The 59657-nt window shown below is 26.3% G+C and overlaps 4 protein-coding genes and 1 long non-coding RNA gene across 11 annotated transcripts in view; 3 read left to right on the top strand and 2 right to left on the bottom strand.

The window, feature by feature from the left end:
• Positions 1 to 4584: 4584 nt before the first annotated feature.
• On the bottom strand, positions 4585 to 22668 carry LOC130664804 (facilitated trehalose transporter Tret1-like). 3 transcript variants are annotated; one of them, XM_057464907.1, is made up of 7 exons: positions 22527 to 22668; positions 21282 to 21564; positions 16772 to 16901; positions 16438 to 16573; positions 11774 to 12483; positions 9527 to 9926; positions 4585 to 5579 (listed from the first exon to the last, which is right to left on the bottom strand). In XM_057464907.1, exons 2-7 carry the CDS (start codon positions 21299 to 21301, stop codon positions 5329 to 5331), a joined length of 1647 nt encoding a protein of 548 aa, XP_057320890.1. In that variant the 5' UTR covers positions 21302 to 21564; positions 22527 to 22668; the 3' UTR covers positions 4585 to 5328. The 3 variants fall into 3 exon arrangements, with proteins under 3 accessions (XP_057320890.1, XP_057320888.1, XP_057320889.1); XM_057464905.1 differs by lacking the exon at positions 22527 to 22668 and adding an exon at positions 22320 to 22489; XM_057464906.1 differs by lacking the exon at positions 22527 to 22668 and adding an exon at positions 22171 to 22310.
• Positions 22669 to 34321: 11653 nt separating this feature from the next.
• LOC130664580 (uncharacterized) lies at positions 34322 to 37686 on the top strand. Its single transcript, XR_008989430.1, has 2 exons — positions 34322 to 34714; positions 36562 to 37686. It is a non-coding gene; the product is annotated as an uncharacterized LOC130664580 (long non-coding RNA).
• Positions 37687 to 41650: 3964 nt separating this feature from the next.
• On the top strand, positions 41651 to 44722 carry LOC130664586 (transcription factor IIIB 90 kDa subunit). The gene has a single exon (XM_057464566.1). The coding sequence runs from the start codon at positions 41975 to 41977 to the stop codon at positions 43826 to 43828; it is 1854 nt and encodes a 617-aa protein (XP_057320549.1). The 5' UTR covers positions 41651 to 41974; the 3' UTR covers positions 43829 to 44722.
• Positions 44723 to 45782: 1060 nt separating this feature from the next.
• Positions 45783 to 51375, bottom strand: LOC130664588 (charged multivesicular body protein 4b). The gene is made up of 4 exons (XM_057464567.1): positions 51005 to 51375; positions 48285 to 48462; positions 47957 to 48207; positions 45783 to 46231 (listed from the first exon to the last, which is right to left on the bottom strand). Exons 1-4 carry the CDS (start codon positions 51183 to 51185, stop codon positions 46173 to 46175), a joined length of 669 nt encoding a protein of 222 aa, XP_057320550.1. The 5' UTR covers positions 51186 to 51375; the 3' UTR covers positions 45783 to 46172.
• LOC130664585 (putative ankyrin repeat protein RF_0381) overlaps positions 51323 to 59657 on the top strand; it is an 8929-nt gene continuing 594 nt past the window's right edge. Inside the window, exons 1-3 of one of the 5 annotated variants that reach the window (XM_057464562.1) lie at positions 51323 to 51452; positions 54179 to 54251; positions 55025 to 59657. The exon at positions 55025 to 59657 is cut by the window's right edge and continues 594 nt beyond it. In XM_057464562.1, the coding sequence (XP_057320545.1) occupies positions 55063 to 59163 (4101 nt within the window). In that variant the 5' untranslated portion in view covers positions 51323 to 51452; positions 54179 to 54251; positions 55025 to 55062 and the 3' untranslated portion in view covers positions 59164 to 59657. Of the gene's footprint in view, positions 51453 to 52677; positions 52867 to 54178; positions 54252 to 55024 lie in introns of those variants that run through there. The other 4 variants (XM_057464561.1, XM_057464563.1, XM_057464564.1 and 1 more) reach the window with 4 other exon arrangements.

The following is a 59657-nucleotide window of genomic DNA, read 5'->3' as shown; positions in this document are numbered from 1 at the left end:
GTAACAAAAATATAAATAATGTAATTATTTTGTATTATTGCTTTATGTAATCATTAATAAATATCTCTATTATATCGATTACATTTTCGTTATTTCTTTTCTAATTTTGAAATACAAACTGTTGTCAAAAATTTATACACAATCCAAGCTGAAATGTCTAAGCAGTTCTTCAGTATACTTTTGGACAGTTCAAAAACGTCCCTATAAAAACAGTTTTCGTAGGATGTATGGAAATCCATAGAAGTCAACATAGGAAAGTACGGATTTACAGTAGCGCTTAAAAATTTTTTGACAAACATGTTTATTTCATTCATTAAGAGCAAACAAAAAACACAAAAATCTATAAGTTACCTTTCTAATTGATATTTAACGTTTCACGCTATACATTGAAGTTACATAGAAATATCAATTAAAAATTGTAACTTATAAATTTTTGTGTTTTTTGTTTGCTTTTAAAAAATGAAATAAATATGCTTATCAAAATATTTTTGAGTGCTACTGTAAATAAGACCCCATGTAAGAAAGTATGGGTATGTGCACAATCCATGGATTCCATATACGAAATCCTTACGGAAAACTATTGATATCTGAATTACTATATCAAGATTCTACAGAGGAAACTGTGGCTACCTGAATTTTTTTATATAAATTTTATGGACATAGTAAACCATGCATCAGTCCACGTACACGGAAAGAAAATTATGGGAATGGTTCCCATAATTTTATGAAATATTTTCCTATAGCATTATAGGAACTACGACCATAAATTAGGGGAGCAGTTTCTATATTTATAGGATTGCTTCCCATAATTATAGGGACAGTTCCTATAAATATGGGAATGCTACCCATGATATTGTAGGATAATTTCCCATAATGCTATTGGAATAGTTTTTATACGATTATGGAAATAGTTCCCATACTATCATGATAATGGTTCCTATACCATCATAAAAATATTCATTCAGAGAAAAAAGTGAAAATAATTTTTATGATATTATAGGAATGGTTTCCATAATATATGGGAATAGTTTCCATAATACATGGGAACACTCCCCATAATTGTATAGGAACCATCCCTACAATAGTATGGGAACAATTCCTATACCATTATGGGAACCATTCTCATAATGTATAGGAAAAGTTCCTATAACTTTTTTTTTGTGTAGGAATCAGCACAAGGTTCCCATTTGGACGTTTGCATAGTGTGGATTCCTATGAAAATCCACGTTAGAATCGATGTAACAACCTATGCTGCGGTCCTATAGGAAACTATATGGGAATCCATCCGAAATCGCGAAGTGATAATCTTCATAGAAATCTAAGCTGAATTTCTACGTGGATTTTTTTAATAGGTGATGAGCTCTATTATTAAAAATGTTACCATGAGAATGGGATTTATTCTCATAGTTAAGAAAACCTTTTCCAGAAATGGAAAAAAATATTACTATCAATTTCTTGATAAACTTGATCGTTGATAACTTAAAATAACAATTTTATCATACATCCTTGGGAGTCCATTTTTTTATTTTCGTAATTGTTTCCACCTCGTTGATCTTTAACTTCGTGAATATTATGAATCAATAATAAATAATTGACGTTCAATGTTTATCTGACGGATCGAAGTGTTAAGGATCAAAGTGACGCAACGAAATCTGCGATAAATTATTTTAGCTGTGATAGAAATTAAAAACAAAACACTATGGGATAATGAAAGCGAATGAATAATGGATTCACCGAATATTAATCTCCGAGAAATATACTTAGGATTAAGTTTTCAATCTTGTATCGATAGATTGTTGATCTAAGGTATCTTTCATAATTTCTGGTAATCAAGTTTTGTTCTTGAAATTTTCTGTTACGTCCGATTATTTTTTATAATTTTCGAAATAATTTTTTTATTCATAAACACACAATGAGTCAAACAAACATCAAAAGATCAATTTACAAAGAAAAATCTTAGAAGTGGGGAGAATAATGCGGGCGCCGACCAAAGTGAAAAATTTGGAGGGGCAGATAAGAAAATTTAGGGCCCAGAAACAAAAGAAAACTATCGCTCTCTTCTGGCTGCAATCATCAAGGTGTGAACAAGTTTTTTTTACAATGAAGAAAAAGAAAAGGAAAGGTGTTAGTATAAATTAAACTAGTATAAGTACTTCACCATGTATTCACACAGGAAAACCAGGTATAATTTAAAATATTAAATAAAATTTTAGAACGTTCAGTTTAGTAAAATCCAAATTGTAAAATTAGAATTCAAACACGTGTAATTTGAAATTAAAATATTAAATAAAATTTTGAAATGATCATTTTAGGAATATTCGAATTATAAAATTAAAATTCAAATACACGGAAAGAAAATTATGGGAAGTTTTGCTATGCATTATGGGAATGGTTCCCATAATGGTATGGGAATAGTACCTATACTACTATAGGGATGGTTCCCATATATTATGGGAACCATTCCCATAATAGTATGAGAATAGTTCCCATACCATTATGGGAATGGTTCCCACATTGGTATAGGAACTATTCTTATAATATTATGGTAACTATTCCCATAATGTTATGGGAACCATCCCTATAATATCATAAAATTTTTTTTTTTGCACAATAGTGTAGAAATTTCCCAAAATTTGAATTTTCTTAAATGTTTTGTGCTGACAAAAAATTCTTGTTAAAAATTTTAATGTTTTTTTGCCAAATACGATTTTTTTTTTCAATGTTTGAATTTTTGTTTTTATGTTTAATAATATTTCTGTGTATTGTAGAAGTGATTACCACACTTCTTTAAAATAATTTTTTCATGATAATATGGGAACCATTCCCATAATATTATAGGAATGGTTCCTATAATAGTATGGGAACTATTCCCATAATATTATGGGAATGATTCCCATAATGGTATAGGAACCATTCCAATTGCATTATGGGAATAGTTCCCATACTATTATAGGAACCATTCCCATAATATTATAGAAAGTATTCCTATAAATTATAGGAACCATTCCTATAATTATAGGAATCATTCCTATAGTGTTATGGGTATCATTCCCATAATTATAGGAACTATTCCTATAATTATAGGAACCGCTCCCATAATTTATGGTCGTAATTCCTATGATGGTATAGGAAAAAATTTCACAAAATTATGGGAACCGCTGCCATAATTTTCTTTCCGTGTACGTGCAATTTAAAATTAAAATATTAAATGAAAGTTTGAAATGTTCAGTCTAGTTATATCAGAATTACAAAATTAAAATTCGAACATATGTAATTTAAAATTAAAATAGTAAATATAATTTTGAATTTTGTAAATTAGAGTCGGCTGACTAGCCACCTATTTTTGGATTATAATCAAAATTTATTTGAATTAAAAATTAATTCCAACATGGTTATTAGAAACGTAATCTCCAAACCTCAACAATTTTGTAATTGAGTTGACAATATAGTTAAAAATTTAAATTTAAAAATCGTTTTGTTAATCTTAAAATAAACCTATCCTCCTTAATAAAAGATCTCTGGGGTTTTCGGTCTATAGGCTTCGGCTTGGGCTAAATACCCACAAAAACATTCATTTATGTCAATTTCTGACATAACATTCTGTAAAAAAATTTTGTTATTTTCTTATCGTTTAAATTTAAATTTAGGCAACTTCATTACTAGTGAGTCACAAAAAAAATCTAAATATTGTCAAGAAGAAATTCATATTCTTTATTGAATATAATCGTGGATAAATATTTAAAAAACGCTCATTCATTAATTGTTTTCGATTCTGGAATTCTCAATTTCAACATAAAACGTAACTTTTCTGAGCTTGAAAAGCTCATAAGAAAACAGGGGAGCAAGGGTGTTTTCAAGCTCGAAAATGTATTTATACTGATGTTTTCGAGCTCCTTGAGCTCCTTGAGCTCAAAAACAGCGGGAAGTTTTGGGGCTGGCCTGCAGGGCCAACCGATGCCCAGATTTTTTTTATATTTTCAGATGTGTTAAAATAATTATAAAAAATTTTCCCATTATGGGTTGTTTTGAAGTTCAAACCCCTCAGCACTTTTTCACCCTTTAGTCAACGACTATTTTTACACGTTTTTTTTTTTAATTTTTCAACGTTAATTTATCAATAAAAATCGATTTACAACTACTTCATACGAGAGTCGAACAAAAAAAAATTTAGGTGAACAATGGTAATGAATAATAAAAAATATTATAATTAAAATTAAATGAATTTATTAAACAATATAATACAATAGACAATAATACATATTTATCAAAAAATTGATAACAATTTTTTCAGAATCTATTTGGTAAATTATTAATTTATTTATATTATTAACTTTTACTTTCATAAAATGGCAACTGTTATTTGTATTTATATTTAAAACAATAAAATATTGCGTATTAAAATCACATTGTGCTAAAATTGTAACAAAAAAAAAATTACTTGTTTCATGTTGCGTAATAATAGTTATGAAAAAATTTTATTTTTGAACTTTAGAGTACATATCAGCCTTTAAAAATTTATTTCGTTTTTTAAATTAAAAAAAATAATAAATTGTAAGAACGAAAATTTTTTATTTTTATATTATATATTTTTTTTTAATAATTTATTTTCTAACTTAGAGCCAGTTTTTAAATCTGAGATTTAGTCACATTCAAGATTTACGAAAAAACGACAAATTAATTTAAAATTAAACTAAATCGCGGATTGGAAAACTTGACCCTCGATTTACTAAATTATTAAGTAATTATAATTTATTATTATTATTATTATTATTATTATTATTATTATTATTATTATTATTTTGTTGTCTATAAATATAATAAGAAAAAAAAATTATATAATTTATCAAGGCCACTTGCATAAAATTACTAAAAAATATATATTTAAAAATTACAATTGAAAAAATATTTTTTAAAGTTAGCAAGCCCCACAGAAAGCTCAAAAATTCTTCAATGATTCTCATATATTTGTTATCTTTTATCATTTTTTTAAATACTTTTTATTTTTTCGTTTGTCTTTTTCATCAAAGCACAATTATTATAAATTATATTTGTATATTTTTTTATTTTATGAATTATCAATTATTAGTAACAATTTGTAAATTTTTCTACAATTTGTTTTGTAACAAAATTTTTTTTATAAAAAAAAAAAAGTTTGTTTCTTAGTAAAAATCCTTACGTGATTTCTTCAAATCAATCATTCAATATAAAATGTCATTAAATGTAATGATGGATTTTAACAAAGAAAAAATGTAAAAAATGAATCAATGTTTTAAAAAATGTTAAGTATAAATAAAAATTAAATTAAATAATTTTAATATTTGTTTTTTTCTAAACCGGTTCAGCTCTCTTTGGATTGGGATTTAATGGCACACTAGCTTGAGCCTGAGCTTTTTGTTCTGCGCGTCTCTTAGCTCGTCTTTTTCGAGCTTTAGCATCAGCACCAGCCGCGATGAAGTTGTTGTGGAAATATTCTTCAATTTCTGATAATTTTTTACCATGCGTTTCAGGAAGTAAAAGCCAAACGAATGCTGCAGCACCAACAGAAACACCGGCAAAGAACCACTGAATTGCGTGAGAACCTAGAAAAATTATTATCAAAATATTATACATCCCAAATTCATTAATTTTACAATATTTAAATAATAATAACAGTATTAAATAATATTCATATTGTGTTGCAGATACTAGAGGACATATAAAGTTATACATCCTTTTGGTACTTGGATACTATTGGCAGGGTGCGCGACGAAAACGACATCTGTCGACCGCATTAAATCATTCTCAAAAAGCACAGAGAGAATACGGAAAATTTTTATAAACAAATAATAAAAATTTTTAAAGATTGCGAAATATATCTGTGATACCACATTTGAAAGGTGAAAAAATATAGAGTAGATTGTACTGAAAAAAATGAGTATACAAAATTTTAATAAATGCAAAATAAATATTATTTTGAACGACATAAGGTTACCTTGTAATAATAATAATAACAACAATAATAGTCGTAACAACAAATACGCTAAAATAATTATAATTTTTTCGAAGTTAAAATTATTAATTTGCATTAAGTAAAGAATTTAAAGTGATTTCAATTATTCGTAATTTTAAATTTTAAAACTCAATAATTAAAAATACTTTGTGTTAAAAATTCGTAATTTAAAAAATTCCCCGTAATAATTCTTAGCCAAAGATGAACATCATGGATGAAGATGTATAAAACTTGCAATTACTATTTCTGTCAGTATTTTTGCAATTAACAACTCAACAACTACTTGTTCTTATTTTTTAACACTGCTTTCATTTAACTATTCACAAGACAAGTGCGATTTAACGCGTACTTCGGCCACTGCAGGCGCTACAATCGATTCGATTGTCCCCACCCTATACTCCGCACCTTGCCAATAAGGATACGTAAATTAGTATATTACACACCAAGGAAGGAAAGTAGAACATTCCTACCGCGTGTATGGTAACACGACAATTGACCTAATGCCAAAATACAATTTTTTTTCGAAAAAAACGGCAAACAAAAGTATTTTCGAGCTCGAAGAGCTCGAAAATGTATTCATTAGGGTGGGTTGAAAAAAAACTTTTTTTTCGTTTTTCTTAGCATGGGGGTAGAATTTGTACCTTATAAAAAAAAAAAAATTTTTTTTTCAACATTTTGAGGTGGCCCACTCGTTTTTTAAATAAATAATTGATTAAACGGGGTAGTTCCAACGAAAAAAATTTTTTTTTGTCCAAAATCGTGGAAAACATCTAATAATTGTCGAATGTGATTTTTTTCTACTTCACTTTCATTTTAATTCAAAAGAAAATGCTTTTCATATTTGGATTTTTTACTTAAATTACAAAAACAATATAGTCTAGTCGACAAGTTGAAAATGGTCCAAAATAGAGATACTGCTCTTAAAATTAGGTGCGATAGCTCATTGGATCCGGAATGACGCCTAGAAAAATGTCCTAAAAGTGTGTATTAGCACGTAAAAAATTGCAAAAGTTATAAACAATTAAAGACGAAAAAATGAAGGCATTTCGTTTTTTGCCAATATTTCATAGACTATTAATATTTAAGAATTCTTACAAAAAGATTCTTAAAGAGGAGGAAATTTCCAATAAAAAACTCCGACTCCCCGGATTTCTATCTCCATTATTTATAATTTTAATTTAACGCTGAAAATGGGTCTCCGCGCGACATTTTTAGGTTGCGCGCGCGGCGTCAAAAGCGAGTAGGACACATTAATTAATTTATTTGAGGTATTAAATATTTTTTTTTTAATTATTAAAAAATTATGGTGTATTCTGAACGCTTTAAAAAATTTTTTAGTCATTGCCAATCTATTGTTATGCATTTTGTAAAAAGTTAAATGCCGTTTTTTCTGTTTTACGGTTCTCTTACTAGTTAGAAACCACGAGACTTCAACAAACATCGAAAAAAATATTTGTTGTTATAAACAAATGCGCATAACAATAGATTGGCAATGACTAAAAAATTTTTTAATAGCTCATTTGAAAGATCGTTTAATCCTTTATAAAATTGTCCTGAATGTTTATTTTCGTATCCCTAATAGTTTAAACGTTATATTAGTTTTTTATTAGATAAATGAAGCAGCCGTTGCAACTTTTGTAGCACGTGTTTTTTAAAAGTACAATAAAAAATTGAAAAAAATTGTTTCTATACTTTGTTATATGTGGTTGTTTTTGTTATTTTTAGAAGTTTCAGAAAAAAAATATAACAAAGTTAAAAATTTGTTTATAACAAATTGGTAAGTTAATAAACAATGGAATTGTTGATAAAAAAAAAATTTTTTTTTGTTACTTTATAGAGGACTGTCAATTATGATTTTTAGATACAAAATAATTACTTAACTAATTATTTAAATAATAGAAATATAAAAAAAACGATTATAAACAAATAAAAATTGTTATTAAGGAAAAATTTTTTTTTTAAAAATCATTATATTTGCTGTGTAATAAATTAGTGAAAAAAAATTTTGAAAAAATATTGAATTAATCAATTTGTTTATAAAAAATTTATCAACAAATAGTGGAAAAAATTTTTTTTGCAATGCAATTAATATCTTGTATCAATAAAAAAACGATAATATGATGATTAAGAAAAAAAAAAATTTTTTTAAGTTCATTACTTGGATTTTTTAGTTTTTGTTCAAGTAGAAAAATTATTATAAACAAAGTATGAATATTTTTCAAACTTTTATGGCGTGATCTTGTTGAGTATGTATGTAAGAAAGGCTCCACAAAGCGAAAAATTTATACGACAATTATTTAAACATTTTTTTTCATTTATAATGAAGACGTAAGTTCGAGAAAATTTCGTTAGTTAACAATCGTTCAACTTGTTGGAAAAGTAACTTTAAGTAAAATTTCCAACGGGAATAAATTATTTAAAGCGTTCAGAATACACCATAATTTTTTAATAATTAAAAAAAAAATATTTAATACCTCAAATAAATTAATTAATGTGTCCTACTCGCTTTTGACGCCGCGCGCGCAACCTAAAAATGTCGCGTGGAGACCCATTTTCAGCGTTAAATTAAAATTATAAATAATGGAGATAGAAATCCGGGGAGTCGGAGTTTTTTATTGGAAATTTCCTCCTCTTTAAGAATCTTTTTGTAAGAATTCTTAAATATTAATAGTCTATGAAATATTGGCAAAAAACGAAATGCCTTCTTTTTTTCGTCTTTAATTGTTTATAACTTTTGCAATTTTTTACGTGCTAATACACACTTTTAGGACATTTTTCTAGGCGTCATTCCGGATCCAATGAGCTATCGCACCTAATTTTAAGAGCAGTATCTCTATTTTGGACCATTTTCAACTTGTCGACTAGACTAATAGGAAAAAAATTTTTTCAACTTCTGACTTTCAATTAGCTTTCACGGGGACACCCCACAGATTCTAGAACACCATGTCGTTTGTTTCGTTTGGACTACCTCGTTTGATCAATTATTTATTTTAAAAAAGAGTGGGCCACTTCAAAATGTTGAGTAAAAAAATTTTTTTTTTCTTAAAAAATTTTTTTTTTTTATAAGGTACAGATTCTATCCCCATGCTAAGAAAAACAAAAGAAAAGTTTTTTTTCAACCCACCCTAGTATTCATATCAATTTTTTCAAGCTCAAGAAGCTCGAAAACAGCGGGCAGTTTTAGGGCTGGCCTGCAGGGTCAACCGATAGACCGATTTTTTTAAATTAAAGTTCAGATGTCAAGTTTTATTTAAAATAGAAAAAAAATACTATCGAGAGAAAATAATTTTTAAAAATTGCTTCAAGTTTTTAAAAATTAATCAAAATACCATTTAATGAACAGTTCATATTTTATTTTCAACTTGAACATAAAATGAATATTTTCTAGTCGGATCTTAGAAAATGCGGGTATTCCCGCCCCTTCGAATTATTGACAAAACTTTGAATTACTATTACCAAGGCAATGTAGTAGCAAAGTAAAGATAATATAAAAAACATTATCTATTCTAATAATAAATAAATGCAAGTTGTACAAACCTCCTAATAATGCTGATAAATCTCGATAACTTTGAACTGCTGCAAACATCAGAGCATTAGCCATTGCATAACTGAAAGATTGTGCGATCCCACGAATTTCTGATGGAAATAATTCAGCGGTCATTGTCCATGGAATAGTAAGCATTCCAATCATCGAAGTACAGACATAAAGCAGGAGACCTAATACGGGTACCCAGTTACCGCTGGTACTGCCATTTTTAATTTGTAATGTAAAATACCCCGATATTGACATACAAATAGCCATTCCTAAAGCTGAAATTATACAGAGTGGACGTCTTTTGTATCGTCTCAAAAGCCATGTATTGACCATTGAACATAAGAAACGCGTGAGACCGACTAAAATAGATGCTACATATTCATCGACACCAGATTTGACTTCCTAAAAAAATATATTTCAAATTATTATTTATTTATAGCAAACAAAAAAAAGTTCGATATTAGTTTACATACACTGAGAATAAAAATTACTTTTATAGAACAAATACATTTTTTATCCAAGGAATTAAGTCATTTAAAATTTTAATAATGGGGTAAAAATCAGTGTTGCAAGTAATCCATTACTTTTCACAATGTATTATTACGGAATTATAATTTCTTTTTTTTTTTTTACTTTATGATCTTGACATTTTTACTACGGAATACTTTTTTCATTTAATAATCCCGACATTTTCATTGTGACTTTTTTTTTTTTTTTTTTTTTTTTCAATTAGTAATCTCAGAATTTCTATTACGAATTATATTTTGAAATTATAATAATTTCAAAATATGAATTACGGATTATTTTTAAAAATTATAATCAAAAATGTGAATTGGGGATTTATTTTTAAATTAATAATCTCAAAATTTGAATTACGAATTGGTTTTTAAAATTATAATCCGAAAAATTGAATCAGGCATTTTGTAAACTTCCCGCTAAGAAAATTGCAAATTATCAAACTTTCGGAAAGTTATTGTGTTTTTATTTAATAATCTTGATAATTTGAATTTTTCTTTTAAGATATGAACAAAATATTGACTATAATTTAGCTAATAAATTTTTATACGGTCTTAAGTTATGAAGACAAGATTTAATGTTCTGAGCATTGTGGGGCCACTTTCCGAGGGTGTCCAGAACTGATAAGACGAGATGTTTTTATTAATTTCATGTATTTTTTAAATAATTAAATTTAAAAATACTTATTTTTATATTATTATCACACTCTTTATACCTCTATGATTTTATTAATCATTAATTTATTGCATGTTATGATATTTTTTTTATATCTAAAAATTGATTAAAGTTATCAATTGCTATGAAATAAAATATTATTGAAGAAAATTCTTTTATCAATATTTCAAATATCCGTTGACAATAAACTTTTTATCCATCATGTAAGTTTCAATAAGAGAATTTATTAATTTATTTTGTAATAAGTAAAAAAAAAAAAAAAAAATTACTACCAATTAGTTTGTAATTCTTTCAGCCAAAAAAAAACTTTATTGCAAATCTGCAATAAATAAATTTTTTCAATTGAGAATTTATTTTTTTTTATAAAAAGTAATTTTTTTTCTCAGTATGTAAAACTAAAGTATTCTTATGCAACCCCCCCCCCCTAATTTTTTTGGTTTATCCAATGACCTTAAATTATAATAATTGACTTAAAATTTAATCAATTAATTAAAAGAAAATTAAAGCAGTAGTCGAAAGAATAATAACGTGGTTGTAATTTCGCTAAAGTATAGATTTGAAAAAAAAAAAAAATGACTCAATTTTTTTTTAATTACCTGTTTTAAGAAATTTGATCAATAAATTTCAGAAAAATCTTTATGCCGGGATTATAATTCGGAATTTAAAATTTTTTAATTTAAAACAAATAGAGTTAAATTTTTTTTTTTAAATCTATATCCTGTCTAAATTGTAACCACGTTTTCGTTTTTCCAACTTTGCTTTAATTTTTTCAAAATTAATTATTCAAATTTTATTACATTATGTCAATCAAAAATTATTGGACATATTCAAAAAGTAGGGAATTCCGCAATGTAGAAAACCACAATTTTTTGGCGCAAGAAATTGTTTGCTTGTCCCAAGAAATTATTTGCATCAGGAATTTAAAACAAAAATTTTCATGGGGAGATAAAAAAATTTTTGTCTTCATTTCCAAGCGCAAAATATTTCTTGCGCCAAAAGATTCTTTTTTTCTGTGTGACTAAGATTGGGTTTAAAATAAAAATGAAACAATTACACACCTGGAACCATGTAACAGCGTAAAACAAGGTGATGTAAATACCAGAAAATTGTTGGAACAAAAAGAAAAGGAAAAGAATAAACATAGGTTTCCATCCAGTTGGTTTTAAGAAAGCACGAAGTTTTGTTGATGTACTACCACGTTTACTTCTTCTTTGTTCACTTAATTTTATTTCATTTTCTTTCATAATAGTTGTAAATGCTTGTTCTGCTGGTGACACTTTCCCAAATCCTTTTTCTTCAGATTTATAAATTCTCTCAAGAGATTTTTTAGCTTCATCAATACGGCCTTTTGATACTAGCCAGACCGGGGATTCCGGTACAAAAAATTGTACTAAAAATATTGGTACTACTGCATAAATAGTTGCCAACCATGCCACCAGTCTCCATGGTAAATAAGCACCTTTTAAGTATGACAATAACATTCCAAATGATGCTAATGTGGGACCAAATGACATTAATGAACCACGAAGATCTGGAGTTGCTACTTCTGTTATATAAACTATTGAAGGTGAGGTTGACGTTGCTATGGCTAATCCTGTTAAGAAACGTCCAACCAATATCATAGGGATATTTTGGGCTGTTGCTATTAGAATCCAACCTATTATACAAGGTATGGCACCTAATTGAAGAGTTCGAACACGACCAAACGCTTCCATTAAAAAACCAACTATTAAAGAACCTATTGGTACAGCTACCACAATTATACTAGCTGTAAATTAAATTATTCATATTTTAAACAATTTATTAAATAATAACTTAAATTAGTCATGTTTTTTTAACAATTTTAATAGTATATTACACACCAAGAGAGGAAAGCAGGACATTCAAACCCACGTGTATAATTGCCTACCCGAGCTTAAGGTGTCTTACTTTCATCTGTGGTGTGTATACAATTTTTCACCAAATCTGCACAGTTTGAATTTTTGCCTGATTTTGTGGGAAGAATGGCGCATGCGCTAGCTTTTATCATTTGTCTTCTCGTTAAGGAAAGGAAAGAACGACTTTTTTTTCTCTGAACGGAGCAGGAATTTAAACTTTTGGCGCAGGTATGGTGAAAATTTGTGTTAATCAAAATGTAATAACTCAAGTGCATAAGTGAGGTTCGCCCTATTTTTGCTTGTAAAAAATTTTGATGTACAGTGCTCCCCCCTTAAGATATCAGACTCGGGGCTCTGGTTCCAGGAAAAATATCTCAGAGAGATACCCCTTCCACTCTTAAAAAGTGGAGCTATTAAGAATAGAAGCATGCGCAGTCTTACTATCTATAAGCATATCTATGTGTATGTAAACAGCTGACTTATAGTAGGGGCTCAAGCGCATGCGCAAGTAAATTCTATAGAGTGTAGTGGGGAAACTGAATTGAGGGGAAATGGTAGTAAAATGAGGAGAAATGATATCTTAGGGGGGGGGGGGGGGGGGCACTGTAACTCTGTATGAACATATCAATAAATTCTTATAAAAAATTTTTCATCAGAATTAATCAGAAATTAGGTAAATAATTTATAAGATATTCTCTGAGAAATTCTAATTCATTTTGACGTTTTTTAAAGAATTAAAGTCTATTATTTCTTATAAAATATCAACCCATATCGTTATGGTAATAATTACTAGTAATTATGAGGTATACGCTACATACCGATAATTTCTGAGAGAAGTTACCATAACTATGGGAACAATTCCTATGATTATGGTAATAGTTCTGATATCGTATGATAACTGAATTATGGTAATGATTTATCACATAGGAATAGATCCTATATTCAAATTGTAACGGTTAATTGCCGCGAATGGGAATAAACCCTATAAATTATAGTAATCATTTCCATAATATTATGGTAATCGTTCCCATACTACTATGATAATTGTTCCCATACTATTATGGTACAAGTTACGATAACATTCAGAAATTCCTTGTATTATGGGAATCATTACCATAATATAAAGTCGTCATTGCCATATTGCATGGCAATGGTTACTATAATATTATGGTAATCATGACCATAATATATTGTAATGTTTACCATAATGATATAGGAACTATTACCATAATTACATATAAACTATTCCCATATCGTATAGGAATGAAAACTATATAGATAGGAATGGTTACCATAATTTGTATGGGTGCTGTTCCTCGAACCATTCCCATAATTTTCTTTCCGTGTAGCGGGTCATTTCTAACTAGTGTGAAACTACAAATGCTTTTTTGAGAACAATAAATTTATATTTTTGGCATTATGATAGCATAAATAGAAAGTAGAAATAATGCCAGTTCCGATAATGTGTATAAAGTCATAAATTAATTAATTTTTGTTTATTTTATTAACGCTCAAAATTTATGAAACTCGAATTTTTTCGATGTTCAAAAATTCATAACTCAAAAACTATTAAGTTTAGCGAAATTTTATAAAAGTAACTTTCGTTTTTAAATTGCTCAAAATATCTAAAAAAACAAATATCTGATTCCCAAAAAAACATTTTTCAAATAATTTAAACTGTTTAATAATTTAAATTGTTTAAACAATTGATTTCCCGGATTTTCAAAAAAAAAAAAAAAAAAAATGCGATATTCAGATTCTACCGGTCAAAATACACAAAAAAAAACCTTATTTTAGCCGAAGCGCTCAAAATATATACGGAAAGGTAATATAACGTCTAGACTATAAAAAAAAGTTCGGAAATTCATTTTTTGTTTTAAATGATGTTTGTTATTATTTTTTTTCTCAAATATAAGAAGATTATGCCTATAAAAGCTTAAATTTAATCCAAATTAAATAGTTACTTAGCTATTAGTGTTATTAAGCTGGAGATAAAAGGCTTAAAGATAACAGATGTTCAAAATAAACATTAAAAATCAAGATAAATCCAAATTATATAAATTAGCATAGTAAATAACTGATATGTTTCATAACTTAATGGTTTCGGGTTGACTCGCCCCATTAAAATTTTTACTTGCTCCAAGAAATTTTTTGCTTTATGAATTGAAAACGAAAATTTTCTTAGGACAAAAAAAATTTTTTTGAGGCGAAAAAAAATTTCTTACGCTAAGAAATCATTTCCTATAATTATAGGAATGCTTCCCATTATATATAGGAAAGAACCCTATATATTATAGGAATGGTTCCCATAACTTATTACTTTTTTTCAGCATGTAGAAACCATTAAACTTTATTGTAAAAAGTCAAAGGTGATTCCATTAACTTAATGTATTTTTTCTCTTTGATTTTACGAACAGCTCTCATAATTTAAGAAAAAAAGCTGGAATATAAAATTCAATTATACACAAAAAATTCAACTTCTTGGCACTAAAAATGTTTACTCGCTCCAAGAAAAATTTTATTTGCCCTAAATAATTTTTTGCATTATGAATTAAAAACGAAAATTTTTTTGGAACGAGGAAAATTTTCTTGTATCAAGAAATCTTTTTTTTTCTGTGTATATGATCCATGAGTTTCATATTTGTTTGTAGATGATCATTTAGAAAAGGTTCCCAGGTTAAAAAAAAATGACTTGCTTGTAATTAAGTTGACTTACTTAGTATTGATTTAAGTTAAAAAGTCAAATTTAAGTCATACATCAGTGACGTTGACCTAAATGTCATGATTTCGAAGTGATATTATGAATTTTATTTTAATCTGCATCCGCTCTAATCCGGAATTTGAATGTTAAAATAAACTCTCTTTCGGAATAAATTTCACTCCAAAGGGATTAAATAAATAATAATCATCGGCTCCGCATTCACTCAGGATTAAATCGCCGTTTACTTCAGAAAGTTTCTACGGTGTAAATACAAAAAGTTTAGAAAAATATTCAAAGCTGAATATAACAAATCGTGAGTTGTTTGCATTAAATTCTATTCAATGAATAAAAAATGATTAACAAACAATATTTTAATAAATTATCAAATTTTTAAACCTATGAAATCTTTAAATATTTAATGATAATTTTTTAAATAATAAAGTTGAGAAGATTAATTTTACTCCAAAAAATATGACTTTCTTTTGACTTATTCTTTTTTTGAGTCAAGAAAAAAAAATAAGCCTGGAGTGATTTTTACTTACTTAGCAAGTCAACTAGATGACTTGAGAAGTTTAGCCAACATCATGTTAAATAAATAAAAAAAAAGTCTAAAAAAATATAAAAAACGAGATGTTATCTATAGGATACATCGATGAACTAAAAACTTCAGAAAGAATGAAGTCAAAGCCACTCCAAAGCAAGTTTTTTTTTTTGACCTGGGTTGTTTTTTACTCAGATTGTAAATACTTACAACTGATCATAAATGATTTATATGGAACATGTATGAATTATCATAGATTATGTATTGTGATTTATTCTGGGCTGTCAATTTCTCAATATATATATATTTTAGTTGCTGATTTAACAAGATGATGAAAAATAAAACATAAATTATTGCAAAACTTTAATTTGAAGTAAATAATGAGTGACAATTTTCGGTGGGCATGAAAAATTTGGATTAGACTTTTTAATTTTTCATTAATCCAACGTCGAGCGATATGCAAAAAAATTTTTCAGGAAAAATTATCAAAAAATATTTTTACAATTCAAAATAGGACGAGTTCAACTCAAGCACTTTTTTTTAGTTCTTTCAACTAAAAACGAAATTTGTTTAATGAGAAATTTTTTTAAATTTTTGAATTACCTGTCCATGAAGTTTCCATTTTTGTAGCTGGACTACCTAAAGTTCCCTCTTCTAAACGAGGAATTAAAATAGCTGAATAAGCCATACTTAATCCAACGACAATATGAAAAGATGTCGTCAAAATACAGGCAGCAATCTTTAAAAGAAAAAAAAAGTGGTTTTTAAGTTAAAACACATAAATAATTATAACAATAACATTCATCAGTTTATCTATTTATCTGATTGAAAATCATTTCCTTGTTACAAGTAGAAAAAAAAATTCATCTTGTCCTATTGTTAAAGAATTTCCTAGGTATAAAAAAAAATGTATACCTGTAAAAAATAAAATTTTTACCTCAGGTATTGCATTCTTAAGTTGTGTCCGTTCGACATAGCCTTTGTTGAGACTTCTACTGGATACAATAGCATCCTTGAAGCACTCTCTTTCATTCTCTTCGATATTTTTCGAGGCCTCACGTTCAACACTGCAATAAAAAAGAAAAAAAAAAGTTTATTTATTAAATTTTTTCACAATTAAATTAATTATCAATGACGAAAAAAAAAAATGGATTTGTTAAATTTTTTTAAAGAAATAAAAAAAAGAAGTCAATTTAAATAATTCATTTATTTATTTTGAAATAATTTATAATAAACAATAGTTATTTTTATTAACAATCGTATGTTAATTTGTAGCTATTACTATATTGACAGCAAACGATTAGCTTGCTATACATTGAGTTAGGTCCAAAGTACAAATGAACAAGTGTCCTCAACATACAAATAGAATAATAAAGAAAATACATTTGTCATTTAATATCAATTGTAAACAAATTTATTTATTTATTTATTATTATTATCATTAATAAATTGTCTCATTAATAAAACATCACAGAATCATCGATAAAGAGATTTTAATAATAAAATATATTTTATTGTCAAGTAAAATAAATTGACAAAAAATTTTATTAATAAATCAATTTTATTTTTTTAATCATTATTTATTTTATGAGTGTGAATGTAGCAGACATCAGACAAATTTAAATTATTAATAAATAGAGTAAGTAATTAATAAAATAAAATTTTTAAAAAATTAAAAAATTAATAATTGCATTTTTAATAAATAAGTGTCTGATGTCTGCTACATTCACACTTATATTTATTTATTGTTTTTTTATACTTTTTATTATTGCTATTAAAAATAATTAACAAGACTTTTTTATCAATATAATATTCAATAAAGAAACTTTACTGATTAATAAATATATATAAAATATGATATATGTGTTATTTATATGTAAATTTAAAAGTATGATTTTGAGCCCTAGCTTTGAAAAAAAAACCTGTTTTATAAATAGTAATAAAAAAATTGTTTTATTTATTAGATAAAAAATAATTGCACTTAATTAAATTAATCTGTAAATACACAGAAAATTTCTATTTTTATCATTAATCAAAAAAGAACACCTTGAATTTGTAATCTATATAAAATTCATTCAAGTTGTTTATAAACTAAAAATCTACTTATCTATTAATCTTGAGGTTTATTTAAAAATTACAAACTACTTTAATCATGATAATAAATATAATAAACTCAATAAAATATGATGATAAAAGTATTAGTGGGAATCATTAAAAGAAAAAAAAAATTTTTTACAATAAAATTCACGTGCAGAATAGATGCATTGGGGTATTGTATTGTATACAAGCGATTATATAGACATATATGTGAATAAATATAGCATATCATGTGTCAGATTAAATGACCGTAATCGTTTTGCAACAAACGTCCTCAACGTATCATCATCTTCATTTAATCCTTAAACAAGCTGACAAATCAAGAATAATATTTCGCAGAAATTGAAAAATTTTTTTACTGCTTTACTTTTTTTTTGCTTAAAAAAATTAAAAAAAAAAAATTTTTTTTTATAATTAATAAAAAATTATAATAAATTAAATTTTAATCAATAAATAAAAAAGATTTTTTTTATTTTATTTGCAAAAAAAAAATGTATTATTTAATTAATTATTTTTTTTGCGTAAATAAAATTATTAAAAAAATATTTTATCTGTTAGTTTTTCGCGATAACGGTCAACAATGACCTCGGCAAAATAATAGTTTGATGTAACCTCGAACTTCAATACAAATATGTTTATGGATAAATTTATATACATAGATAACTGTACATATGTATTGCTATCTATATGAAAATATATAAACATTTATACTTGTGTATATGTATGTGTATGTAATAGATCGTGACTTATCATCATCGATTCACGATTTAAAAATTCATATGTGAGTCAAATGATATACATTGGTGTAACAAATAAAATTGCGAACGATTGTGTCAACAAAAAATTTATAAATTCTTTATATATATATTACGAAAAAATATAAGTAAATTCTTGACATATTATCACTAATGAATCAACTATTTTATTACTTAAACATTATTTTCCTATTAGATTTATAACAAATATTATCTGTTACTCATACATTAATTAAAATTTATTTACATAATTAAATTTTAATTAAGTTTTTATTTTTGTAATAAAGAAATTTTAATATTCTCCAAAAAAAAAATTATTATTATCACTTATTTTTTATATTAACTTATTAACTGTTCGATTTTTTTTAGTATTTTCTTTAGCGAATAGAAAATTTATTAAAATATTTAAAAAATTAGATTTATTTGAATTTTTAAAATAAAATTTATCTGAGATATTATAATATATTAAGGATTTACATTTTAGTTACAATTAAAAAGCATAAAAATTTGTAAAGCCGATATTTATCACCAAAAATGAATGATACTGCAAGTAGCAGACATCAAACAATTTTTTAGTTTTTATTAATTAATTAGTTGTAAGTAAAATACAATTTTTATAATTCACACAAAAAGATTTTTTGAAGTTTTTCCTATAAGTATTTTAGGAAATGCCGCTGAAAGCCGACGTCTAACAATTTTTGGATTTTTTTCAAAACGATTAAAAAAAAAAAATATTTAAAAAAATTGCGGCCATGATTTTTAAAATTTTTTACATCTGCATATTCTTAGTTAATGTTTTTTTGTCATTGAATTGTTGAAAAAAAAATCCGAAAATTGTTAATTGTCTGCTAATTTCTCAATAATTGAAAACGATGCTGTAAGTATCCGACAATTAAAAATTTTATTGTTTCTAATTACCAAGTTAATTGTAATTATAAAAATTAAATAAAAATCTACAAGAGAATTTTTTAAAATTCTTCCCATACCTTTTTTTTTTATTTTTACCTGTCAATATTTATTTTGTTTATTGAAAATAAATAATATTTTTTATGAGTGTGAATGTAACTGTCAAGTGTCAATTTTGCACGACTCATGATGCGAAGCATCAGAGCGTGCTTTACGATCGAAAAATTTTTTTAAATTTTTGAATAAATAAATAAAATGTGAGTAGGATAAAAATTAAAAAATGCGTATTTAAATCAATGAAAAATTAGTCCGCGAATTTTTTTAAATTTCATTATTTTATTAATTTATTTGTTTATTTAAAATTTATGATTGTCTGATGTCTGCTACTTTCAGCATCGTCATTTAAAATTGTCTTTTTTATAAATTTAATAAATAAAATTAATTATAGATTTGAAAAACTCATAAAAAATATTTTACTATAATGATATATATCTTTCTATATGTACATCAGGGTGCGTCATTTCGGAGCAACATTATTTTTTTTTAAGTGCATGTGGAAAAAATCATAGTTCAACACAAAAAAAAAAATTTTCGCACAAGAAAAAAAATTCTATGTCGATTATAGACCTAGCTCATTGAAAAATTCGATTTCCCATTTAAATAACACGGGAAATTTTTTTTTTTAACTTTAAGTATTTTTAATTCGTTAACAAATCAATAGATCGAATAGACTAATACATATTTTTGTAAGAAATTGAACGCTCCACAAAAGAGGTCTTATCATTTTTTGATAAATCCATCTGTTCAAAAGTTATTAGAGCTCGGAGTAAAGTTGGAGATCTTTTTACTTTTCCGACGAAACTATCAGACTTATCACAAAATGTTATAGGATCTTTTTTGCTGACAATTTTATTTTCTACAAATTATTATCAGTAAAGTTTTTTCAAATTCCGCATTGTTTTCTGTTTATTTTCATTTTAATTTCAAGCTCTCAAAAAAGTAGTGTTCTGATCGATTTCAAGATCGACATTAAAATGGAAATAACTAGAAAACAATGCGGAATTTGAAAAAACTTTACTGATAATAATTTGTAGAGAATAAAATTATCAACAAAAAATACCTTATAACATTGTGTGATAAGTCTGATAAGTTCGCCGGAAAAGTAAAAAGATCTCCAACTTTACTCCGAGCTTTAATAACTTTTGAACAGATGGATTTATCAAAAAATCATTAAAGACCTCTTTTGTAGAGCGTTTAATTTCTTACAAAAATATGTATTAGTCTATTTGATCTATTGATTTGTTAACGAGTTAAAAATACTTAAAGTTAAAAAAAAAATTTTCCCGTGTTATTTAAATGGGAAATCGAATTTTTCAATGAGCTAGGTCTGTAATCGACATAGAATTTTTTTTCTTACGCGAAAATTTTTTTTTTATTGTGTTGAACTATGATTTTTTCCGGATACAATTAAAAAAAATGCTGCTCCGAAATGACGCACCCTAATGTATATATATATATATATTTTTAATTAAACTTATTACAATGTACGTTTATAAGTAGACATGGTAACGATATAATAAGTACTTGTAGTAAAACCTTATGCAATAAATAATATATAAAAACATGCATAGTAATTGAAAGACTAAAAAATATAAATATAAATTATTTAATAAATTACGTAAATCTTACCTTAATGAGTATGGATCCATTGTTGTAATTAATATATTTTCACAGCCAAGTTTAAAATACTGATATTTAAAAAAAAAATTAAGTAAAAGGAAGATGAGTGTGAAACGTCTGATCACTTAATAAATTTTGTCATCGAAATTAAAAATAATAGTAAACGGGTACAGTCCACTTATTATCTTGTAATTTAATTACTTCCTACTTAATTATTATTATTTTTTTAAGGCACTAGTTTGACGTCAACTCTTCGACGAAACGAATCAGTAATTATCATTATTTAATATTTCTGTAAGCAAAGAAAAAAAAATTAATTACTGGGTGATTTCGTAATTTTGCATAAAAAAAAAAATTAAATTGAGTAAAAATATGATTTATTAATCAATAAATAATTTCAATAAAGGTATAAATTATAATTAACGTTTTACATGCATTGAATAACAAAATGATAAGAAATCATTCATTATGAAAATTAAATATTACATATATATATATATATATTTATATAATGAATATATTCAAGAACTATATTAATAACAATGACAATAGTAAAATATATATGAAATTTACCCTTGAAATATTTATAAATATATGAGAGTGAGTTATTTTAAATTAAAAATAAAAAAAAAATTGGCTTTATATTTAATTACATTATAAAATAAATTAAAACAAAACAAAAATTTAATCTTTATATTTATTGATGACTTAAACAATGAAATAAATTACAAACATTCAAAAATTATCAATAAATATAAATCATATCAATAAGTTATAAATAAACTTAACAAATTATAAATTTAAATAATAACTTATATTACACTGATATAAAAATTTTAAATATAAAATAAAAAAATTCAAAATAATTTTAAAATTAAATTTAAAAAAATTAACCTACATTTCAAAAGTTTCAGTACTAAAAATTTAAACTAGTGATTGGAGTATCGAAAAAAAAAAAAAAAATTTATATATTTATACATAAAAGAATTTATTTAGCCAAAAGAAAGTCAAAAGTCGCACCAAACAATATCACAAAATATAACAAACCTCACTGACTCACGACTAAATGCGACTGAATCTAAACCCGTAGTCCGTAGTATAATAAACGTAAAGTAAAGACACTGGTAAAGACCCAGACCAAGAAAACTAAGAACCCACCACAGAAAGCGAACTAACATTTAAAAACCATATGACGTGACTTTAACACACACGCACATGTAGAAGTGCAAAGACTCCACTTAAAACGTTACTTACATCTGGTAGAATAGCGAACATGGATGAACTATGATATATATAATATAAAACAGATATAATAAACTCTAGGTATAAATGAATGTATGTATAATACTATTTATATATGGATATAAATGTTTAAATATATTTATCAGTATTTGTAGACGGACCTATATATAAATAAGTATAGAAACGGCTCAAAACCTACTCATAGTAGAGTGATCTTGCTCGGTATAGATTCTTCAACTAGTGTGATATACGCAAACTACTTCTACACTATACATATCAATATATATACATATATATATATATATATAGTTCTACTGTGCAATAATTACATCAGCAAAAGTCAAGTAGAAGAGCGTGTGCAATATAATTTAAACGATTAACTGACCACTAAATATTAACTATTATTGAAGTTAACAATATGACTAATCATTTAATTGCTGCGGCTTAAAAAAAAAAAAGTGTAATATTTATAATTGTAAAATTAAAGAAAACCTTAATTACCATATCTACACTTGAGTATTAATAAGAAAAAAAAGTACCAAGGACCAATTTCCACTCACTTTGTATTAACGGATTAAGAAACATCCCCAAGTTTTTATTTCTCAATTGACCTTTAATTTAAATTATTAATATACATTTAATATAATATTAATTTATAACAATTTTAATCTGTCATTTATTAGACTATTTTTGAACCCAACTATTAATCAATTAAGTGCAATTAATTATTGAGCCATAACTTTAATTGTTTATAATTGAATTTTTCATTTATTAAGAAAATTTCGTTCTGGAGACATTTAAAAATTTTCGGGTTTTGCTGTCTATAAAACAGTTTAAAAAAAAAACTAAAAATATGCACGTCAAAAATTTAAAAAACTGAAGGTGCAATTTTTCTAAATATTTGTTTTTATAATCGTTTTTAAAAAAATCCAAAAATTATTAGACGGCTAATTTCAGTATCATGAAAATTTTTGTGAATTTGAAGTAAGGCAACAATTAACTATTTTTTGATGTTTAGAAAAAACAAAAAATATGCACAGGTCAAAAATTTAAAAAACTAAAGGTGCTTTTTTTTTAAATATTTTTTTTTTGTAATTTATCACTTAAAAAAAAATCAAAAAATTATTAGACGGCTAATTTCAGTATCATGAAAATTTTTGTGAATTTGAAGTAAGGCAACAATTAACTATTTTTTGATGTTTAGAAAAAACAAAAAATATGCACAGGTCAAAAATTTAAAAAACTAAAGGTGCATTTTTTTTTAATATTTTTTTTTTTGTAATTTATCACTTAAAAAAAAATCAAAAAATTATTAGACGGCTAATTTCAGTATCATGAAAATTTTTGTGATTTTAAAATAAGGCAACAATTAACAATTTTTTGATGTTTAGAAAAAATTAAAAATATTCACGTCAAAAATTAAAAAAACTAAAGGTGAAATTTTTTTAAATATTTTTTTTTTGTAATTTATCGCTTTTAAAAAAATTCAAAAATTATTAGTCGGCTAAGCTCCAGTATCAGGGGAATTTTGTTTACTATATTTGAAACCACATAATAGATTAATATTACTAAGAAAAAAAATAAATGAGATTTTATATTAAGTTGACGTAATATAAAATAGTAGCGTGATAGTCCATGAGTTTATCGATCGGAAGGAAGCCGGCCGGTAATCATTCCAGGAACGTTTAGCAACGTCACTAACTCATAGAAGAGAATGTTGTAAAAATACAATAACAAGTCATATATAGGTATGCATATATATATATATATATATATGTGTGAGGTCCATACTGTGGTATAGTGATCGTTTATCACTGCATTTCGATGTATATATTTATATACATATATATAACACGAAACTGTTACGTTAATGTATATATTTATATAGATAAATAATAATGTGTAAGTTGAATGTTAGAAAACAAAAAAAAAAACTTTTGCTAGGAAAGTGAGATCACGTGTTTTCACACATGCTGATATAGTGATCTAGTTTCATTACAAATAAATAAAGTGTTTAATTACTTATTAATAATTATACTGAAGTTAGTTGACGTCTAATAATTTTGAATTTTTTTTAAAAACAATAAATTAAAAAAAAGTATTCAAAAAAATTGCACATATAATTTTTTAAACCTTTAACATGCGCATATTTTTCTTTTTTTTAAATTGAATTGTTGAAAAAAAATTCTAAAATTGTTAATTGTCGGCTGACTTCGAGATCGTTATTAATAACAACAACAAAAATTAATTAACGTTCTAATAAAAATGAGAGCATTAATATTTTTTTAATTTACATGCGTAAATAATATTTACTAAATATATTATGTAATTTAAAGATAATTTATTATAATTTTTGGGCTGATTTTTAAATTGTTATTTATATGTTATATATTTCTTGGAATTCAATTGAGTATTTTTGTTTCATAATAAAGAATTTTATTGTGAAGGCGAGGTTTACTTTAAGTGGAGTTTATAGTACTAATTAAAAGATAAAAAGAAAAAAAATAAATTGATGAGGATAACATGTAATATGAAGAAGTTGATAGTGTAACATGATGGTTTAAAAAAAAAGGATTTATGTTTATCGAGTTCAACTGCTCGATTGATCTTTGTATTTCTACTATATATCAAGAGTAGCAGATGTTTTTTATTTTATTATAATCTTGTATCATTTTTCATAGAGACACCTTTATTATCACACACACCTACTTTTATTTATTTTATTTAAAAATTATATATATAAATATAACTCTTTGATAAAATAAATAAAATTAATTATTTGATAAAATAGATATAAGCCAATAGCTAATTTCTAATGCAAAATTCGCGCTTCAAGTTCACCTCTCCAAGGTTAAATGCTAATTCTGTGCAGTTTTACTCACGAGTTACTATATGTATGATACGTATTACGTCTGATGAAATTTTTCATTATACTTTTGCATAAAAATCATTACTTAGATACACTTTTATTGCCATGAAAAAATTATTCAATGAAAGAAAAAAAAACATAAATTATGAATTAACATTTACTGAATTCGTAAAATACAATTATTAATATAAATAGTTATCATTTAATTAAAAATTTGTTATAATTCGAATTTTACTAAGACAGAGCTAAGGCAAAAAATAAATATGGAATATAATTTTGAGGTCTAATAATTTTCGGATTATTTTAAAAACAATAAAATATAAATAACAAATATTTCAAAAAATTGCACCTATAGTTGTTTTAATTTTCTACATATTTTTTTTTCTTTTTTGTAACAGATTTGTTAAAAAAAAATACAAAAATTATTAATTGTCTGTTAACTTCAGGATCATAAGTTAGAAGACAATTAGCAATTTTCGGATTTTTTTGTCAATAAATCAATTACAAAAAAAGAATAACTAAAAATATGGACATGTAGAAAATTAAAAGAGGAATGGGTGAATTTTTTTGAAATATCTTTTTTTTATAATTTTTCGTTTCTAAAAAAATCCAAAAATTATTAGACGTCAGCTAACTTCAGGGCCGTAAGTTTTAAGCATACACAGAAAAAAGGATTTCTTGGTACAAGAAATATTTTGCATTATGTAATGAAATCAAAAATTTTCTTGGGACTAGACACAATGTCTTGGCTCAAGAAATTATTTCTTGCACTAAGAAAATTTTTGTTTTCAATTTACAATGCAAAAAATTTCTTGGGACAAGTAAAAATTTTTTGTGTCAAGAAATCCTCTTTTTCTGTGTATAAATAATGAATAAACATTTGTTGATTTTTTGTTCTTAACACTACACAATTATGTTATCGACAAAAACTCATAAATTATCACACTAATGATTTCTTACTCACAATACTGTTATTTTAATTTATATTTAGGATTTCAAAGTATACCTGCTTAAAAAACATCATTAATGTGAATATAGCAGACATGAGACGATTTATAAATTTGAAATAAATAAATAAATTAATTACAATAATGAAATTGAAAAAAATGCAAATACGGATCTTGTATATTTATCTAAATACGCATTTTATAATTTTTACTCTACTTAGATTTTATTCATTTATTCTAAAATTTAAAAAATTTCCAATTGTCAGCTACATTCATACTCATTCATTAATTACTTTTGATACTTAAACACAAAAATGACTTATGTATTGATTTAAAAAATTAGATCAATGGAAAGAGATAAGGAAATCAACGAACCTAATGCTAACAATGGTCAGTTGTTATTATAATTTATTTATTATAAGTAAACGATATAAATTCTAAAAATAGCGATATTCAATCAAGATCTGCTCTGTATAAATCTGAAGGTAAATACAACAAAAATTAGATCAATTCATCATTTTTTCGTAGACTTACTGACATCGTCGAAATCCGAAATTGAAACAAATGTTTTTTGGACATAAACGTTAACATATATTTATATCATACAATTTTGATGTACATTATAAATTTTGTCTCGCGCAACTTTTCCTTACGACTAACGATTATAATGGGAGCAGATAACTGACAATTTTCATATTTTTAAATTAAAGAAAACTTGATATTAAACGACACGAAATGGTTTTATGCGCCGAATTTCGACAAGTGATTGATTTTTAAAATTTTCGCGCCAGTAGACTTTATTGTGAAAGTTGGTCTTTTGAAACCAAGAAGTTATTTGGCATAAATTGCTGTCAGTTTGAAGTCAATTCAATTCCAAAATGCGTAGATTTTTCAAATTTGTTTTAAGATTGAAATCAATAAGCCGGGAAAATTATGACAGTTTATTATTGCTTTTGCAATTCAGCAGCAACACGAAATAAAAAATTGCAGAGCAAAAATTACATTTGCATTTTTTGAGGGCCTATCGTTATAAAACTTTTTCTATATAGGCTTTAACATTTATCATTTTGTTGGGACTGTTCATTTGGTTTATATGTGGATGAGATCATTGAATAGTATGTTAGTACTATAATTTAATTTAATTCTCAATTGGGTGAATTGTTTTTAGTGTCCCACTTTTATTATAGCGACGTTTATAATCTAAAGATGCTCAGGGGGGATACCCGAGTAGGAATCAACATGATGCTCGATGAACGGAAAGCTCCTTACCCACGTGATATTTTGCAATATATGGCAATATGTTAAGTGTAGACAGACAAATGCGGTTTATTCATATTTTGTTATAACTTTTTTAATTGTCCCAGTAAATAAAATTGTCTCTTAACAAGATCACTATTATTATTAATATTTCTACGTTTTTATTTTCTTCCTAGATTTCTAATGCAATAAAAAAAATGGGCCATAATTTATTAGTTTTTTCATAAAAGACCAATGTATTAGATCTTAACATTAAACGTAAATAATATTATCTGACATCTTGACTATTTTTTCCTGAGGTTATTGATTACTGAAACAATATTTAGTGAGAAAATTGGGGTTTAATATTATATTTATTATTTAGTCTCATCTGATGTTACTCAGACGCCCACATTACGATCCTAATTAACGACTAATGAAAGTAAATTGGAGCCATTGCTATAATTATATTATAATAATAATAAATGTTGGTCATAATAGTTGTACAAAAAATAAAATATACAATGTTATTGATTTAAAAAATGTAGAAAACGTTGTTTCCATGGGTTTACAGATAATTCATCTGTGTAAATTTATTTTTTATTTATAAATATTAATAAAAAAATTATCATATAATGTGAGGTAAAAAAGTATAGAAATTTTATAAGTTGATTCCATTTATTTGATCATATAATTAATATGAAGACTTATCTCTCCAGTTTATTATGTTATGACGAATTGAGTGCCGATAGAGGAAAACATATTGAACTGATCAGTTGAAATAGAAAAAATGCCACTCATTCAGATAATTTTAATCTAATAATATGCTTACATAATATTATATATATTGTATATATCGTAAACTCTCACAGATACAATGTTTGTTAAATCAGCTGCAAAGAGTTATAAAGTTTTTATGAAAATATAATTTTGTTCCAAATCCCAGTGAATTGAAAAAATTCCGATTTAACTCTAATTAAATGATTCAATTGTGCAAAAAAAAAAAACTAATTTAGAACCCTAATTACATCAAACTAGACCTAAACTATCCTGGCCGGGTCAAAAAAATAAAAAATTTGACTTCTTGACTTAAATTTGAGTCAACTAAACCAAAACTAAATGAAATTTGAGTTTTTTTGACTTAAATGGATACTAAGTAGGTAAAGTTAGTCAAAAGCAAGTCAAAAATATATGAAAAACACATTTGATTTTGACTTGCTTTTGGCTAACTTGAACTACTTAGGATCGATTTGTCAAAAAACTCAAATTTGATTCAGTTTAGGTTTAGTTGACTTAAATTTAAGTCAAAAAAATCAAATTGAAGTTATTTTTTTGATCCGGGATTATTAAACTGATTATAAACTATTTTTTCAAAATAAAAATACTACACAGAAAAATAGAGTTTCTAGGCGTAAAAAAAATTTTGCATTGTAAATTGAAGACAAAAATTTTCTAAGGATTAGAAAAAATTTCTTAGCATAAAAATTTTTTTCACGCCTAAAAAAATTTTTTGTAGCTCCAAGAAAATTTTTGTTTTTAATTCATAATTCAAAAAATTTATTGAGACAAGTTTAAATTTTCTTAAGGCAAGTTAAAAATTTTTTGCGCCAAGAAATCCTTTTTTCTGTGTAAAAATAAACCACAATTAAACCTAAATTAAACTGAACCTTAAATAAACCAGCATTAATTTGAAAAATTTGTAATTTACAAACATGATGAATACAGCGAATAAATCAGTGCGAAATTCTACTTGTGGTTTTAAAGCAAACTATAATTAAACCAATTAAAAAGAAGTTTCAAAACAAAATAAACTCTATCTAGACTTGAGCTTGAACAAAAAACGATAATAAATACATTAACCCATCTACCAGAAAAATTTAAATATTCTTTAGTATAAAAACAGTTTGGATCCGGTTAACTTCTAGTTTGTGAACCAAAAATAAACTGATTTAATTACGGTTTTATTTAAGATTTTTTTTGCACAGCTAAACTTCTAGTTTCAGTTTAAAATAGGTTTTTAAACTCAAGATAAATCCTGTTAACACTTATTATAAACCGATTCCCAAATTAAACCCCTTATAATCGGTTTAATCAATCCGCCAGGGTATTAGTCCGTCACATGTTTGTGAATATTTAAAAAAAAAGTATAGTGGTAATAAAAAATATTTATTAAATTAAAAATAAACAACGAAGCTGCTTGTCAGAGGATCGATTGTAAGGCAAAAAAGTTTTATGAATCTGAAATGAAACTCTGTAAAACAATTAAATTATATTAATAATAAACTTCATATGTAAAAGAGATGCGGATTAAAACTTTCCTTGTCGTGCATTTAAAATTATAATTATCTCTCGTATATTCAAATTGACTTTTACTTTTTTATTTAATCCAAACTTTACAGATGTTAATTCTTTCTTAATCTCTACGACAAGTAAATCAATATCATTATAGTGAGGATCATGGTATAAATAATATTAAGTTATTAAAAATTATAATAATTATTAACAGCTTGATGCGTTAACGAGACTAAGAGCGGACTAAATTATTTTATCAATGAAAAACTACTCAGTATTATCAGAAGAAAAATTACCTTTATAAAAAAAAATACATTTTTTATCTAAAAAATTAATTTATTGTAAATTTGCAATAAAGTTTTTTTTTGGCAAAAGGAATTAAAAACTCTGGTAATTTTATTTTGAAAAAAAAGTTTTTTTTTTACAATATAAAATTTTTAAATAAAGTCAAAAAATTCTCCAATCAAAATTTATATTATTAAAAAATATATATATTTATAAAATTTAGAATTTATAAAGGATTTAGGAGAAAAACAGGATATCCAAAATAAAATGGTACAACTGGAAAATTTAAAGAAATAAATATATTTTTCATGAAAAAAAAATTTTTATTTTATAATTTTTTTGAGGGAAAGATCATTATGCCCTGGAGAAGAGAATATTTGTTTTTATAAAAAATATAACTACATCATTGGAGATTCATTTAATGTCAGTGAAATAGAAATATATAAAGTTATTAAAACCAATAAAAATAAGTTATAAAGTAAAGTTTTTTTTTTTAATTTAGTAATTTTTAGGTGCGGGCCGTATCGTCACCCCAGAGAGTAAATATTTTGTGAACCAAATTTAATTTAAAATAACGTGAAATTTTTTCGAAATAGATTAGAATAATTTAAATTTACGGTATTGAAAAGCTACTAGAAAGCTTTTCGGTTAGATGCGCCATTGTGCTTCGGTTTTCCCTATAGTTTTAATTCATTTTATTATAATAGAAAACTTACAAGCGAAAATTATCTTAGTTTATTCACATGGCTTATCTAATTCCTTGTCTTACAGTCTATTCACTCTCACGGACATTAAAATTATCTCTGTATCTAGAAGTCAGACGAAAAGTAGTTTATAAATAGATTGCAGAAAGTAATATTATTTTTTTTTTATTTACTTGTTCAGATGATTTAGAGCGTAGTCCCTGTTTAAAATCTTTCTTAGAATTTTGTTGTTTTTTTACTATAGACCCAATTTATAGTAATGGAATATTTTGATTTTAGTTTGTTGTTCTGATGAATTAGCCCTGATTAAGAAAAATTATTTGAAATGATTCAAAACAATTTGAAATGATTTAAAACAATTTGAATTGAGTAATAGGGGAGGGTGGGGCAGAGCGGCCCCCCTAAGCCAATTATTATTTTTTGTGGCTTTCAACCATAAGATCACTTTACTTTTGTCCTATTTCGAACAAATTTATAGACATTTTGCCAAAATTCTGAAAAAAAATTTTTTTTTTTTGTGGGGCAGAGCGGCCCCCCTTCAAAAAGTGATAAAAAAAATTTTTTTTTTCGTTTTTTTTTTTTTTAAATTGTTTTCATCATTAAGAATGTATTTCTTCCTCTTGACAACTATTTTTGGTTTTATATTACTCGAAAAAAATTTTTTAAAGCGTAAAAAATCGTTCATTCTCGATTACCTTAATTACTAATTGTTATTTAAGAAAAAAAAACATCAATTCTATAATTTTACTTTATTTCAAAAATTTATCAACTAAAAAAAAAATTTTAATTTTTATAAATTTTTAGTGACCAAATTTGCCTCTTACATAGAGAAACGGCCGAAAAATATGAAAAAATAATTTTTTCGGAAGTTCCGGCTGGTCCATTTTGCCCCAGGTGTTATGCGTAGGGCTAGAAATGTGGAATTATACTAATTTTTTTTTAATTTGACGATAAAAATATGAAAAAATCACTTTTTCAAAATTTTGGGCTTGTCCATTTTGCCCCAAATGTCATGCGTAGGGGTAAAAATGCGCAAACATATCGGATTTATAGTAATAAGTCGAAAAAAAAAGAATTTTTTTTTTGGTCAAAATTTCAGGGGGGCCGCTCTGCCCCATGGGGGCCGCTCTGCCCCACCCTCCCCTATATTGATATACACTCGGAGTAAATTATTTTTCTTAATTAAGGAGAGCCAGAATATGTAATACGCTTTGTGAAGATTTTATTAGATCTTGTTGTTCATTGACATTAGAATCAATATCTGTTAATGGAATATATACCCCGTGTAAAAAAAATTGTTGAAAAAAGGTTAAAAAATTGTAGACTATTGTCAATTTTAAAACGTGACGGAACGACGAACTTTTTTTGAACGTTTTTTAAACTTTTAAAAAAATTCAAGAGAAAAATTTTCAGAAGTTTAAAAATCGTTTAAAAAAAGTCCGTCCTTGTGTCACGTTTTGAAGTTTAGAATAGTCAACACTTTTCTAACCCTTTTTCAACGATTTTCTTTTACACAGGACTGTAAAAAATTTTGGTGTAAAAATGGCTTCCGAAAACTTTACCCGGCCTTGTAATTTTAAAACGGTGTTATCTACTTTTTTTACACTATTACCCCGAAATTTAACACGATATTTGGTATAATTTTTACACTGTATATATTATTTATATTTATGAGTTCGTAAACATCATAGTAGGAAATAAGATAAACAAAAATTTTTAGTGATTGAATATTCAATTATTGGCTTATAAAATAGTACGATTTTTGCAAAAAATGATTTTAAAAATTTGTAAATTTTTTTAGAAATAATTATTTTATTGGTTTGTTTAATAAATACAAACAGGTGATATCCCTGATGGAAAATTACGATTTAATTCCATTGAGAACGATAAAATTGCCACTGAGGTACGGTTGAATCCGATTCATTTCAATCTCTATTACTCTCAATAAAATTCTATCAGAATTTTTAATTTCAAATCCTAGCTTGTAGTTTAGTTTTCGTTTTTATTATCATTTCAGCGATTATTTTAGCTTTCCGAAAAATGTATAAGACGAAGTTCCACGGAAGATTTTCATTATTCGAGTCCCATACATATTTAAAATGTAGTCAGAAATTAAAAATTTGAGAATTTATTGTTGCCCGGTCCTAAGTTCAAAGACTAAAGAAAATTTTGAAGTTGGCCCATAGTCTTAATTTTTTATTCTTATATCCCTACATATGGAGCATATGTGGCCAATTTCTAAATATACTCCATATATGAGCTTTTATGATTCACTTTTCGTGAGTTGTCTATGTTACCAATAATTCATAAAAGAATTAAATACATTATAAATATACAAATAACTGTACTCATTTTTAGCGAAAATAACAATGGAGGACAAAAATTATATTTAATAATTTATAAATTCAAAGAAATCTGAACGAATGATTTTATTTTGAATCTCAAAAACAAAAAAGATGTTAATAAATGAAAAAAAAAAAATGTCATTAGTATATGGTGCACCATAAAGTCAACTTTAAAGTTCAATGCCTATTATTTTTTTTTTTTAGAAATAAAATAAAAGTCAAATAAACAATAAATTACAACGACCTATTAAGAACGGATGATCAACAATCGATTTCTGAAAACAAAAATAAATTTAAAAAAAAAACTAATTTTCGTCCATGCTGCAATGAGAGCCCGCCCGAAAACTTGCATAAAAAACAAGAGTTGCCAACATAAAAATTGAAAATAAATATGCACTGTTATGTTCCTGTCTGACGGAGAATTTGCGAAGCTAATCAAATATGCAAATTTATCTACCGAGAATTATCTCGCGAGTATTATTTATTAGTACTTAGTGCCAATTTTTCAATCAAAGATTTAATTATATTGCAATTATGAAAATAAATTGAAGAATTTAGAAATACATATTAAGGCCTTTTCCTAATACGCTAATTTAAATCACATTCCTTTGAGGGCCAGTCTTTCAAACCGGATTTATTTATAAATTATTTTTACTGGTATACCTATATATTATTAATATATAGATATACTAGCACTATTAATTTAAACCTGGATAAAAATAAACCCGGTTTGAAAAATTGGCCCTTAAAATTTTATCGAACTGACTATTTTTTAATCAAATACAGAATTAATTTCAAAATTTTTATATATTAAAGTATATGTCCCAATATATTTTATTCATAATATGCTAACAGTCTTATAATCTTATTAACATTTTATTTGAATCTCCGATTCTAAACCTAGATTATAGGTGGCGTAAAATTTTTGCTACTTGTTTATTCCCGAAAATATTTTCTGCGAATCATGAAAATGGGTTGTAATGATATGGCGAATTTTCATAATTCGCAAAAAAAGTTCTCATTTGATGAAATACTTAACCAACACAACCTGGACGTCATCTGGTGAGATGAAAATTTTGGCTTAGCGATTTTATTGATCAAAACAGCGTTTCTGGGAATGAAATACGTTCATGACATAATATGCAACAAACTATATAATGTTGTTCTATACATCATAAATATACCAACGTACACTTGTTAACCATAAAAATTAGTATTATTTTCGTATCTATCATTAAAACTTCTGATAAAAAAAAACATTCGCAAAATACATTTTAAAAAAAATAGAATGAGTTATCAAAGTATAGTAAAAATTGAATCGATTAATTATATCGATACTTCAGTGGAATTCCCCCGATTATTTCGAAGTAGCTGCTAACGCCACATCCACGAAATTTTATACGTTTATTTTTTCTTACAATACCAGTGAAAGTAAAAAGAAGGGGATCTGATTCTCGTTAATTTTTTGATTCGAATATTTTCTGTTTTATTTAGAAAATAGAAATAACAATTTGGAACTATGGTAATTATAATAAATTCATGTGTGATATATATTTACGTAGAAATTAAGATAGTCATAATTTTTGTGAAATTTTATTCCAAGCCGTTATAAATTTTGCCAAATTTTATGGTTTAAGGTAGTTCTCTCGCGACCTATATTGTTTGCTACAAAAACAGATTCTCTGTATAAAGTCACGTCAAATACACGTTTAAAATTTTTTAAAAGTAAAAAAGAATTATGTTTTACAAAAATATAAAAGTCAAATCGGAAAAATACCAAGTACCTAATATGATTCAAAGTCATAGTAAACATTTTCATAAAATTTCAAAAAGAATTGCAGAACAAAATTTCAATGTACTTGGTGTGCTTACAAAATAGTAAAAAAAAGAACATGTTTTGATTTTATTTGAAATTAATTTTGCTTGAGTACATGTAGTAACGCAACTTTTTCACTAATCGGTAGTATGATTATTTAAAAATTTTTTTAAATTCGAAATTTTTTTTCCTACAATTTGTTAGTTTTTGGAAAAATTCTTAAGCAAAATAATTTGAAATACACGTGAAAATATGACTTTCTTTTAGTTTAGTCGAAGCTACTACATGTTAACTGTATGCACTTTGATTATCTATTTTTAAAGCTGATTTATAAAGCTAAGGTAAGAGACCCTGTGCCTGATAAGGGAACTAGTACCCGATCACTCATGAATTTGTATATCTATATTTACTAAATATATAGATATACAAAATTAATGGAGTGATCGAGTACTAGTTCCCTGAGTGGGTACTAGGTCTTTTATCTTATATCAATGAAACAACTCTCTGAACATGAATTAGTGAAATAAGTGAATATTCACTAATTCATGTTTAGAGAGAATATCTAAATGAATAAGAAAGGTGAAAAATTGAACTGTAGAAAGAGGCAAAGTGGGTAAACAAAATTCAGTACTGATAAATTTGACGAAAAATTTGTTATTCTCAGAATTTATATAAAATAGTAAAAATTTTTTGTCAGTTTTATTTGTGTATGTGAAATTTTTGAAAATCACTTAATTTTTTTTCTATACTCTTTCTAAAGCCATTTTGTGTGATTCAAATGAAGAAAAAATTAACTCTTTTAAATGCTTCTATAATAAAAAATCTCAAAACGTTTGAATGATTTGAAAAATGATTACGATGATAAAATATATATTCAAACCTTTTGAAATTTCGCGTCTTAGTAGCGAATAGTATTTCAATTTCAATTAAAATTAGAATTCATTTGAAGCATTAAAATAATACTTTTATTTTGTAATAAAATCCGATTAAATGAACATTACGCTTTTTGGATTTCGAAATTTTTTTCCATTTTCCAGCTTAGAATATAATTTGCAGGCAAAGAACGAGTGCCCGATCACTCACTTTTTTTATATCTATATTTACTAGATTTTACTAAATATAGATTAACAAATACATGAAGTGGCTTTAGATCACAAAATTTTTAATCAAAGTTCCTAACCCTAAAAGAGCGTATAATTTGAGACATACGCTCTTTTGACTGGAAATTTTTGGCATTTGTCACGCAGCATTGTTTTTATATTTTTCATATCTCATTTTCTTCATTTTTTATTCATGCCGACTGTGAGCATTATCGTCATGACAAAATACCATTGTCTTAATGGTATTTTGGGAATTTACTTGAATAATTAGGACATATGGTGGCAAAATTATATGAAAATTCTATTCTAAAGACAAAAACAATAGCTAGATTATTATAAAATCTATTAAAAATTAGTTAAATCAAAAATTAAAAAAACAAAAAAGAGGTGATTTTGTATGAAATGACTCATATACGTGATTTACCTAATGAATTTATGTTATTTTTTAAATAGGACGATCCATCAAATCTTGTTCCTCGGGAAGGACCTCAAGTTGCACACTATTTGATGGATCTCTTTCTTTATTTACAAAGAGCAACAGGATTTCGTTCTGATCATTTTCGTGCTCCCCATGATTTACAAGAAACATTGGATTTAATGGAATTTTATAAAATGCCTCGAGAAATATGGAATGCTATATTAAACTTAGCTATGAATCTAGTTGCTGAATTACCTCGTATGGAAAATGTCGATCAACTTATTTCTTATCTTATTAATATAGCTATCACATTGACTCGTTATTTGTTGAAATATTTCTTTTTGCGAGTCACATTATTTATACTTGCTGGTGTTGAATCTGCAGCGTTATCAGCAATTATTATATGTATTTATCATTTTGTCACTTGGGCAATTATACCAGTAATGAATTACATCAGACCTAAACTTGAAGAATATGCAAAGTTCACTCTGGAAAAGTTAAAAGAGTTTTTTGTTCCTCAATATAATTCAATTTTATTAAATTAAAACTATATTTTTTTAAATATTGCGATCGAATTGAAATTTTCATTTACGTTTTTTTAGTCTCATAATTAATCATGTTATAAAAAAAAGTATAAAAATATAATCACATTTTAGCTGATACTGCAATACTAATAAATGGCGCTTATCAATACCACGTAATTGTCAGAGATGATTACTGAGATACCTGATAGACTCGTCTATTGTAATAAATATTCGATTCACAGATATAATGAAATAAATAAAGGTAAACAGTACGCAATTACGCGAAATTGAAAAAAGGTTTCATTAGGGATGTGCGAATAATTCAAATTTAAAAATCATTCGTATCGAATCGGATAGAAATATTCAATTCGAAATTCGAATCGAATGATTTCAATTTATAAATAATTCAAAAGTAGACAAATACTTGCGGATAGTTTGAAAACTAACGAACAATTTGAATTACTCGATTTAAATTTCAAATCGAACAGTGTAATATTTAAATCGAACACTATTTGTACACCCTCAGTTTTTTATCAATTAAAATTATTACCACAAACTGTCATTTAAAAAGTCTGCAAACAGGTTTCATTTTATGTTAGCAGTCGTTTTTTTTTTTTTTTTTAAAGCTCGGCCGTACCTAACGAAATCTCGAATTTAAGATTTCTAATTACTCTTTGAATATTTGCGTTAATAAAGTTTTGAGTTTTTTAAAAGTATATTAAATTTATTAATAGAAAAATGATTTTTCTCACTCATTACTATTCAATTATAGTACTGAAGATAATCTAAAAATGAAAACTTTTGTTTCATTGTATTTTTAATAAGTTTTATTTATTCATTAACTCTTCGTTGGTCACGCTATGAGCGATTCCCCGCTTTTTTTCTTTATTTTGTTATCTAGAAAAAAAAATTTTTTAGCTTTAAACAATTTAGCTAAATATTTAAAAAGTTTTTAAAGTTATAATTATTTATATTAAATAATAAATGTCGAATGAACGTGGAATTGCTGTGATTCTCCGCGAGCGCGACTAAATTAGACAGTGGAACTTTATACGGAACCGAAGTAAATAAAACTAATATTGATGTCATATATTGTCAATAGATTTGGCAACGCTGTAAGAAAGCTTGAATACTTTCTAAATAATAACTATTTTTTAACGATTCCCCGCGACGCGACCAACGAAGGCGGGCAGTGAAGCGCGACCAGCGAAGGGTTAAAACTTATTTTGTTTTCTGTAGTTGCGCGATTTTGCAAGCAATAGTTAATTAAGCTAAATTGTATTACAGTTTTGAACATCATTTTTTTTTTAATTCATGTCATAATATTGTATGAAAAAAAAATATATGTAGTGTAAATATACGAAATCTCATTTTTTATATTTTCGTAATTACGCGGTATTGCAAAAAATGAAGTTAAGTGGTATCACAGTCTCATCGACGATGATATTTTACAAGTATACAAATAACTATTGTATACATTATGTACGAATATTGTAGAAATTTCATTATATATAATCATTGAAAATAATTTTTATGTATTTTTAATACAAAATGAATTAAAACATAGTTTACTATAATGTAATTGCTTTATGAACTTAATTACCTATAATAAGCCTTAATGAATATATATCTCATATAAGATCTTATATGAAATTATATAATCATTATTTTACTTTTACACTAAGAAAAAAAAATAACATTTTCGAAGAGTAAGATCTTACAGAGATATTACAAGAATTAGCAAGCGGAAGTACATGTTCAACATCTTTTGATTTATGAGAAAATTCTCATTTTGTATCAAATATAATTTAAGTTATTATAAAAGTACATAATTATATAGTGCCGAGTTATGAAAAAATATTATTACAAACGTGTTTGATGTACATCAAAATATATTCAATAGTATTTTAATAAAAATTCAATTATCAAGCTGTAAAAAAAAAGGTAGCGCAAATTTTGCATCTCTTACTGTATAATCCAATTTCTAAGCTGATTTATGATTTGCTATTTTATAAAAATTGTTGTTTACTTTCACTTAAAGTCTAAACTTAATAGGTAATCATACATTTTATTTTTAAAAACCTCAAGACTACTCTATTTTAATATCTCAGGAGGCAGATCTTTCCAGAGACGAATTATTGAGACAACAAATGAATGCTCGTAAAACACTGTAGCAAAGTTCGGAATTTTAAACAATATATTATTATTTTTTACTACCAATGTCTCCGATCGTCTGACATCTACCACCTCGACAAACAGATCCCGCAGATATTGAGGTTTTCCTACTTCCAGCAGTTTGTAGAAATAACAGGTCATATAGTAAACTCTTCTAGAATTAACAGATAGCCATCCAAGTGTAAATTTCTTATGTATTTTTTAAACAATAAAGAATTTATAAAAATTTTCTATCACCATAAAAATATATATGAATGGAAGAATTAGTTATTTGAAATAGATTCTTAATTTTTCTTTTTTTTTTTTTATATAAACTTTTTCATTTCTTTTATAAATAATGAATAAAAATTGAATTACTTTTGGCGGAAAAACTTACCTATGATGGGTAGTGCCATGATGATCGGTTCGACTACAAAATATTTTCTTTATTCCTTGGAATTATAATTTATTAAAGTCTTTTTAAGGTCATTTTCAAATGATACCCTCCCTCCACTTTTTAAAAATATTCAATGCCCTCAAACTACCATAGCCATAATAAAATTATATTAATTAATGAAAAAAAACAAATTAAAGCATCAATTAAAAAAAGGGCAACTTAATTAAAATTGTCATCGAGTTATAGATTTAAAAAAAAAAAATTACTTACAATTTTAATCAATTAAAAGTTCAACGGAATTAGTTGAATAAATTACAGTAAAATCTTCATGTTAATTTTGTAATTCGAAATGTCAAATTTTGTAGGCTGAAATTCATTTTCAAAATTTTGTATAACTCCTAATTGATAGCAATTGTAAGTGATTTTTTTTTTAATTTATACCTTGGTGAAATTGTAACTACGTTGTCTTTTTTTTGAATTAGGGCCAATTTTCTAAACCCAGTTTATTTTTATTCAGATTTAAATTAATATTGCTAATATATACATTAATAATATACAGATATACCAGCAATAATAATTGAAACTCGGGGGCATTGTCTGAGAATGCCCTTAAATTATTTTTTTGTATAAAATATATCCTATACCATGCAATCTGCCGTTTATGTTTTTTTGAGACAAATGTCAAAAACAGAGATTTACCTCTTCTGTCATAAATATTGAAATTTTATCAACTCGCCCCGTGATGACGTTCACTGTTATTCGAACAAAGATTTACAAAAATTAAATTTTGATTAAAAAATAATTTAAAAAAAACTGATTGTTAAGAATTTTTTCTTTCAATTTTGCTTAACAGGGATTCGCACTTTTCTCTCTATTACACTCAAGTCTATGGACAGTACTATCTTTGTTGCACTTGTACAGTAAATGGAAACTTCGGCCGAGTTTTTCTCTTAAACAAACGAATATTATGAATCAATTAAAGCGCACTTCGCTAGATTAGACAGTAATGCATCAAAGTGCGGTCTGTGTTTTGTATTGAGAGATTTTGTTTCTGAAAAAAACCCAGCCGAAAATATCTGATAATCCCTGTTAATAATTTTAATTAAACACAAAAAAAAAAAAAAAAAAAAAATAGAAAATACGCAACTTCTATATTGTGTCGACTTCTTCCTCTACTAAGGGAAAATTAAATCTTGGAAAAAAATGATTTTAAAAAATTTTACTTCCCTATATTTAAAAGAACGATTTTTAGAAAATATTTTTAATTAATTAGAAAAAATGAAAATTGTAAAATTTTCTTTATTCTCTTAATAATATAGACAAGCAACCTGCAAATTTTTGTTTTCAATTCGCAATGCAAAAATTTCTTGGGATAAGTAAAAATTTTCTTTAGGCGAGTAAAGATTTTTTGTGTCAATTAATCTTTTTTTCTTTGCACACTTTTTTGTATTTGAGAAGCTTCCTAAAACCAAAAGGGAGTACAAAAATCTGTCATTTTAGAATAAGTAACGCGATATAAATAATATAGATATATATTCAGTGACATTCAGTCATATTTAGTGACAGAATAATTAAAGTATTAATTTATGCAAATAAAATAAATACGATCGTCTTTTTTTCCGCGTAATTTAAATGTAATTCGAATGATATAGATAAATCTATTTATCCCAATACTTGGTAATTAAAAAGAGTTTAAACTATGAAAAGGCACAAATTCAAATCAAGACCTATCTAATGATACCAATTTCAATAACATTAACTAATTCTATCATATAGATATAGCGGGAACAAAATTTTCCTTATTCTCTTAATAATATAGATAATGTATTGATTCGTTATCATTTTTATTTAAATATTCGAAAAAAAACCTCAATATAATCAACTATTTGAAAATATATCGTAAACATATCAATAATTTAAAAATTTCCCGCTAGAATAAAACCACGCATGCGTGTTTACAAAAGTGAATGTTTTTATATACATCTATTATGGAGTGAATAACATTTTTTATTTCGATTTTTACGCGTATATATAAATTTTCCTGAGCATTGTCAGATTAACCTGTATCTTTTTGTATAAAAAAACTACTTTTCACTGATAGTTATTATAAAAATATGTTAAGTGTATAAATAAGTCGTTTTAGTTCAAATTATCGGAGTGATTAGTGTCTGCAAAAAAATGAATTTATTAAGTGAAAAATTAAAAATGACATTCATATAATTGTCGAAGTTTATGAAATAAATTATTTATTATATAAATAAAAAGTACAAGCTGTTGACTTTTTATAAAAAAAATTATTAATTGCGTCAATTAATAATTTAAAAAAATAAATAAACAAATATTTAATTGAGCTGTCATCAATAAATCTAAATCATGTCGTCATTAACTAAATGTCGTAGCTGTGGATCAAATGACATCGAGACAGATCCAGCTCGTGGAGATGCTGTCTGTACATCATGTGGTGTCGTCTTTGAAGACCAATTAATAGTAAGTGAGACGACATTTGAAGAAACGTCATCGGGTAATATGATGGTAGTGGGTCAATTTGTAGCGAATGATTCCACAGGAGTAGCATCAGGTTTCGGAGCTGGTTATCGTATCAACAGCAAAGAGTCTCATGAAATAACAATTCAAAATGCTCGTAAAGGTATAACTCATTTATGTCAACAGTTACATTTAAAACCATACAATATTGAGATGTCAGTTAATTTTTATAAAATGGCCTTATACAGAAATTTAACTCGTGGTCGTAAACAAGCCCACAATCATGCCGCATGTGTTTACATAACATGTAGAACTGAAAAAACATCACATTTATTAATTGACATAAGCGATGTACTTCAAATAGACGTTTATGAATTAGGACGTACGTATTTAAAATTTATAAAAGCATTTTCTTTAACAATGCCGTCAATGGATCCATGTTTGTATATCATTCGCTATGCAAGTAAACTTGATTTTGGATCTAAAACTCATGAAGTTTCGACAACTGCATCACGATTAGTTACTCGTATGAAACGTGACAGCATTCATAGCGGAAGAAGACCATCGGGTTTATGTGGTGCTGCTTTATTGATAGCAGCACGTCTACATGAATTTAATCGCACACCGAGTGATATTATTAAAATTGTCAAAGTACATGAGTCGACATTACGTAAGCGTTTGATTGAATTTGGTGATACACCTTCAAGTGCATTGACATTAGATGAATTTATGACCGTTGATTTAGAAGAAGAACAAGACCCACCGGCATTCAAAGCAACGCGTAAAAAAGATCGTGAACGGTTACAGAAATTAGAAAATATTGATGAAGAATTTGACGATTTACAAAATGAAATTGATAGACAGTTAAGTCAAAGTCAAATTTCTAAAAAGAGACCACGGGAATTAAGTTGTTCAGAAGATATTGAAACTGATCGTTTTATACAGGAAAATACTTTGAATATTATACAGAATTGTTTGGAGGATAATTCTGATGGAAAATCAAAATCTGATCAAGTGGTCGAACTGGGACCAGATATTGCGTCAATGGGTCTGCCGTCTTCATTTAATGATTCTCGGAGTAGCAAAGAATCGAGTGATAAAATAAATAAATTTAATAATGGATCAGGTGAAATAGATCTCAATGGGTTGGATGATGATGAATTAGATGGTTATATTTTGTCGGAAACTGAAGCTGGTAAAAAAACTGACATGTGGAATTCAGTAAATGCTGAATATTTAGAATTGCAGAAAGAAAAAGAAGAGAAGAGATTAAAAGCACAGGAAGAAGGTAAACCAGAAAAGAAGAAACGAAGAACTGGTAATAAAAAGAAACAGTCTGGACCTGCTAATTCTACTGGGGAAGCGATTGAAAAAATATTGCAAGAAAAAAGAATTTCGTTGAAAATAAATTACGATGTTTTAGAAACATTGAAAGTCAGCAAAAATGATACACAGAAAAATAATAAGAGTGATAATAATTTTGATATTTCGAGAAATAGATTCAATAGTGTTTCGGAAAATGAAGATGGAGATAAAGATGATAAATCAATGGTGGATATGAGAATCGATGAAGATCGCGATGAAGAAGTTGAAGCTGAAGCTGAAGAAGAGGTTGAAGATGAAGAAGAAGATATGGGTGATGATGACGACGAAAATATGTCTGTGAGAAATATTTTGAAAGAGCATTCAAAAGATGATGAATTTGATGGATTTGGTTACGATTACGAAGATGAAGAGTATTAAATTTTTTATTCTTAATATTATTTTTATTTCGAAAATTTTGAAAATTTCGCAATACAGGTTTGAATTAATTTTTATACTACAGTAGGCTCAATTTTTTTTCTCTTTAAAAAGAAAAAAAAAACAAAAATTTTCATTATAATATTTATTTTTTTATGATATATTAAATATATTCTGCTGTATATAGAAAATTAATAGATAAATATAAATAATTTTTTGTATTTTTGTAAATGAAAAAAAAAGTATTGCATTTAAAATTTTAAATTCATCTAAATTTTTATTTTAAGTGAAAAAATATTTGCTGAATTAATTACGGCTCCCAGTGAAATTTGACTACAATATTAAGTGTCTAAAGTATTAATATTTTTTTGGCAAAAAAATATTTTTAAAAAATTGCATGTACAAAATTTTTACATCCGTTTATTAATTAATTACAATTGAGTTTCTTATAAATTAATTGTATTTAATTAAAGCTTCTAGTAAGATAAATTTGGAAACGCAGTAATGTTTATCCAATGTATATACCAAAATAAATGTATATTATAAGTTGTAAAACAAAATTTTATTTATGTTGAATAGAAAATATTCAGTTGTAATGGATAATAATTTAAACAAAGTAGATTTATTAATAAGACTGTTCAATTAGTATTAGCGTCAATACTATTATTGATTTTTATTGTAATTTTTTTTTTCAATGTAAAAAAAATTGTTGAATTAATTTCAATAATTTTTTCCAAAACTGTTAATTTAAGCCTTTAATATTTTATATATATTACATATTTAATATGTAATTGTATATTTATTTTTAAATAACGTGAAATTGTATATTTATTTTTAAATAATTTAAATTTATAATTATTAATATATTGTGTGGCAAGGAATGAAACGATACAATTTCAGACAACAGGGTGTCCACAAAGAAATGATTTCAAAATTACGATATATTCTGGTTTTCCAGTAAAGTTTTTCACATTTTTCCCTGGTTCAGAAATTTTATTGGTATCATTATGATATTCAAAGATTTTATTATATTTTCATTGTCAATAATTAAATTTGATGATTAACGCATGCGAGAAACCAAAAAAAAGTCAATAAAATAAATTATTGTGGCCTAATTCTGATTATTCGGTGTTAAAAATATGTAAGTTAAAATATTTCATAAGAAATTTTATGATTAAAATAAATTCAAAATATACTAGTCACAAAAATTAAAGGATGTTAACAAAATCTAAAATTTTTAAGTGATTTTCATCAGGTTGTAACTCGAAGGAAAATGAAAAAAGACAATTTGTAGCTTCAAGTGTCTAGTTTTCTGATCTGGTCTTGAAATTTTTTATTTTGTACGGTTCCGGAGTAATAAAAAATCAATCATAATTATCGAAAAAAATTTATTAAAGCCCATAAACCGTTTTTAAGACGAGCGAAAATTTAGAAATTTTTTTTTCGATGGTTTTTTTAGGATTATTCCGGGACCGCGCATAATAAATAAATTTCAAGACCAGATAAAAAAACTAGACACTTGAAGCTACAATTTGATTTTTTTGTTTTTGTTGTATGACCATTTTCCTTCGAGTTACAGTCTGTTGAAAATCACTCAAAAATTTGAAATTTTTTTAATATCCCACTAGTGTATTATTGAAAAATTTCAAAATTTTAAACTATCGCAATTAAAATCTCGGACACTTTTCGAAATTCCCTGACATTCCCATAATATTTCTCGGTTTGTGGCCATCGTGGACAAGGGTGAGGATTCATCCGAAGTCCGAAATCATGTTTCATTCTGTGCCATGCATTAAATTTTTCACATCACCTGTATTGAAGCTTCGAGTTTTAATTTTCACAGCAAGTTGATACTTATTTCAATACTGATTATATGAAAAGAAAGCTACTCAAACTTTATGTACTATTTACAAATAATTTTAAATAAAATGAATGATAAAAAAAAAAAAACGAAAAATAAATTTTTAAAAATGTATATTTATTTATAATTATAAGTAATTATTAGTTTTAATTAACAGTATAGTTGTGACGTTTAATTTATTCAATATTATATCACCAAGGTCACTGGTCGATTTTCGTTATCCAATAATTTTTTTTTCTTTAATAATTAGCAGATAGTCAAAAAATAAATGATTAATATTTGATTAATTGAACAGGCTATTTACACTAAGAATAAGAACAAGAATAAAAATAAAATAGCAAAGCTTTATCAATATTTCATCACTGTTTTTGTTTTTAATTATACGCTTCAAGTAAAGATAATTTCAAAGCTTAAAATAATATACTCCAATAGTTTTTATATATTTCTTTCTTTCGTTTCTTTTTTTAAAATAATATTTCGATCAATTTACGTGGCCCAATCTTGGAGCTGTTTTAATACGTCATCGTCCTCGGCATCTTTTGCTTCTATAAAATAAATAAAAGTTATTTTTTAAAATTAATTTTATAAAATCAAATTAATGTATAATTAATTTTAAATATTTTCAAAAAATTTATTAATAAAATGGAGATATTAAATGACCAGTAGAGATGACAAAAAAAATACTGTTAAAGTTTGAGCTCTTAATATTAATATTAACAATCGTCTTATCGCAATTTTCGATTTCCCATTTAAATAACATGGGAAAATTTTTTTTTAAAGTTTGTAATTTTATCTCTCACAAGGGAATCGATGCATCGGAAAAAGCAATAAATATTTTTGTTGAAAATTGAACGCTCTACAAAAAAGGTCCCTTATAATTTATCGATAAATTTAATTTTTCTAAAGTTATTCGAGGTCAAAGTTCGATTCATAGTAAATTTTAGTATTATTTGACTTTTTCAGCGAAACTATCAGACTTATCTTAAAATGTTATAGGGCCTTTTTTGTAGATCATTTCTTTTTCTAAAAATTATCTTCAATCAAGTTTCCGAAATTTTTAAAAGTTTTTTAGTTATTTGCGTTTAAAAGTAAGTAAATAAAATCGACCGGAATACGATTTCTTGGAACGAATTAACATTTAAATTCAAATAAGTAAAGGGCTTTCAGGAATTTAGAAAACTTTGTGGAAAATAAGTTGTAGGAAGTGAAATGATTTACAAAAAAGCCCTATAACATTCTAAGATAAGTTTGATAGTTTCGACGAAAAAGTCAAATAATACTAAAAATTTACTATGAATCCAACTTTGACCTCGAATAACTTTTGAAAAATTGAATTTTTCGAAAAATGATAAAAGACCTTTTTTGTAGAGCGTTCAATTTTCAACAAACATACTTATTGATTTTTCCGGTACGACGATTATTCGTCCCAAGACAAATCATCCTCTAACAACTTATTTCCGCGATAATTCATACCTGCGACAGTTCATCTTTTGACAACTCAGTTCCGACAATTTATCTCTTAATTTTAACATTCTAAATTGCAATTTGAAATATTTTTAGTAAAATTCAATTAAGAAAAAAAAAGAAAGGAGAAAAAAATCGCTTTTTTTTCCGTGAAAAAAGAGCATCTCAATAAAGGAGTTCAGGGGCCTAGTGCAATTTTTCAAATTTTTATAAGTGTAGGTATATTTTTGTAATTGCAAACACACAAAATTCGTGAAAAAAGGGCGCTATGTTTCGCACCTTATTATGTGTTTTTTTTTTTTTTTTTTTTTCGTAATTGCACACACACCAAATTCGTGAAAAAAGGGCGCTATTTTTCACACTTATTCGTGTGTGTATATTTCTGCAGTTACACATATGCACAAAATACATGAAATCGTGTCCACGAATATTATGTTTTTTTTTGTGGATTTCTTTGTCCGTGTTAAAAATGAAAGAAATTATGCTCTTTGCATTACGAATGTATTCTTGGAATACTTGGAATTTCTATTTGGAATGTTAAGATTAAGAGTGGACCGATTTTTCTGATACACTGATTCTCTGGTGAGTGATGAAATTCCAAACTTTAAAAAATATTTTTCCCATGTTGTTTAAATGGGAAATCGCAAATTGCGATGAGGCGGTTGTTAATATTAATATTAAAAGCTCAAACTTTAACAGAATTTTTCTTTCGTCATCTCAAACAATATTTTCCATATAATTTATGAAAGAAAAAATAATCGATTTATTTGAATCAGTCTAATGATTAGTCATAAAAAATAACTTACTTGTTTTTTTAGCTGGTGCAACCGGTTCTACAGTAGCAGTAGGAACTTCTGGAAGTGTATCAGTACCCTCAACATTCAATAATTCTTGATCTAATGCTTCTTGTTCAAGGTCTTCAAGTTCTTTCTCAAGTTCATCTTCATCAACATCTTGCCCGAATGCAACTGGGTTTGATATCGCGTCTGATATTTCTTTGGCAACGTCTTGTTGCTCAGCTATATCATCCATCATGTCATGAACTTGATCAACATCCCTTAAGATAAATAATAAAATAAATTAGTGTGAATAAGAAGCAACCTGATAGGTAAATTTGATTTTAAAAAATTGTACATATGTTGATGAGCAGCTTTCAATGCATCTGCTGCATTCTTCATCGTTTGCAATACCGTTGTGTTTGTATTAGCACTCTCCAATGCTTCTCTTTGCATCTCAATCGTTGATAATGTCCCATCAATTTGCTGCAGTTGTTTTTCATAACGTTTCTTACGTTTGAGAGCTTGAATTGCGGCTGAAAAATTTATTTTAAATTATTAATATTTTTAAAATAATTATTTATTTATTTAAAGCTTTCCGTAATTCACAAAATTTTTAAATTTGCATTCGCGTTATCACAGTGCGAATAATGAAAAAACTAAAAAAAGAAATAACAAATGATCCAAAAAAAAAAATAAACAAACAGTCAGACAGTTTAATTATTGGACTCACTCTAATTATTCACTTACTTTCTATTTCCACTCAGGTAAAATAAAAAAAATAATTATTATAAATATAAATTATCTAATAAGTAATAAAAATTATTTAGTAAATATAAAGTTACTATTTTTGTTTTATTATATATAAAAAATTGTTAATTACAAAATTAATTTAAATGAAATTGTAATTTATAGCGTGACTGAGCCAGTAAATGAATGCTCATATTTTAAAATCTTTTCATATCTAAGAATTTAATAAAATTATAATTCAACTTTTAAAAATAGAAATGGAGTATTTTTTTCATGTAATTTCAATTAGAATCAATGTAAGTAAAAATTGAATGTTTCTTCATTGGCCGAGAATTAAAATATAAAAATTATTTTATAAAGTCTAGAGTAAATTACCTAGTTTCCAGTTTCTTTAGAAACTTACTCCAAAATTTTTTTTTACAGGTCTAAAGAAAAAAACTCAATTATTGATCTTCTAAGAGATATGTTGACATTATAATTTATTTGTTATATTTAATATTAATAACAAAGATTTTGTGAACGTGATTTTTTCTTTGATACTTAACTTCAATTGAGTATTTTCATTATTAATAAATTAATAAAATTTTATAAGATCACTTTAATAAATCAATTGTTGACATTTAGTATTAATTTCTAGTTTGCAATTTTCAAAGTCCTGATATTCTATTTTTTTTTATTACAAACTCGAAGTTTATTTTTGAAAATCCTGCAAATTTAAAAAGTTGTAGGAAAATATTTAAACAAATAATGAAATAAAGTGACAATAATTGAGTTTTTTATTTTATAGAAGATAAATACCGTTAATTTTTTTTGTTTTTATTGATTTAAGAATAATTGATTTTTATTTTAATATCAACGAACAACCTGCAGTCACTACGTGACTGTCCAAATATCACTATTAAATTTATAAAATACGCAGAAAAAAAGGATTTCTTGCCGCAAAAAATTTTAATTTGCAGCAAGAAATTTTATGCATTATGAATTAAATACAAAAATTGTCTTGGAGCGAGAAAATATTTTTTCGGTCAAGAAATAATTCCTTGCACCAAGTAATTTTTTCTAGTTCTAAATAAATTTTTGTTTTCAATTCACAATGCAAAAAATTTTCTTGGGGTAAGTAAAAATTTTCTTTAGGCGAGTAAAGATTTTTTGTGTCAATGAATCCTTTTTTTTTCTATGCACACTTTTTTTGGCTTTGAGAAGCTTCCTAAAACCAAAAGGGAGTAGAAAAATCTGTCATTTTGAAATAAGTAACGCGATATAAATAATATAGCTATATATTCAGTGACATTCAGTCATATTTAGTGACAGAATAATTAAAGTATTAATTTATTTAAAGAAAATAAATACGATCGTCTTTTTTCTCGCGTAATTTAAATGTAATTCGAATGATATAGATAAATCTATTTATCTCAATACTTGACAATTAAAAAGAGTTTAAAGTATGAAAAGGCACAAATTCAAGTCAAGACCTATCTAATGATACCAATTTCAATAACATTAACTAATTCTATTATATAGATATGGCGGGAACAAAATTTTTCTGATTCTCTGTGTACCTGAAGATCAGAACGTTCTTTGCGCAACAAATATGAAAAAAATGATGTAATTTAACTGCTGAAGGGGTAGTTCCGGAGGTTGGGGCCGGCCTAAGATTTTTGGCTGACATACCAGCATTTATATGAGAAGCATTTCTGAAATCTAGTTATCCAGTAGATTTTTTATTATGAAATTTTTTTTTCGCTGCGTGAAAAACGTTCCGATGTTCAGGTACATTATTATCTTAATAATATAGATAATTATTGACAAATTACTTCATTACAAAATAAAAATAAATAAATTTTGCGTGAAATACCAGCTCTGGTTAAGAAAAATTATTCGAAATGATTTAAAAAAATTTGAATATATAGATATATAGATATACACTTAGCATGGATTAAATCATTTTTCTTAATTATGCAGAACTTATCTACTCCCCACTTTCTTTCATTTAACAATAAAACAAAAATAAAAAATTTAAAGAGAAATGTTTGTAAAAAAAAATACTCATACATATATTTTAAAATATATATAGAAGAATTATATACTAGTAATAGGATGACATTGAAGTATTTTGTCTAATAATTATTTTTAAATTTAAATTATGATTTGAAATCGATCGACAATATCAAGGGAAAAAAAGACAATACAAAACTATTGAATAAAAATTAATAGCAGTAGATATCAAAGCTTGGGATTAAATAATATAATAATTATCAACTATCAAAAGTAATAAGAAATAATAATAATTATTATTATTATAATAGTAAAGTGAAAAAAATAATTAACCTCTTTTGTTCTTTGAACAGTTTTGCTTCGCAGTCATTATTTCTGATGAAATTTTTTTCTCAAGAAAATCTTGTTTTTTCATCAACATTTCTTCAGTTTCACGTAATTTTTGAATTGCTTCACTAGCTGTTGGTGCAGCATTTTTTTTACTGCCACCAAATAAATTACTAAAGAAACTCATTTTGAATTCTTTGTTGCACTTGAATACTTATAAAACTATTATATTCTATTTATTTATATAATTTAAATTATCTACTTATTTATATATTCTAAGAATATGTTTATTTATATTAAAAAATGTTTATAAACGTAATTGGATGGGGTTTTAATAACAATTTCGAGGTACTTGAGTATCTAACAGATTACTGACTTTGGTGTGACTGTCGCCATTTTAAACTGCGATAAAAAAAATATAAGATACAAATGACAGCGTGACGTCATGTACAAGGTATGATTCATCATTTTATTTATAAAATAGTAATAAAAATTAGTCTAGTACATTCATTAATTTTTTAATTAATAAAAGCATTTTTTTAGAATAAAAAATAATTTTTATTATTTTATTTCAAAATATCGCAGAAAATTTTACATGGAAACAACCAGTTAGTTCATGTCAGATTCTGAGTTTTTTTATTGGCTGTAATAATTGCCGCGAAACTTGAACAATACAAATTTTTGTGAGTGTGAATGTAGCAGACATTAAAAAATAAATAAATTTAATTTTAAAAAATGCGCGTACCGATTTTTCATTCATTTAAATACTCACTTTTAAATTTTTATTCTACTTACATTTTATTTATTTATTCAAAATTTTTTAAAATTGCCACCTGTCAGTTACATTTACACTCATAAATTTTTCTTAGGTTTTAAATTTATTCGCATAATTATTTAAAAAAAAATAAAATTAATTGATATAAAAAAATTTCACTTTTTATTTTTTGCCAGAGTGATAAAATGCGTTCATTTTTTTTCTATCAAAGCGCTGTGTGCAAACGGCGCGAATTTCAAAAACTGAAACTTAAAAACTTCTGTAAGGGACGGATACAACACGACTGTAAACTTCTCTACTCGAATCGTAAAAAGTCATGTTTATTTGACGACATGTAAATTCAATGACAACTTTATTTATTAGTATACACTTATAGCAACATCTATTGTTGATAAAAGTATTAATTCATCTCATATGCTCATTCAGTACCACCAGAATTCGCAATCATCTTTATTCAATTATTTTATACATATGGACGAAATAAAAAATTGACGAAATGGAAAAATAAAATACAATTTATACAGATAAACTTTAAAATTTAAAAATTAACCCTAGGACTATTAGAAAGAGGACCTATTTAGAGGAGAACGCTGTACAAAGAACGTTAATTTCTGTTTTAGAAGTGACTTAGAGTCCATGTGGGGCAAATATGCGTAGTGGGTAAGTGTCCGCAACCCCATGCATTCCAGTCCAAAATGAATAGGTTTTCGTACACTTACCCACAGCGCACACTTACCGCACATGACTTTACTTACTGAAAACGGCCCGTTTTAAACGGGTCGTCATATAAATTTTATAAAGGTGATGTATTTGCCATCTGGCAGTTGAAGTTAGTACTAGTCAAAAGTACTGTGTTGCCACTTATCAAAGCTACAATACAATTACTTATACTAGTAAAAAAACTAGTAAAAAAATGTTCGTACATGAATGGTGAGGGTATAGGAATCATATGTACTTATATATGTACTTATATATATTTACTGTGAGTTACCAAATTTTCTGATCAACTTTGGCATTATATAGGTATCATATTTTTGTGGATGTGATATACCTATCATACATCATCTAAAACTTGATGTACATACAATTGAACGTAATTTTTATTTTTATTTGTTACTTGATTATAACTTTTTATGAAATAGGACTTATGTAATATTAGTACTCGAAGCTAATGATAATTTACAAAAAAAGTTTTTAAAAATAAGTAAAATTACCATCTTGAAGGCATTCTTAGACAGTGTACCCTATTTTTTAAAAATATTTAATGACTTTCAATTGTAATGACCGTTTTAAAATTTTATTAATTAATTTCAAAAAAGTTGAAGCATTAACTGAAAAAAAGGACAACTTTGTTACAATTTCGTCGCGATGTAGATTTTTAAGAACATTACTCCAAGTTGTTATCAATAAGGCGTTAAAGGAAATTTGGTGAATAAATTTAAGCCTACAAAATTTGACATTTTAAATTATAAAATAGACATGAAAATTTTACTGAAATTTATTGAACGAATTTCGTTAAACTCCCCTGTTTAAAAAATCTCATAGAATCCAATAGATTCTTATAAATTCCAATAGAGATTTTATAAGAATGAATGAGTTCTATGAGAAGTGCTATAGTTAAGTATAGGGCCTTATACATACAGCTTAGGGAGTTTCATAGTTAGGCGATATTTTTTTTTGTCCTACCTGAAAAACTAACAATTTATAGAACAAAAAAAATATTCCCGCTTGAAAAAAAAATCTAAGTCAATTAGGGGCTTAGCGCATCGAAAAATTCGATTTCCCATTTAAATAACATAAGAAAAAAAAATTTTTTTAGCTTGGAATTTGTTACCTCGACAATGGCTTATCGTACGAATAAGCCCAGTATACATTTTTGTAGGGAATTCACCGCTCTAAAAAAAAAGTCTCTTATCATTTTTTGATAAATTCCTCTGTTCAAAAGTTATTGGAGCTCGAAGTCAAGTTAGAGTAAATTTCGAGATCTTTTTTTACTTTTCCGGCGAAACTATCGGACTTATCATAAAATGTCATAGAATCTTTTTTGTTTGAATTGTTTTAAATCATTTTTAATTGTTTTGATTCATTTTTTAAAAATCAGGATTAAAACTCTGTCTCTTTGTGGTCCAGGTGAATTTAGAAAAACTAATAAAATTCAACAGAAATTGTATCTATTAGTGAGAAATATTTATTTTGAATTTAAAATCTAAATTATTTAAATGACGATTATTACTTTTTAGTGTGATATTACTATAAGAAATTGGAATTATAAATAAGTTTTATTCATTTTTAAAATATAGAATATCGGTTATGCCCATCTTTGGTGACATATTTTTTTAAAAAAAGTTTTATATTAATAGATTTAAGTAATAATTTTAGATTATGTCTGAACTATTGTTTTTCAGGATTGTATGAATTACTTTGTTATCAAAAATTGATTGTAAGATATCAATGCTGATTAGTCGACTGATTAGTAAAGTAAAGTTTAATTTTTATAATTTTAAGGTCATTCTCAGACAGTGCTCCCTACTTTTTAAAAATATGAAATTACTTTTAACTGTCATAACCGTATTCAAATTTTATTAATTAATTAAAAAAAAATTTTTCGGTAGTAAAGCACTCTCTAATACTTTGCATTATGATTCGCGTAATTACTGTTATCAACTAGGACTTAAACAAAATTTGTTGAATAAATTTTAGCCTTCAAAATTTGAAAATTTGAATTATAAAATTGACATGAAGATTTTACTGAAATTTATTTTCCAATTTTCGTTTAACTCCCAATTGATATCAATTGTATGTAATTTTTTTTCAAATCTATACTTCGACGAAATTACCCTGGCGGTTTTGAATCATCCTGGAAACACCCTGGGAGTGGAAACACGGTGGTTACATGGTGTTTCCACGATGGTTACACGGTGTACCTACCGTGGTTCCCCGGTGTACCCAAAGTGATTCCACGGTGTATTCACCGAGATTTCACGGTGTAAGTGGAATCACGGTGGGTACACCGCGTAACCACCGTGGAATTACGGTGATAAAAAGAAAAAACCCACCGTGTAACCACCATGGATCCACCGTGTTTCCAGGGTGTTTCCAGGGTGATTCAAAACCCGTAGTATACTACTACACTGCCTTTTTTTCAAATAAAGTTTTATATTTTTTAAAAAGTGGGAGACACTGTCAGAGAATAGCCTTAACATCGATCCAAAGACAACAAAAAAAATGCATAACTTTTTTTTTTATTGTAGAAATTGTTGAAATAAAAGACTAAGAGAATCATTACAAAATGGAAAAACGTCAGTATGTATCTGGATATAAGGCAATTCGTTATAAAATACTACAAGGAACCATGGACGTTAATGCAACATGTAAAGAAGCCTCAGAGGACGAAATTACAGCGTTACAACTTGCGATAAAGAAACAAGATTGGAGATTAATTGACTTCCTTCTAGAAAATAACGTTGCCGTAAATTATTATAGTCCGAAATGTGCACCGGCACTTTATTTAGCTATTAAATCCGGTTATGTAGGTTTAGTTAAAAGTTTAGTTTATAGTCATGCTAATATAAATATGATGTATGATAATAATACTCCACTACACTTAGCTGTTGATGAAGATAATTATGCAATTGCTGAATTTCTTATCAAACGAAAAGCTGAAATAAATGCTTTTAATAAAGAAAATAAGACCCCGTTGCATATCGCCATTGAAAAAAAAAATATAAAGTTGGTAAAATTACTGATTAAAAACAAAGCTGATATTAATGTAGTTACAAATAATGATGAAACAGCTCTCATTGTTTCTATAAAAAACGAATTTTTTGACTTGTTCAAAATATTATTGAATGCTGGTGCCAGTGTAAATCCAGTTAACAACAATTTGCCACCATTAGTCTTGGCCGTTGAAAAAAATAACTACAAAATTACTGAATGTCTAATTAAACGAGGAGCTAATCTGAATATTATTTACAAAAATCAAACACCATTAATAATTGCTGTTGAACAAGAAAACATAGACATCCTTAAATTACTCATTAGAAATAAAGCAGATGTTAATATTGAATCGGAAATCGGGACTACAGCTTTTTCTGCAGCCATTACAAAAGGCAATTTTGTAGTATTTAAAATATTAGTTGATGTCATAGCTGATTTGAATTCACCCAATTTATTACCATTACATTCGGCTATTTTACAAAACAATTATGCATTCACGGAATATTTGATCAATTCTGGAGCTAATGTCAATTCTCTTGATATCAAACAACAAACACCATTGCACGTTGCCGTTTCGAATGAAAATATAGAAATTATAAAGTTATTACTTGATAATAATGCTGATGTTAATGTCTTTGATAATGACAATCTATCACCATTGAGTATCGCAATTATTAAAGAAAACAAGGAAATCGTAGCATTATTAATTAATAAGGATAAAATTATTGTGGAAGCCGATTTTGTATCACTTCTAAAAATTGCTTGGTACATTAGTAATTTCGAAATTTTTGATTTATTGTTGGACGTTGGTCTTGAAATAAATCCGTGCGCTGCCCACAAAATTGTGCCACCATTACTCTTAGCTGTTATCAGAAATGATTTTGAAACTTTCGAGTGTTTGATTGATGGTGGAGCTAAAATTGATGCAAGTATTTGGGGGAAAACGCCATTACACATAGCTGTTGAAAGAGAAAACAAAACAATGGTAGAGTCACTCGTTAAAAATAAAGCCGATGTGAATATTGATTTTGGAAACGGAAAAACAATTCTGAATGTGGCTATAGAAAAAAATAATTTTGAGTTGATGCGTATACTGGTCGATGCCGGTGCGGATGTAAACTATGGAGCACCATTAGATCAAGCAATTGATAACAATAGTTATGAAATAGTGAAGTATCTTGTTGCTAATGGAGCTAAAGTCAATACTTGTGGTAAATGGAAAATGACACCATTGCAGCGTGCTGTTAAAAAAGGAAACAAAGAAATAATCGAATTACTACTTAAATATAAAGCCGACGTTAATGCTGGATCTTCGTTTGAACCTCTATGTCTAACTCTTGCTATAGAAAATGATAACTACGATATATTCCAATTACTGTTGAATGCTCGTGCTGATATCCATTCATCATCGATAGGAAAGCCGCTAATACATTTGGCTGTCGATAAAAATAACTATGAAATTACCAAACATTTGATTAATTGTGGAGCTGACGTTAACGCTGTTTATGATAATAAAACACCTTTATTCCTTGCCGTTGCGAGAGAGAATGAAAAAGTAGTGGAATTACTGATTAACAATAAAGCCAATGTTAATCAACGTATCATATATGGCAATCCATTGAATTCATTCTCAACAGCTTTTTATAAAGCTGTTGAAATTAATAATTTAAATATAGTAAAAATATTAGTCAACTCTCCTAGCATGAATGTTAATCTATCTTCTCATCCACCGTTACACAAAGCGATTCGTGAAAACAACTACGAAATAACTAAATATTTAATAGAACGTGGAGCGAATATTAATACCCCAAATAATTATGGAACACCATTAAATATTGCCATTAGTGTTGGAAATAAAGAAATAGTTCAACTACTGATTGAAAATAAAGCAAATGTTAAATCCTGTTTGGATTCACCTCTTGTTGCAGCTATTGAAAATGATAACTTTGAAATATTAGAATTATTAATCAATACTAATGAGGCTGAAATAAATCCATCTTATTCTCGCGGCTATTCACCATTACATACAGCGATTATTAGAAACAACTACAATATGACTGAGTATTTGATAAATAATGGAGCGCGTGTTAATGGTAGTGATATATATTACTACAGTATTGAATCACCATTACATACTGCTGTTCGGTGTCAGTATAAAGAAATAGTGAAATTACTGATTAAAAATGAAGCAAATGTTAATTCCATCTCTCCATCCAGAATGACACCACTCAGTCTCGCTAGTGAGAATAATGATTTTGAAATATTTGAAATATTGTTAGATGCTGGTGCTCTCATAAATCCCTCTTCTGGCTTCCCGCCATTACATACAGCAATTGATAAAAATAATTACAATATGGCTGAGTATTTGATAAATAATGGAGCGTGTGTCAATACTAGTTATAATGATAAAACACCATTACAAATTGCTGTTCGATCTGAAAATAAAGAAATAGTGACATTACTGATTAAAAATAAAGCAGAAGTTAATTTCATCTCCGAATCCGGAATAACAGCTCTCGGTGTTGCCGTTGAAAAAGATAATTTTGAATTAGTTAGAATGTTAGTGAACATAGGTGCTAACATAAACCTATCTAGTGATGAAGGTTACTCGCCATTACAGCATGCGATAATTAATGGTAGCTATCGAATAGCTAAATATCTTATAAATTGTGGTGCTAATATCAATGCTATTTGCCGTTGTAAAGAATTGAATATAAAGTATACTCGTTACAACCGTAAATTTACCAATCGTATCAGCAATTCTCACTATAGTCTATTACAGTTCGCCGTTGACTGTAAGAAATTAGCAATGGTAAGATTGTTGATTGAAAATAAGGTTGATATGAGTTTGGTTGAGAAAAATAATCCGCTATTTCTTTTCGATATTATTAAATACCAAAGTCATAAAATATTGGAGCTCATATTGTCTACTCGTGTTAATGTTGATTGCCTTGATACTCGTGACAATTGTTGCAGTGAGACTCTTCTGCATGCTGCTGTGAAATTGAAATATAAGAATATCGAAAAAGTCAAATTATTGCTAATGAGTGAAAATTTTAATAATATTAATGCACTAACAACGAATGGTAAATCTGCCTTTCATTTTGCTGCCAATGAAGGTCATACGTCTATTATAAACGTTCTTTTAAATGCCGGAGTTGATGTTAATTTAGTCAACGATGGCAATCCAGGATTTTTAAGTTGGAGTTATCCCGGTTGTATCAGAGCAATGAACATACAACATGTTGTTAAACTAAAAGCTGCTAATTTTCATCTTAATGATGAAAATTTAAAAGCTATGAGTGATGGAAAATTTAATAATTTACATGCTGAGTGTTTAAGTGAAATCGAATTAATGAAAAAAACGGAAATTGCAAAAACTAATTTAACGTATTACGATGTAATAACTAAGAGCAAACATAGATTAGCTTTAGGTTTAACTAATACTAATTATTTTGTAAAATTTGACAGCGAAATGTTATCATTACAATTCCCATTATATGGTGGAATGATTAGTTATCGTCTAGATGAAGCACAACGCAGACGACAATTATTAGAAAAAACTAATGACATTCTTTCTCTCATTTTTTATGGTACTTTACCATATGATGTTGTTACTCAGGTAAACTATTATTTAACTAATAGGGATTTAAAAATTTTAACTTTACGTTGATGATAATGAAGCTTTATTCAAAAAGTAAAACGTATTTTTTTATGCCGAGAGTTGCTCATTTTTTTTTTAACTTAACGTAAAGATAATACAGTTTAAATAAAATTTCATCAAAATAAATCACTTATTGAATATCTTGGTGTTGAAAATCATTACGTTCAAAATTGATTAAACAAACTCACCAAATAATTTGATATTTCGATATTTTGAGACAGCAAACTAATTACTGTTATGTCAGAAATTGACATAAATTAATGTTTTTGTGGGTATTTGGCCCAAGCCGAAGCCTATAGACCGGGAACCCCAGAGATTTTTATTAAGGAGGATAGGTTTATTTTTAAATTAATAAAACGATTTTTTAATTTTAATTTTTAACTATATGATCAACTCAATTACAATAATGTTGAGGTTTGGAGATTATGCTTCTAATAACAATGTTGGAATTACCTCCTGATTCAAATAAATTTCAATTATAATCCAAAAACAGGTGGCTAGTC

The sequence above is a fragment of the Microplitis mediator genome, chromosome 3 (assembly GCF_029852145.1).
Source record: "Microplitis mediator isolate UGA2020A chromosome 3, iyMicMedi2.1, whole genome shotgun sequence".
Lineage (NCBI taxonomy): Eukaryota > Metazoa > Arthropoda > Insecta > Hymenoptera > Braconidae > Microplitis > Microplitis mediator.
This window is presented reverse-complemented; position numbering and strand designations above follow the sequence as displayed.

Coding starts and splice junctions, on each gene's coding strand:
- LOC130664588 (XM_057464567.1), bottom strand. CDS start 51,185: ATGAGTTTCTTTAGTAATTTATTTGGTGGCAGTAAAAAAAATGCTGCA. Junction 48,208..48,284: donor AAAGCTGCTCATCAACATAT/GTACAATTTTTT, acceptor ATTTATCTTAAG/GGATGTTGATCAAGTTCATG. Junction 46,232..47,956: donor TGCACCAGCTAAAAAAACAA/GTAAGTTATTTT, acceptor TTTATTTTATAG/AAGCAAAAGATGCCGAGGAC.
- LOC130664586 (XM_057464566.1), top strand. CDS start 41,975: ATGTCGTCATTAACTAAATGTCGTAGCTGTGGATCAAATGACATCGAG.
- LOC130664804 (XM_057464907.1), bottom strand. CDS start 21,301: ATGGATCCATACTCATTAAG. Junction 12,484..16,437: donor AATGGAAACTTCATGGACAG/GTAATTCAAAAA, acceptor TTTAATTTACAG/CTAGTATAATTGTGGTAGCT. Junction 9,927..11,773: donor ACGCTGTTACATGGTTCCAG/GTGTGTAATTGT, acceptor ATATTTTTTTAG/GAAGTCAAATCTGGTGTCGA.